Consider the following 72,089-nt stretch of genomic DNA (forward strand, 5'->3'; position numbering starts at 1 on the left):
AGAGAGGGTGTGTACAGTATATGTGTGCAAAGAGTGTTTGTGTGTGTGTATGCAAAGAGAGAGAGAGAGACTGTGTATTGCACTACTTACTTCAGCTGCCAGCTTCTGTTCTGTCCCCTGGAAGTCCCTCTCCAAACACAACAAGATGGGCAGCACAGGGGGGACGGTGGTCTGAGCGCATGGGAAGCACTCTCTTACTTCCTGCTGCTGTAATCTACATACAGCACACAGACATTGCGGGGGTCAGAAGAAGTTTAGTGGGCGGGGCTTTGGGCGGCCGGAGGAGCTGCAGCCTGGTATGGGAAGCAGGCAGCTACAGCGCTGGTGGTAGAGTAGCGCTGATCAGGAACAAGATACACACAACGATCGCGGTAATTGCGGGAGAAGGGGCCAGGCATACCTCACCAGTCACTGCTGACAGCACTGCAGCTAGCGGTGGTAGTCGCGGCCCCACAGTTTCTGGCGACGGTCTTGCGCCCACAGTGCTTTTGCGCTGTGTGCCAGGCACCGCTTGCCCATAGGTAGTTCCAGCTCTGCTGGGAGAAGGCGTGGCCATGCTGCACCTGTTGGGACATTCCAGGGCCTCCTCCAAGTAAGGCATCAGTGAAGAGATAGCCGGCTAGTATACAAGAAGGGACATTGCACCGTATGACATCCGATTACTTTTAATGTTGAAGCTGCCCATGGGTATGCGGACATAAGCGTTCCCTTGCACCCACGCATCCATCATGTTTGGGGGTTCAAGCTGCCCCCTCCTCATTCCGATGCATCGGGGTGCTATGAAAAAAGACACAATGGGTGAGATTCAAATGATATATCATGCCCAATTTCCTTTCTAAAATGATCTACGTTATCGTGCATAGTGCATATTGCGCCCAGAGTAATCAGGTTTAGCTGTGTAAAGGTTTAGGTGCCTCGCTACTCCGGGTGTAGCAAGCTGAAATAATGATACAACGTCCCTGAGGGCAGAAACAGAATGAGTGTGGAAAGGGGTGAAAAGAATTGAATCCCGCCCAATGACTTCTGTAGAAATCACTGCACCTCATTTTCAGTCCTCCAATTGAATACCATAACCCTGCAGCTGCGGGAAAAACCACGCACCGCTGGGTTTTTAAAATTTCCCACCAGCACTTGAATCTGCCCCTATGTGTGTGACACTTTAATACAAGCTTTTTTCAGTGTTTGAGTGCCACTGCCTGTTTGTTCATGGTTACGTTCTCCAAAAGACAAAGGAACAACTATTTAACTATTTAACTTTCTGGAAGAGTGCCAGGCTATTTTACAATATCTATCTATCTATCTATCTATCTATCTATCTATCTATCTATCTATCTATCTATCTATCTATCTATCTGTCTATCTAGATCTATCTGTCTGTCTGTCTATCTATCTTATATACATACTGTTTATATATATATATATATGTATGTACACACACACATATATGAATTATATATACACATGTGGGTAGGGATTGGGATCTCGGTGGTTGGGATGCTGGCTGTTAAAATACTGACAGCGGCATCCCGTGTTTAAAATACCAGCATAGACTAAATAAGAAAGCTAGCCGTGATTCCTATCCCGCTAACCCTGACCCACCATTCTGCAACCTAAACCCTAACTGTCCCCGGTTATGCCTAACCTAACCATCCCTCCATGCAGCCTAAACCTAGCCCTCTGTCCCCTGCAGCCTAAACCTAACCCTCTCTGTGGGTGCCTAACCCTAACACTCCCTACCTACAGCCTAACCCCAACCTTACCCCTACAGACTAAACCTAACCTCCCCCCACGAAGCTTACCTCTCCGGTGGTCTGTGAAATCATCGTTCAGGATCTGCCACTATATTGATAAATGTTGGCATACCAGCACCAGCATTCAAGTAGTGTCGGGATTCCGGTATCAGTATTTTGACTGTCAGGATCCCAACTGTGCTGTATATGGTATATATGTGGTGTATATCATTCTCATTAGATAGTTCCCATTACTGTATATGTGTTCTGGTGGAAGGTTACAATGGATCTTATTTTGCGTTTGTGTTAGTTGGTGTATGACTCTCTTTCTGTGTTCTTTGATTTACTGTAGTTCTCCAGTAAAGAAGCATGCAACACTCACTGTGTCCTGGTTACACAAAAAACTCTTATTGAAATATAAGTCACAGATTTAACACTGGCGACAAGGATTAAACTCTTCTTCTGCATTGCTCCAGGGATCAGTGGAGCACCAGTGGGCTGACAAAGCACAATTGTGGGGTGCAAAAAGGAGCAACTCATTCAAACTGCCAGCACCACCTAACTTGATTAAAAGTAGCACGTGAGTTATATCTTTCATTTTCTAAGGAAGGGAGGACAAAGTATAATGGAAAAATGTCAGGATATATTGGCACAATAGCTGCTTTGATGGTACTATAGAGGACTGGGCTACATATATTGAGAGAGTGAAATTGTATTGTGCTGCCAATTCAGTGCAAGGAGACAAGAAGGTACCAGTCTAAGTGTAATGGGTGCCCAAACATACAGTTTGCTAAGGAGTTTAATAGCACCTGAGAAGCCAGCCAACAAGTCCTTTACTGACATTGTGGACATTTACAATGGCACTTAAACCATTAGTGATTGCTGAAAGATTCAGGTTTCACAGAAGGAATCAATCTGAAAGTGAAAACATTTCTAAATACAAGGCAGAGCTGAGGAAGTTATCTGAACACTGCATTTGGAGCAGGGTTATCAGATGCTCTAAGAGGCCGTTTAGTATGTGGGTTGAAAGTGCAAGTATACAATAAGAAATTGCTGGTTGAGCCTGACCTGACCTTAGAGCGAGCACTGTCCATAGCTATTTCAATGGAGACTGCAACCAGGGATGCATCAGAATTGCAACAAAAGGGACCAGAATGTACTCCCAATACAGTTCATTGGTATCAGAGACAGTCCTGTGTTTGCTGTGGGAAGTCCTCACATGATGCCAGTTAGTGCTAGTTTAAAAACAAAGTGTGTAGAAAATGTAAGAAAAGAGGCCATATTGAAAGGTTGTGCCAGTCAGGGAAAACACCAAACCCTCTCGCAAGTATCCAAAGTTCCCAGAAAAAAAATATACAACATCTCAGGTACATAAGGTAGCCGCCAATGAGTCAGACTCTACTGACATTACTGGTACAGAAAAAGGGTTATGCAGCCTAAAGATGCACTCTATGATGGCAAAAGAGCGTCAAGTGATTTGGGTCGCTTTGGAAGTAGCAGGTATTGACTTAAAAATGGAATTAGACACAGACTCTGCTCTGTCAGTGCTAAATGCAAGTGATTAGAAATGCCTGTTTGCTGCCATTCCTTTAAAGAAAACATCTGTAACACTCCGCACATATACGGGTGAACTGGTGTCCCCATTGTGAAAAATAAAAGTTTACATGAAATACAAAGGCCATACCCATAAGCTGTATTTGTACATACTTATACAGGGTAGACCGGCATTATTGGGCCGTGAATGGTTAAGGAAAATCCAACTTGATTGGCATTCCATTCACAGGCTACAACCTACTGCATCTGAAGTATCCAACAATGATGCAGCTACTAAGGAACTTTCTAAAAAGTTAACTGCCACACAACCCATTTTCCAACAAGGGATAGGCACGTTAAAGGACATTTAGGCCAGTATAGAGTTGGATCCACATGTCGTTCCAAAGTTTTGTAAAGCTCGCACAGTACCTTATGCTATCCGACCAGCGGTTGAGGAGGAACTACGGAAACTGGTAGACTATCCCCAGTGGAATGGAGTGAATGGGCTACACCCATAGTTCCCATAGTAAAAAAAAGACAAAATGAGAAGTATCCGCATTTGCGGATATTTCAAAATGACAATAAATCCAGTACTACGGCCTAAAATAGAGGACATCTTTGCAGCTCTCTCAGGGGGCGACCGCTTCTCCAAAATTGACCTAGCATAGCTATTTAACTATCAATACTCACAAAGGTTTATTACAACATAACCATTTTGTGTTTGGACGATCTTCTGCCCCAGCATTATGGCAGAGAGCAATGGATCAAGTCCTACAAGGAATACCAGGTACGCAATGTTACCTGGATGACATAATTGTAACAGGCAAAGATGATGTGGGCCATTTAAATAACTTGGAAAGAGTATTAACCTGACTACAGTAAATAAAGATAAATGTGCATTTTTCCAAGAAAGCCTTTAATATTGTGGACATGTGATTGATATAGAAGGCCTGCACAAATCAAATGATAAAACTGAGGCAGTACTACAAGCACCCCAGACCCAGTCTGTGTCACAACTGAGATCTTACCTGGGCCTAGTTAATTATTATCACAAGTTCTTACCAGACCACTCCACAGTAATACACCCGCTAAATGCCCTGCTACAGAAAAATGCAAGTTGGAAGTGGACAAAAGACTGTGACAAAGCATTCTCAGAAACAAAAAGATTGATTACATCTGATAAAGTCCTTACTCATTTTGATCCGAAACTACCCATCAGGCTGGCATGTGGTGCTTCACCGTATGGCATTGGAGCAGTGTTATCACATCAACTGAGAGATGGTAGCAAGGAACCCATAGCATTTGCTTCATGGTCTTTGACAGAGGAAGAGAAGAATTATGCTCAAATTGACCGAGAGGCCTTAAGTTAAGTATGGGGAGTAAAGAAATATCATAAATTTTTGTATGGGCAAAGGTTTACATTAATTATGGATCATAAACCATTGGTATCAATTTTTAACCACCACAAGGGAGTCCCAGCCATGACTGTTGCTCAGCTTCAATGTTGGTCATTATTCCTGGATGCTCATACATACGACATTGAATTTAAAGGAACAAAACTTCATGGCAACGGGGGCGTGGCCTAACCGGCAATAGGGAAGGTAGTAATCCTTTGGAGCTCCGAACTAAATCTATAAAAAACGTGCCCAAGCCTACCTTAAATACACCCTGCCGGCCTTCTCTCTCACACCCAGACCCGCTGACCCGTCCGGCACCGAGAGCCGAGTGCTGCGGAGTCGGGGGGGCCCTGCTTCGCCCCTTGCAGACTGCGGCCTACCTCTGGTGTTGGAGCCGGGGCCTCGATTTTTGTGGCGGGCCGCCGACGCGAACCGCTTGCTGGACCCGGGCCGCACCACCATCCACCGCGGATCGCCTGCTAATCTGACACCCACCGCTGCAGAGGTCACCGTCGCGCTGCCAGTGGACACAGCCGGGAGCCGAGGAAAGCCGGGACCAGCTGAGGTGAGGGCTGCTACGAGCGGCGGCGGCCATCTTGCGGTTGGCGCTGCCGTATATACTATTACTGCTACAACCGCTGGGACGTTTTTCTAGGGTCCCCGGACTTGACACCTCACCCCCAGCGCGCTCCCTGTGCTGACCCCGTGCTCTAGTGGCCGCTGAAACAGAGTGGACCAGCGGTCCTAGACATCTCCGGCGGCCATCTTGGGATTGGCGTCACCTCAGGACCTACTCCACAGCTTATACCTCCTGCACCATAGAGACAGCAGAGCCGGAAGATCTGCTAGGCCTCCCCTCACTACCCCAAAGGCTAGATCTCTGGTCGGGGCCCGCTGATCCACCCTGACCCGCCCGCGACCTGGTGACCCCCCAACTGTTTCTCCCTCGCACTCACCACCAGAGGCGCTAAACATCACCCGCAACTGCCACAAATCCTCATCAACTCCGAGGCTTTTAGTGGAGATTAACGGGGACACGCCGGCCACTGCCCATAACACCGGGCAACTGTTGCTACCCTTACAATCCTACGCCCGGTCCCCCCCTCCTAGGTGGCCTCCGGACACTAAACGTACCACCCCTCCGGTCCGGGTCTCCCCACAGGAGCGAGGCTGCCGCACCCTTCAGCTCCGCATCTATTTTTCTCAGTGTCGCACTCACTTATCTACAATACGCGACCGCACAACGCGGCAACGGAGCGCTACCTCTGATCTACCAACGGTCACCCACGGCCACGACTGTGACGCCCGACCGTGGCCCACGGACCTCCTATGCCGCGGTGACTAATATACTCACAAGCGGCACCGATTGGGTATACCTCAACTCTCTAAAACGCCCACCAATTCTCATGTTCCACTGATCACATCATAACTCAGCCCTCCAGTGGTTCCCTCTCTGGCAAGTAAATAATCCCACTTTACAGTCCTACCCTAACGCTTTGAGTGGTCCCCTTTCCCTCCATACCCACCCACCAAGGTGCAAACATGTCCAAACCCAACCCGAACACAAGAAGACGTGCGGGTACAGACATATCCCATCATTTCACCAAAACCGACAAAGGCGACAAACCCTCCCTACCCTCTGGCCCTCCCTCTCCCAGCCTATCTTTTCCAGGTGGAGACGACCCGCTACCCTCGCCCGCCCCATCGACCAAAGAGGATATCATGGCTCTAAAGTCGCTCATAATGGACTTTAAAGAATCACTAGAAACCAAGCTCGACAGAGCAGTTACCTCTATTAGGTCGGATATCTCATCCTTATCCTCCAGAACCTCCAAACTGGAAGCCAGACAAGACGTCCTCCAAAAAGACCACATAGAAACGGTCAGAGATATAGACCATCTAATCCAAGACATAACAGAGCTCCGATCCAAGAACGAGGACTTGGAAAATCGCGAAAGGAGAAACAACCTCAGAATTCGCAACATTCCTGAGTCCATACTCCCGGCAACCCTCGAAACATACCTCCAAAGGCTGTTCTCCACTCTTCTGCCAAGTGCAGCTTCTCGGGAGTTGCCCCTAGAGAGAGCTCACAGAGCCCTCCGCCCTAGACCCCGAGATGGCGAGCCCCCGAGAGACGTTATCATGCGCTTCCTCAACTTCAAGGATAAAGAGATGGTCCTTCTCCCGACCCGGGGCAAGCCACATATAATGTTCGAGGATGTCAAACTACAATTTTTTCAAGACTTAGCCCCCTCCACTATACTTAAAAGGAGGGAACTCAGAGATCTAACGTCAGCTCTACGCACACGTGGTATACGCTACCGCTGGGGTTTCCCCTTCAAACTCCTGGTCGAATATAACGGGAAAACAGTCATCATTAAAGACCCGAGAGACGGAAACGACTTCCTATCACACCTGGAGGACTCTGACCCACTTGCTGACCACAGCTCTGGGCATCACCCACCCTGATTATCTCAACACCTGTAACCACATTGACGTCTCGTTCATTGTATTGTTATAATATTCCTGTTGACCACTTTACCTGTTTTAGTTTTACATATTGACCGTTCCATCTATATACTGTATATTGTCTACCCTCACCTTTCTACAGTCCACCTCGCTAGCCCCGCCACTTGAAGCCCCATGGTTTAAGCTACCCCCCTGGGCCCGCCCTCATACATGCCTCATGCAACATACTGACAACCAACACACACTCGCTATCCCTTTATGGGAACTAAGATGTCCAATTCGAAAACCTAATTACATTTTAGTTCTGTTGATATTGATGTAGTATTGCTATTACTATACTTGTTGTTTGACCTTGCATGTTTCCTTTTAACCACACACCACCTACAAAAAGACTCACCCGCCTCTTAGCTACTAGTGCCTCTACCACACAGACCACCACTGGAGGGACGTGTTCCCTCAACCCCTGTACTTACCACATAACCCCACGCAGGCCCACACTGTTGTTTTCAAGCATCTAAGCCCACCCCCACCCCCCCACCTCCTCCCCTCCGTGGAGGGAGAACAATCGCTACCCGACGCTCCTCCACTTTGGATCCTTTGATCCCACTCCCTGTGCCCGTTCCTTTTCGCTGGTCGTTAGGAACTCCTGCACAGGCTCACCCTACCTCCCCCCCCCCCCTTTTTTTTTTTTTTTCTCTCTTCTTCTCTTATCTTTTCCCTGTCCCTTTTCTTTATCTCATTTACACTCTATTTTCTCATCCTTCTCTCCTCCTACGCCCCCCTCTCTCTCCTCCATTTCTCCTCTGTGCACCCTCCTAACGCCACAAAAGATGCCCCTGCTCCTGGCGTCCTTGAACACCAAGGGTCTCAATACCCCCCAGAAACGCGCATCCCTGTTCCGCTCGCTTCAAACCCTAAAAGCGGGAATCGTGCTCATTCAAGAAACTCACTTCAAATCCCGATCGCACCCTTCCCTAACCACTAAACGCTATCCAACGGCCTTTTACTCTTCAAGTCAATCGAAACACAATGGGGTGGCCGTCCTGATCCACTCCAAAATCCCATTCACACTCCATTCGGCCCACACAGACTCGGATGGCCGATATATCATTCTAACGGGGACGCTCGGACACCTAGAATGCACGATCGCCACTGTCTACGCTCCCAACTCTGGGCAATCCTCTTTTTTTAACACCTTTTTCTCAGATCTAAACAAAATCAGAAAAGGTTACTTAATATTAGGAGGAGATTTCAACACTGTCCCAGACACCGACCTAGATAAATCTCCTGGCCAGTCCCGCCCCCACCGAGATTCTCCCTCACGCTCTTTAAATAAACACATCCTCGAATCTGGTCTCTTCGACGTTTGGCGTGCTCTCAACCCAACAGCCAGAGACTATACATTCTTCTCGACCCCACACCAATCATACTCCCGAATCGATCTATTTTACTGCGGCACATTGCTCTCCCAACACGTACTAGACTCATCTATCCTCACTAATCCTTGGTCCGATCACTCCATTATCACCGCCTCCTTCGACTTTCTTGACACCCCGACTACTCGCCCCAACTGGAGACTAAATGAAACGCTCTTAAAAATCCCTCAATTCCAGGAAAAGATCAAGCTAGCTTTAGCCGACTATTTTTCCCTAAACATGACTGACTCAATGTGCACCCCACTTATCTGGGAAGCCCATAAAGCCGTAATCAGGGGACACATCATTAACTACGCGTCACATAGGAACAAAGATCGCAAACAAAAAATATCGTCCCTCACAGTTGAGGTTCACAACCTGGAAACACAACATAAGCAACGACCCTCACAACCTCTCTACTCAAAACTCACATCCACCAGGGCCACTTTGAACGCGCTGCTAGCCGAAAAAACCGAGCACTCACTCCGCTGGCTGAAACAAAAATTCTACGAAAAAAGTAATAAAGCCGATTCACTATTGGCCGGCAGACTGAGGGCTCGGAAAGCGCACACTGCTATTCCGGCTATCAAAGACGAACATAACACCCTCCAATACAACCCAAAGACTATCAATTCTCTCTTTCGAACCTATTACGAGCAGCTCTACAACTTTCCAGACACCTCCTCCACAATAGACCCGACCCACCCCACGATTACAGACTACCTAGCCTCCGCAGACTTGCCTCGTATCGACACCATCACCTCCACGGCCTTGAACAAACCCATCACCCCCGAGGAATTATCCCTTGCCATTGGTAGTCAGAAACCATCTAAGGCCCCGGGCCCGGATGGCTACCCAATGTCATACTATAAAACTTTTCAACCCGCACTACTCCCCTACCTCACGTCATTATTCAATCTTATCTTGGATGGATCTTCCTTTCACCCCCACACCACCAAGGCCGTCATTACCGTGATCCCAAAACCCAATAAAGATCCCCAATTCATTTCTAACTATAGACCCATATCACTTTTAAACTCAGATTTGAAAATCTTCGCCAAAGTACTAGCTAATAGACTTAACCCTATTCTCCCCTCGCTCATACATCCCGACCAAGTGGGCTTTGTTCAATCCAGACAGGCACTCGACAACACTAGACGTGTCGTGGATATCATCGACCACATTAATCTCCACAAGATCCCATCCCTGACCCTGGCCCTAGACGCAGAGAAGGCCTTTGACAGAGTTTCTTGGCCCTTCATGCAACAGACCTTACAACGTTTTGGCCTTCAAGGTAAATTTCTCCAAGCCATACAAGCCCTATACCAGAACCCCTCGGCCTCGGTTCTCTCTAATGGCCCACTTTCGGACCCCCTCAAAATTTCAAATGGCACACGACAGGGATGCCCACTATCTCCCCTTATATTCGCACTCATCATCGAACCCCTTGCAAGCCACATCCGGACTAACCCTGACATCACGGGAGTTCAAGTCAACCATACTCAATACACCATCTCCCTCTTTGCCGATGACATCCTCCTGACCCTGACAAACCCAACTATTTCTCTCCCAAACCTTTTCCAAGAACTAGCCACATATGGCAATCTCTCGGGTTATAAAGTTAATCAGACTAAATCCGAAGCCCTCTCTATGCACATCCCCAAACTCACTAAGCTACAAATACAACAGAATTTTAACTTTTCCTGGCGTAGACGCTCCCTCAAATACCTCGGAATCTCCATCACCAAATCTTACAACTCTCCCTACAAGGCTAACTACCCCCCCCTCATCACGTCAATCATCAATGATATCCAACAATGGGAATCTTACTTTCTCTCCTGGGTGGGACGAATTAACGCTACAAAAATGAATGTCCTTCCCAAACTTCTCTACCTATTTCAGACACTCCCAATCTCCGTGCCCTCCCAGACTCTTAACAAACTCCAGTCCTCCCTCTGTAAATTTATCTGGAACCACAAAAAGCCTAGAATCCGGAGAGATATCTTAGCCAAACACTCTAAAAACGGGGGTCTAGGCCTCCCTATCCTTCAACGCTATTATGACTCGGCCAGACTAAGCCAATTTGTTGCCTGGCACGCCCCAGAACACACTAAAAGATGGGTCGATCTAGAGAGCGATTTGTCGGGACTCCCTTCTGTCTCTTACTTGCCCTGGCTCTCTAGCAAAATACGCACCCCATCCCATCGCACCTCCCCTGCAATAGAATTGACACTTACACATTGGCGACACCTGAACAAAAAAATAAAATTATCAAGCCACCCTTCCCCCCTGACTTCCATCTGGAGCAACCCAGCATTTACCCCGGGACTTTCTCGGGAAATGGCCCGCCCCTGGATCTTGGCAGGAGCTACCAGAATACACCACTTCACAGGGACGCACTCTATTAAATCATTTTCTGACCTACAAACCGCGCACAACCTACCTAACTCACTGTTCTATCAGTACCTACAAATCCGCCACTTCCTTTCCTCTCTACAATGAAAGTTCCCTCTATCGACCCCCACACCTCTGGAGAGACTCTGCATTTACAACCCCACCAGTAGAGGCACCATCTCCCTCCTCTACAAAACTATCCTCAGCCCCACACCCCCACCTCTAGAACCACATGAGATAGCATGGGAGGCTGACTTGGGATGCCACCTAGAGGACGAGGGTTGGGATACAATCCGCACCGCAATTTCACAATGCTCCATCAGCGTGGCCATACGGGAAAACTCATACAAAATATATACTAGATGGTACCTGGTACCGGACCGACTACATAGGATCTACCCCGACACCTCCAACCTTTGCTGGAGAGGCTGCGGCCAAGTAGGCACATTCTATCATATCTGGTGGACCTGCCCAGTGATTGTTCAATACTGGGCAAAGGTCCGTAAGCTTATTTCACGGCTAATCGACTTACCAAAGCCCTTATCGCCCTTGAACCTCCTCCTCTGCTCTCCGCCCGATCACATCTCCAAGGAATCTAAAAACCTAGTCCTCTTCATATCTTGCGCAGCAAAATACCAAATAGCAAGTAATTGGAAGAAACCCGAATCCCCCAACACCCAGGCTCTCATAAATAGAATCTGGTTTGTGGCAAACATGGAATACATTACTAGCCTTCGTCATAACACAGTTAAAAAGTTCCATTCCACCTGGCTCCCATGGTACAGGCTCCACGACCGCCCCCTCCCAGAACTTAACTAATTAAAGACCCCACCGTGCAACCACAACTCCTCCTTCAATATCCCCTCCCCCTATCTATATTTTATTAATATATATATTTTTTTTTTCTTTTCTCTTCTCTCTCTCTCCACTTCTTCTTTTCCTCTTTCTCTACCCTATCCTCTCTCTTCTATTTTTTCCTCCCATCCTCTAGACTCACGTCCCATTATAGACGCTGTTCAATTCCTTTGCTCTCTCCCCCCCTACATAGCTCTGGATTCTTCGGCTTCCAGTTCTTCTCCCTATCAATCATACCACACTTTTCCATTGTTCTCTCAAAGAAGTTTACTTACATGTTTTGTTTCTGTAACGACCTTTCTGTTTTTACAATCTCTTGTTTACTGCTTGTATATCGACAATTGACTCATCTGTTTCTAACATAAAATAAAAATCATATGATGAAAAAAAAACTTCATGGCAACACTGATGGTCTATCACGTTCTCCCTTGCCCCAAAGTGAGGAGGACAGTGGTGGAGACCCACTTGAAGTGTTTCACAATATGTTGATGGAACAGCTACCTCTTACCAATGACATGATTAATCAGGAAACAAGGAAAGACCCGGTACTATCAAAAGTAATGGACTTAACTCTCAAAGGTTGGCCTAAACATGGCAATGCTCAATAATATGGGTTTTTGGGCAGCAGAGATCAGCATTCTGTCTGTCAAGGAACTCTATTGTGTGGGTCCCGAGTGGTAATACCACCTAAACTGCGAAAAAGAGTTTGGAAAATTTGCATGAGGGTCACCTAGGCACAGTAAAAATTAAGAATCTCGCTCGAAGCTATGTGTGGTGGCCAGGAATCGATGGTCAAATCGAAACTTTGACAAAAGAGTGTAAAGGATGTCAAAGAGTTCAAAATTCACCAACTTTAGTACCATTACACCCCTGGGAATGGCCATCATCTCCATGACAGCAGGTACATATTGACTTTGCTGGTCCATGCATGGATTGTATGTTTCTTATTGCAGTGGATTCTCATTCAAAATGGCCAGAGGTAATAAAGATGAAATCCACAACTTCTGAGAAAACAATTGCTGTGCTGCGAACCATCTTTGCCAGAAATGGTCTACTGGAGCAAGTGTGAAGTGACAAAGGGCCACAGTTTGTGTCCATGAATTTCAAAAAGTTCATGCAAGAGAATGGAATTAAACATTTTACATCAGCTCCACACCATCCAGCCACTAACGGTTTGGCTGAGAGATTTGTCCAAACATTCAAAAAAGCTATCAAGTCCATGCACCATGAACATCTACCTTTGCAACACAAGATTGACAACTTCCTGTTTATATATCGTAGGACGGAGCACTCCACTACTGGTCAGCTTCCTGCGGCGCTCTTTATGCAATGGAGCTTGCAGTCTCAGTGGGACTTGATAAAACTGGATGTGAGGCAGAAGGTACATAACAAACAGTTTAAATCTGTTTATGAGAAACCTACTCGGTCCTTCCACATTGGCCAAGAGGTGCTTGTCCATGATTACAGAGCAGACAAATGGCAACCGGGAATAGTTTCGTCCAAATCCAGCCCTCTAATGTACGTGATTGAAGTTGGAGGAGAATTGTGGAATCGCCACATTGATCAAATAATTGAGGCTGAGAGGCAAACTGACTGTACGTCGACAGCTGGACATAGCCAAGCCAGTGATATGGGGGTTTATGTATACCCCTCTGGAACTGCTACAGAAACTGTTCCTGACACTGTGGAGGAAGTGTACCCCTCTGGGTCAGATACAGAGACTGTTCCCAAACCTGCTATGGAGTCACCTGAGCATGAGGTTCCCTTAGTAACAACTGATCCTGAACCTTCTAGTGTGATTTCGGTGAAGCAGCCAGTCACTCGTTATCCAGACAGAGTTCGTAAGGCACCTCAAAGGCTTGATTTGTAGCCTCCTGGGGTAACGTATACATTGCATAGTGCTAACATTTTTCATGTCTGCATTTATCTAAGTTGGGAGGAGTGTGGTGTATATAGTTCCCATTGCTGTATATGTGTTCTGGTGGAAGGTTACAATGGATCTTACTTTGTGTTTGTGTTAGTTGGTGTACAAATCTCTTTCTGTGTTCTTTGGTTTCCTGTAGTTCTCCAGTAAAGAAGCATGCAACACTCACTGTGTCCTGGTTACACAAAAAAACTCTTATTGAAATATAAGTCACAGATTTAACATCAACCACCAGGATCCTAACTGTATCTCACACACACACACACACACACACACACACACACACACACACACACACACACACACACACACGCACTTTTATATATGCTAAATATATTCATACTATACAGGTTGAGTATCCCTTATCCAAAATGCTTGGGACCAGAGGTATTTTGGATATCGGAGTTTTCCGTATTGTGGAATAATTGCATACCATAATGAGATATTATGGTGATGGGACCTAAATCTAAGCACAGAATGCATTTATGTTACATATACACCTTATACACACAGCCTGAAGGTAATTTTAGCCAATATTTTTTATAACTTTGTGCATTAAGCAAAGTGTGTGTACATTCACACAATTCATTTATGTTTCATATACACCTTATACACACAGCCTGAAGGTCATTTAATACAATATTTTTAATAACTTTGTGTATTAAACAAAGTTTGTGTACATTAAGACATCAAAAAACAAAGGTTTCACTATCTCACTCTCACTCAAAAAAGTCCGTATTTCGGAATATTCCGTATTTCGGAATATATGGATATGGGATACTCAACCTGTATATGCATATATTTATATATCATAAATATTATATTTATACTCTGCTCATATAGAACATTTAAAAGTATATACTGTATCTTTATTACACAGTGCCTCAGATTGTACTGCATACCATATTATTGCCTATCAATCGGAAGCAGCCAAGCAACCAGCAGGTCTGTCACCTCACCTCAGTCAGGAGGATCAAACAACCTGCCACTGTCGGTCAGCCATCATGGAGCTGCTGCCTTTCAGTTTTGCAACTGGTTGCTCAGGGCTTTGCTGCGGAGTCCACTGTATGCCATAGCCAGCTACAGGATGCTGTCCTTCTTGGCGTGGGAGTGTTGGGGCTGCACCTTTCTTAAGATCACATGCAGTGACCTCATGCGGGCACAGAAGAGGCGCCGAGTCACTGAGTGTATGCGGTGCTGGGAGGGCTAGAAAAGCCTTCCACAGTCTGCTGCCATAATAGTTGATATATCTATACCGGCGGTCGTGCTTGATCCATCGACTGGGTTGGAGGGTGTTGCGACCGGGAGTGGACAGGGCCTCAGATGGCCACTGGCAGACTGCAGTAGAATGAAAATATTTTTTACATCCTAGTGGATACTGAGGGAACTGTCCTTTAGTACCATGGGATATAGATTGGGACCACTGGAGCCTGGCACTTTAAAACCTTTAGTGTGTGTATGTGTGTGCTGGCTCCTCCCCTCTATGCCCCTCCTACCAGACTCAGTTTAGAAAAATGTGCCCAAAGAGCGGGGTGCATTTCTCTGGAGCTCCAGAGAGTTTCCTTTATTTTTTATTTTAGTTCTTTATTTTCAGGTAGTACTGGTTGGCAACCAGTCTACCTGCTTCTTGGGACTTAGAAGGGGCGAACCAACCTCCTGAGGGTTAATGGTTTGTAATCCCAGCTGACAGGACACTGAGCTCCTGAAGTGCTGTTTCACACACCATACAGTGTGCCCATGCCATCAGCTAGCCACCACGCTCTAACAGATGCCGAAGATCACAGGTGCGGTGAGTGTTAACACCAGGGTCCCGGTTAGCAGGTCCCCGGTGCGGTTTGGCAGCATGTCACGCAGCGGTCACGGGCCACGAGCTGCGGTTTCCGCCGCAGACTACACGGGATTTATGATTTGTGTGTATTGTATATCTTACTTCAGCCAGTATAAACAATTTAGTGGGACCACGTGCCATTTCAGGGGCTGTCCGGAGAGCAGGACCAGAGATGGGAAGGCGCCATTTCCTGCTGCTGGGGATCATCAAGGCTGCATGCACGCTGCTCCTCCATGGACCCACGCTATTACTGACTCTGTACTGTGATAATGTTGATTTAGATTACCTTATAACCTTCACTATATGGGTAAGAGACTAAATACGCAATTGGCGTATGGGGTACCGTAAGGGTACGCACTTAGCGTAGCATACGCTCGGCCGTGATCGAGACGCACATGCGGCACGCTCGCTCACAGCTTACGCTTGGTGTCGAGCACGCTATAGGCGAGCGACTACCGTAATGCTACGCTACCAGCGTAGCGGACGCTCGAGACCACGAGGAGATCACGAGCGGCGCAGACGCTCACAAGATGACAATCAGTAAACCTTGAATGTAACACACAGAAAGGATACTCTTATACTGTAAACCTTGTACTGAAACACTGTAGCGATATAACGCTGCTTAACCTGATTAACACTAAAGCTGTTTGAGCGATCGAGACGCTCCTATTACCCACTGCAATGTAATGAACACACAATACCGTGCTAAGGATCCAACACCTTTACTAACAAGCTTTTAGTTATATTGAAAAGGGGAAACAGTTACAAGTCATACAATACAAACTAACATATAATTCTAACAGATTATCTAGACAGAAATATACAATAACGTTACAATCTTATATTAAACAGAGAGAGAGAGAGAATGTGGCCAATACAAACAAAGAGCGAGATGATCACAGAGAATTACTTACACACACTGGGAATGATCGCAGCGCAGCCTGGTACCAGCTCCGAGTTAGTCAATATGAAAACCGTTTGTGGAGAGTGAGGGAGCTGCCCAGGCTGGCTGATCTTATATACACTGAGTACAGTATACTACAAAGGGACCTATAATCTCATTGTTCATTGGACACAGGAAGGTCTCCTCGCATCATAACAAAATGTCATAGGTTAGTTTGAACAGGTGGGCTGTGACTATTTCAAACAGCTCAGGTGGGAGGGAATCTGAAGATTCCCGCCGCATGTGTAATGAATCGCAAATATATGAAATGTCCAGAATCTACTAATGGCCATAACTATACGCAGGAGCGATTAATCTTTACCTAACCAGCACCGGATTGTAGCTATTAAAATGTTCTTTAGTTAGGTACCAGACACAGCTGTTCAAACCCTGTCTGACCCTTCGTACCATACAAAGAGGAATTCCTCTGTCCAGCGACCATTTACATTAAACAATCTTACAGTCATTATTAAGGGGAACATTATCTATAAAACATACTATTTAGTGTTATTATTTAACGATTGAGTCGCCCGCTAGACGCACACAAACTCTACCGTAAATGCACATACCACGCGCTCGAGCGCATGGCCGAGGCGCCATCACGCGGCTGCGAGTATCCGCACGCACGGGAGAGAATGTGCACGTGCAGCAGGCACGCGCATGAGGTGAATATATGGCAACGTGCAGCGTGATATTTTTCTGACTTTGACAGTCCACCCTTTTGCAGTCACCAATAACTGCCACTTCCTAGAACAGTTCAAAAAGAGAAAAATATATGTCATGTATAAATACATTTCTATGATTGGGTAAGGGAGAAGAGAAGAAGGTGGGAAAAAGGTATGACCTAGTGAGATAGTAGAAGCATGTGTGTATGAGTCCATGTTTGAGGGGTCATGTATCATCGTGCCGTACGTGTTTTAAATCAAGCTTCGAGGTATTGCGAAGTATACATTTGAATTCCTTCTTATCCCGTAGTACGGGCCTGTGGATGGGCTGTCAAACTTTACCGAGCTCTTTTCGGCTTTTGGTTGCAACAAAATGGGGGAGCACATTTTAGTTGATGATACATGAATGGGGGGGATATGTGAGTGCTGATATCTGTGCCTATATTCCCTATCGACTATGTGTGTCATTACCTGAAGGTTGTAGAGATGAAGATAAGAAGCAATTATGGTAAATGCAGTCATAAACTATGTGAGTTTAATGTACATTTGCCGATTGAGGTCTTGTCTGATGTCTTGTCTCGATGTACATGTTGACTGTAGTCTCCCGATGCTTTTGCTATAATTGCTTGAGCAAAAAGCTTTCTCAATGTCCATAGACTTACAATCTTTGAAGTGTTGGGCTATCGTAACATTTTTAAAGTCACTAGGGAAAATGGGGGTCTATGGAATTGTCCATCAATGGTCTGTGTAAAAGGTTGTCAAATTCTTCTTCCAAGCGGATGTCTTTGTACCTTGGAGGAATACAAAGGAGAAACGGGTGAAAGAAACGGACCGTGGAATCACATTTTCATCACAACATTGTCTCTATCGTTGGGTCATACATCAAATTTGTTGTTGTTAGTACAATGTCCTCGTTCCTTAGACTCATCACCCTGGTATTACTTTTACGCTTCGCTAAAACCCGAACGCATCTAAATATCAGACCGACCAATATGATGACACCCAGAATACACAAAAGAAATTTCCCTACATCCATGATAATACCTTGGGCCCATTCTCCTAAACCAGAGAACCAATTTCGTGGGTTCAACCATGACACCCAACTGGTCAGCTCATTACCCACAGCAGCGAGTGTGAGATTGTGTTTCCTTCGAAACTCCCACTTTAATTGTAAGATGTCATCCATCTTTTGGTCTATGACCTCGGCTGGGTCCTCCGTGCTGTTTGTAATGTACGTGCAGCACTTTATTCCATATTGAGTTGCCAGGGTTACACAATACCCGCCTGTCACAGCTGTGAGGTAATTGAGAATCATCCTATGCTGAACCAGTTCTGTTTTGTAGGCTTGTAACTCTTTCCCAGTGTACCTGAATGTGTCGTCATACATTTCGGTGATATTGTCTAATAAATTTGCAAGCGCAGATATATATTTGTAATTTATCACTCCTCTGGCGGTACGTGTGATATCTAACGCGAGTAGGAATTGAATCCCGGTGGATTCATGGATCAGGTCAGAGGCCGAATGCTCTGTTCTTTCTATCAGGTGCCGTTTAACGATGTGCTCGTAATGAGTGTGAGTATAAGGAGCTTGGGCACTGCGGTGAATATCTTTCATTTTAGTGTGGGATACAGTCATTACCTCAGGCAGTACTTTTCCAATATAACATAACCCTTCTGAGTTTGGGGCAAGCCACTTATACGCCTTCCTCCCGCGTATGAAATATGCATTATCGGGGAGAACATATGGGACGGAGTGTGACATAACCATATTACAAATTTTCCATGTGAACTCTCCTAACCCTAATTCTTCCATCTGTTTAGTACACGTATCAGTTTGTACGATCTGTGCACAGTATCCTGGTGATACTTCTCCAACTCGCATGATCCTACTTCCTAAAGTGTACCTATACCGAAAGAATTTTCTATGGTCGGCTATCTGGCGTATAAGTTCTGTGTCTATGGGCAATCTGTCGGCTCTATGTGAGAATGTCATGGTTTGATTACTCCATGACACTTCCCAATTTCCCGGCTTTCGGGGATTGGAAATGTTAAAGCACACTAAGGACCTATCCACATGATATTGGTGGAGCTTCAAACTAGGAGGACTAGAGATATTAAACCTCTTGTCCACCGGCCTCCCACCACTTAGCTCAAGCACCTCTCCTACCGTTAAAGGGAATGGTACTAGTCCTGATTTGCTATGGCCTTGAGGTACTTGAGAGCATACCCAACAGTCTGTCTGATTTAACACTTTACCCACTAAGGAGTGATAGTCACTCAATGGATGCCGGTCCATGTGGACATTAAAACTGGACTGACATTTCTTTATGCACCCATCCTCAACTATATTGTCACAATGCCTACAGATGCAGTTCTCTTCAGCTAACAATCCTTCACAATTCCTTCTATTGTCAATGCTACCAGATCGTTTTCTGATACTCGCCTTTACTCGGAGATTATGTTGTTCTTGGAAATCTACGCCTGCATCCTGGTCATCAGAACCCATTCCCGATCCTTTCTCGACCTCCATGGTACTCTCACCGAAACAGACTGCTCTGGTCAACATCATGGTCAACAGGAAAATCTGGATCACAGTCTCTTGGGGCAAGTCCATCTTTGAGGAGTAAAAGGAGAAAAATAAGAAGGGGGAAAGGAAATAGAAGGGAGGTGGGAACTGGAGAAAATAACAAATGAGAAAAAGAAATCTGGCTCGACAAGCTTACGGTCTTGTTATTCTCAGCGCTCAGGTGTCGTCTCAATCCTCCCTGAACAGACACTCTAGTGATACAACCTCTACCGTCTGTTCTTTATCACGGGACCTCTCTGGGTCAGTGACCTTTTTACAATGAGACGAATGGACCCAAGTCTCTCTCTCGGCAACCTTCAAAGCAGTTGTGCTGGTCAATAAGACTTGATATGGTCCTTCCCATCTGTCAATAAGGCAACCTGAGCGTAGAAAATTCTGTATCATTACATAATCCCCAGGTTCAATGTCATGACAATCACTGTCTGGCAAATCAGGAATCACCAACTTTAGATTATCATTCTGATTCCTCAATTGCTTACTCATCTTAACCAAGTACTTTACGGTCACTTCATTGTTACATTTCAAATCATCCTGGGGGTTAATCATAACATGGGGTTGTCGACCAAACAGAATTTTAAAAGGAGACAGATTAAGAGGGGACCTGGGAGTGGTTCTGATGCTGTATAATACGATTGGCAAAGCTTCAGGCCATAACAGTCCTGTTTCAGTCATTACCTTGCTCAATTTATTTTTAATAGTGCTGTTTACTCTTTCCACCTTCGCGCTCGCCTGGGGGCGGTACGGAGTATGCAGCTTACTATTAATTCCCATCAACTTACACATTGTTTGAAAGACTTCACCTGTGAAATGGGTACCCCTATCACTTTCAATTATTCTAGGGATACCGTACCTACACACAAATTCCTGCACAATTTTCTTTGCCGTAAATACAGCGGTATTTGTGGCCGCGGGAAATGCTTCGACCCAATTTGAGAATACATCAATACAGACCAAAACATACTTTAAATTTCTACAAGGTGGTAATTGTATGAAATCAATCTGTATTACCTGGAAAGGACCATCTGTCGGAGGGATATAGGATGGCTCTGTCGGTATTGCCTTTCCGATATTCTTCCTCAAGCAGGTGAGACATGTCATCGCTCTTTTACCCGCGTGGGAAGAAAATCCTGGGGCGCACCAATAAGCTCTTACTAGCTTACACATCCCTTCTTTGCCTAGATGAGTCAGCCCATGGGCTGCTTCCGCTAGACTTGGAAAGTATGCTCTGGGTGCCACTGGTTTACCCTGTCCATCTGTCCAGAGTCCTGTGGACTCCTGGCCATATCCTTTTGACTTCCAGACTGCCTTTTCCTGTGGGGAACACAAATTGTGCATTTCACACAATTTCTGTGTGTTTACAGTATTAAATACCATTAGTCGTGTACTATCTGTTTGTATGGGGTTACTAGCTGCTGATTTAGCAGCTTCGTCTGCTCGGCTGTTACCAAGTGATACCAGGTCTTGGCTATACGTGTGAGCTTTACACTTGATAACAGCCACTCTGTCGGGTTCCTGTATCGCTGTTAGAAGTCTTTTGATGTGGGCTGCATGCGCTACGGGTGTGCCAGCTGCCGTCATGAAATTTCTGAGGCGCCATAGGGCTCCGAAATCATGGACTACTCTGAATGCGTACCTAGAATCTGTGTAGATATTGGCTGACTTGCCCTTAGCCAATTCACATGCTCTGGTTAGGGCAACCAGTTCAGCAACTTGTGCTGAGTGAGGTGGGCCTAGCGGTTCTGCTTTTATGGTACCTTGGTCATCTACGACTGCGTATCCAGTACACAAGTCTCCCGAGTCCGTCTGTATGTGACAACTACCGTCAGTGTAGAAAGTAAAATCTACATCTTCCAGTGGGTTGTCACTGATGTCAGGCCTTGCCGTGAAATTTTGGGTCAAATATTCCATACAATCATGCGTGTCATCCCCTGTATTAAATCCTCCTTCACCATCACTCTCATCCTCCACCCTTTGTGCCTGTCCAGGCACACCTGGGAGATACGTTGCAGGATTTAATGCGCTGCATCTCCTTATGGTAATGTTTACGGGGGCCATCAATGCCAATTCCCATCTTGTAAACCGCGCTGATGAGACGTGTCTGGTTTGGGCAGAATTCAGTAAGGCTGACACTGCATGTGGTGTATGAATTGTGAGGTTGTGTCCTAGCACTACATCTTCGCTTTTCGTGACTAGCAATGCTATTGCTGCAACGCTTCGCAAGCATGTGGGGAGAAATCGCGCTACCGTATCTAGCTGAGCGCTGTAGTAGGCTACCGGCCTGCTGGCATCACCATGCTTCTGGGTTAAGACACCTGCTGCGCACCCAGCACTCTCTGTTCCGTACAGCTCAAAGGGTTTCCCATAGTCTGGCATACCTAATGCTGGTGCCTGCGTTAGGCACTGTTTAAGTCTCTCAAATGCCATCTCAGATTCGTCTGTGTGCGAAATCCGATCAGGTTTGCTTGATGAGACCATCTCCTGCAAAGGTAGGGCTAGTATGGAAAAACCTGGGATCCAGTTACGGCAATACCCACACATTCCTAAAAACATTCTAATCTGTTGCTGGGTTTGTGGCAGGGTCATGTCACGAATTGCTTGAATTCTATCAGCGGTGAGGTGTCTCAGTCCTTGTGTTAGACAGTGTCCCAAATACTTCACACGGGTCTGGCATAACTGTAACTTGTCTTTGGAAACCTTGTGTCCTGTGTCTGAAAGATGAAACAGGAGCTGTTTCGTATCTCTCAGGGACGCTTCCAGTGAATTTGAACACAGTAGTAAATCATCCACGTACTGGATCAATACTGATCCACTCACTGGTTGGAAAGACTGTAAACAATCATGCAGGGCCTGTGAGAAAATACTTGGACTGTCTATGAACCCTTGTGGTAAGCGAGTCCAGGTATACTGAACTCCCCTGTATGTGAATGCAAATAAGTATTGACTGTCAGGGTGCAGAGGTACCGAGAAGAAAGCGGAGCAGAGGTCAATCACAGTGAAAAATTTGGCAATGGGAGGGATTTGCATTAGGATGACAGCTGGATTTGGCACTACGGGGAATTGACTCTCAACTATTTTGTTGACCCCCTCTTAGATCCTGCACTAATCTGTAACCCCTCCCCCCACTCTTTTTAACAGGGAAGATGGGACTATTTGCAGTGCTGGACGTCCTTACCAGAATGCCCTGTTGTAGCAAGCGCTCTATTACAGGGAAAACTCTGGCTTCAGAGGATATTGTGGGATTTTTGGAGCTATCCTACCATCTTTTACTTGCACAACTACTGGGGCTACATTTGCCATCAATCCAGTGTCTTGTCCATCTTTGGTCCAAAGTGACTCCGGTATCTGGGAAATCATTTCCTCTACCTTGGACGGACACCTATTTACAACAACAGTGTGTGACATTAATCTTGTTGGGGAGTCTAGCATATCCTGCGCTTCCTGAGCGTGGTTTTCGGGTATATCCAAAAACACACCTTCAGGAGTACAGTATATGACGCATCCCATTTTGCACAGTAAATCTCTCCCTAAGAGATTAGTCGGAGCCGATGCAGCCAGCAGGAAAGAATGCTTGGTATGCAAAGGCCCTATCGTAATCTCTGCGGGTTTGCTTAAAGGGTAGTGCTGTACTACTCCTGTTACTCTCATGGCTGGAATTGTTTTACCAGTGGTTCTCATGCCCACGGTCGAATTTATCACTGACTTGGCCGCCCCCGTATCTACAAGGAAATTTAGAGATTTACCAGCTACATCAATTGTGACCTCGGGTTCACTTCCAAGGTTCGCAATTAATTTCACTGGCTGCAGATTACAGGTGTGGCCTCGCCCCTATGGTGCGTGGTGGCCTCCCTGTATTGCGCTGGCAGCTATTACCTGTGAAGGGGGTAAATGGGATCTATCAGTGACTTGCCAGTCTCTTTTTGGGGGATACCTTTTTGTTTCCCCTGCGTGTGGCTCATAACTCCGTCTCTGCGGTCCTTGATCCCAATTTTGTGTGTCATGTCGTTGTCTAGGGGGTTGATATGATTTTTGTGCATTCTTTGATCTACAGTCTCGTGCAAAATGTCCCTCTTTATGACAGTAATAACAAGTTACCACATTTGACTTACCCACAGGGGTCGGAGATTTATACAGAGGTGGCCTTGTGGTCAGGGCCTGTATACTTACGGCCATTAACTTATCACTTTGTGACTCCCTGTGTCTGGTGATATTCCGATCATGATCAACAGTGGCCTCTCTCAAAGTAGCCACCGACAGACCTCGCCAACATGGTTGGGTGGTCTGTACCCTTTTCCTTAATACTTCCTTTAAACCTTCCATTAACACAGATACTGCTACTGCTCTATGATTTACATTTGTCGTAATGTCTTCTATGCCTGTATACTTAGCCATTTCCTGTAGTGCCCGATGAAAATAATCAGCAGCTGTTTCTCCCTCTTTTTGTTTGATGGAAAAAATTTTGTTCCATTTGGCAACAGCTGGAAAATACTCTTTTAACTGTAAATTTATTCTCTTTACATTATCTTGGTTGTACACATCCGTAAGGGGTACATCTTCATCTAATTTACAGTCAGCTAAAAATCTTGCTGAGTCGACATTGGAGGGTAAACATGCCCTCAGCAATATCTGCCAGTCTTTGTTATTGGGCTCCACAGTATTTCCTAGATCTCTAATGTATTTCTGGCTAGCAGTTAGATCTTTCCTAGGATCAGGGAATTCAGACACCATTGTTCTTAATTCCATTCGGGAAAAGGGGCAGTGCATGGCGATGTTTCTGACAGGAGTGACTCCTGAAGTGTCAGTTTTCCCATTTGGCACTGCTATTACCCTAACGGGATTAAGTCCAATAACATCATTCTGAGTAGATTCTACAATATGTGGTGAAATGGTTTCAGCATAGTGTATGGTGCCGTACTTACCAGTTGATACGACCTCACCTGTCCCTCCGCTAGGGGGCTTTGACGCTAATCTTACGGGTTGGGCCGTGCCCACTGTTGTTTCTGCTATGGTGGCTGCTAGAGAGAGTGCCGATATTGTTGTTGGCTCATCCTCTTGATCACACTCCTGGGGAAAGTTTAAAACAGGGTACAGCTTGCACGGATTAGTATTTGCATCAGTAATCTTAGTCACATTATTCTTAACATTTATACAGTTACTAAGTGCATGTTTATCATTCACCAGTGTGCCATTCTCTGTAACCACCTGCTCTCCCGTTATGTATGGTGGCGGTGGCGCCGTGGCTATCAGTTTCTTGATAGGGTTAGATCCAGCCGCCTGAGCCAATCCTCTCTGTATTTCACCCTCCTGCTGCCATAACTGTAAATAGTCATAATGTTTGATCCGTCTCTTTGCAGATTTAATGAGACATGTCCTTCTCCTTAGATTTTGTAACACATCTGGGCTAAAACTGCCTACCCGTGGGAACTTTTCCCCATCATGCACAGTCATTCTTTCCCATTCATCGCACAAAACCTCTGTGTGTGATCCGTATTTCTCACACATTACATACCTTGCCGACCCGATTGGTCGGTTTACTAAGTCAACCCGAACCGAGGTTGATCGCCCCCTACCTGAACAACTGGCCCCCATCTTTGCAGGTGCTGCTTTCACTACCTCTGACCTTCAAATCAGGGTCTTCAGCGAACCCTTACAAAAACCAAGATGTCCTGGGTAGGCCGGCGGCGGAGTTTACCGAGTACTCCACTCACTCGCCCACGTCGACCAATATGCCCACACACTGCCTTAGCGCTGGCGTACTCAACCTAGGGCCCTGCGACCTGAACCTCTATTTACTGGAACATGTGGGTGTGATCCGAAGAGCACTTAACCCTTTCCAGTAACTATTGGTTGTTGGATAGTTCCCAAGTGACTAGCGAACTTCCCTTAAAATAAAAAAAATTACACAAATCACGTTAGAATGTACAAATAGCGTTTATGACCCCTCTAGCGTACGCAAATGGTACTGGGTCAAGTTACTAACTAATGCACACAATTACGTGCGGTACAATCGTTCTGCACATAAGCAACTAATCTTATGTGCGGAGCTACCAGTGGAATCGAAAATTGTGGCTGCGAATTCCTTCAGCCTGAGCTTAATGGCCTATATGGGTACCGCACCAACCCTTCCTGGTGTTGTGCTCCTTTACTCTTTATCTATAGCGGACTTCTTAGTCTGCTGTACCTGTCTCGACCTCCTTGTCTGTGTTACAGTAGACCTCCTGGTCTTCTATACTCTAATGCTCTTTTTTTTTAAATGTTTAACAAGGGATGCCTCCCAAGCCACCATGCAGTCACTTACACGTATGTACCTTCACGAGAACTCGATGATTTCCTTGGTTCAAACCCCAAAAATTAGAAACTTATATATATGTATACACACTCTTTCACCTCATATACACTTTAGTTTCGTTTCTGCGCAGAAATCCCTTTCATTCAGTAACACAGTCTAGTCCAGATGAGTTGCAAATTAGAGAAGGATCTATTAGCTTAAAATTTTGGACACTGAAATTGACTTGCGCTATTATCGCGTTGCCTCCTTTTCGCCTATTTAAAATAATACTATCGTGTGATTTGTATTATGTGGGCGTACCCAGACGCTCCGTTGCGTAATATACGCTCCGTGCGTCGACCCTTGCGTCGCGTACACTCGTTCTGCCCCTTGTTAGAGACACGTGTACGTAAGCCAGGTATGTCCACAGTAACACAACTAACACGTTTATCAATGTAAATGACCTTTAACTGTAATCATCTACTGAACACCATACAGAACTTCCTTGTATTTTAGGCAAGCCGTGTGCGTGTTTTACAAATTACTTCCTTACGTATTAATATTACTTTTAACTACCAATAGCAACAAATCTTTCTCAGCACGTTATCAATTGTGAAATGGCAAACAGGAAGGTGATATGTGAAAATACACAAATGAAAAGAGATACCGTTGTGTGCGTGCGTGCGTGCGTGCGTGTGTACGCAAAACAGAAATAAACAGTTTTAAAAAGACAATAGCGTATTGTTCTTACCTCCGGTTCCGGATTCCACCAGCACTCCTTCAACCTAGCGAAGCAGACGCTTATCTAGCCAGCACTACTGTATCCCGATACGAAGGGATACTGCCTTCCCGCCCTTGCTGACAGATAACGTTTGTTTTCGCTAGTGCGGATATGTGGAGGACGGACGAGCCGCCAATTGATAATGTTGATTTAGATTACCTTATAACCTTCACTATATGGGTAAGAGACTAAATACGCAATTGGCGTATGGGGTACCGTAAGGGTACGCACTTAGCGTAGCATACGCTCGGCCGTGATCGAGACGCACATGCGGCACGCTCGCTCACAGCTTACGCTTGGTGTCGAGCACGCTATAGGCGAGCGACTACCGTAATGCTACGCTACCAGCGTAGCGGACGCTCGAGACCACGAGGAGATCACGAGCGGCGCAGACGCTCACAAGATGACAATCAGTAAACCTTGAATGTAACACACAGAAAGGATACTCTTATACTGTAAACCTTGTACTGAAACACTGTAGCGATATAACGCTGCTTAACCTGATTAACACTAAAGCTGTTTGAGCGATCGAGACGCTCCTATTACCCACTGCAATGTAATGAACACACAATACCGTGCTAAGGATCCAACACCTTTACTAACAAGCTTTTAGTTATATTGAAAAGGGGAAACAGTTACAAGTCATACACTACAAACTAACATATAATTCTAACAGATTATCTAGACAGAAATATACAATAACGTTACAATCTTATATTAAACAGAGAGAGAGAGAATGTGGCCAATACAAACAAAGAGCGAGATGATCACAGAGAATTACTTACACACACTGGGAATGATCGCAGCGCAGCCTGGTACCAGCTCCGAGTTAGTCAATATGAAAACCGTTTGTGGAGAGTGAGGGAGCTGCCCAGGCTGGCTGATCTTATATACACTGAGTACAGTATACTACAAAGGGACCTATAATCTCATTGTTCATTGGACACAGGAAGGTCTCCTCGCATCATAACAAAAGGTCATAGGTTAGTTTGAACAGGTGGGCTGTGACTATTTCAAACAGCTCAGGTGGGAGGGAATCTGAAGATTCCCGCCGCATGTGTAATGAATCGCAAATATATGAAATGTCCAGAATCTACTAATGGCCATAACTATACGCAGGAGCGATTAATCTTTACCTAACCAGCACCGGATTGTAGCTATTAAAATGTTCTTTAGTTAGGTACCAGACACAGCTGTTCAAACCCTGTCTGACCCTTCGTACCATACAAAGAGGAATTCCTCTGTCCAGCGACCATTTACATTAAACAATCTTACAGTCATTATTAAGGGGAACATTATCTATAAAACATACTATTTGGTGTTATTATTTAACGATTGAGTCGCCCGCTAGACGCACACAAACTCTACCGTAAATGCACATACCACACGCTCGAGCGCATGGCCGAGGCGCCATCACGCGGCTGCGAGTATCCGCACGCACGGGAGAGAATGTGCACGTGCAGCAGGCACGCGCATGAGGTGAATATATGGCAACGTGCAGCGTGATATTTTTCTGACTTTGACAACTGGTACCAGGGGGTCATAGCAGGGGGAGCACATCAGCGGTAGAGCCGTTGCACATATATAAGGTGATACAGTACACATATTTTCACACACTGCATTACTGTGTTTTGTGTGCTGGTCTCCGTTTCTCTGTGTCACTCAAGGGGCTCTCTAGGGTCTATGTGCAGGTGTTTTTCAGTGGGTTTGTGCTGCATTACAGTTATGTACAATATGTCTGTTGATATGGTTATGTGTACTGCTTGAAACTCATACCCTTCTTCTGCGGGGTCCCTCATGTGTGAACAGTGCTCCTTATCTCCACAGGGACACAGTTCACAGGCACCTGACTGGCTATATACTTTTAAGAGCATGATTAACAATGTGAATTCAGAATTATAGTAGCTGCAGCTAAGAAGGAGAGACAGGTGTTAAAACAGTCTATTGACTGTATGGCTAAAGCAGCAGATACCAGAAAGGCTTCTCAGCCCCCTATGTTGGTTTTACATAAACGCTCTCTGCCACAGGTGCTCCAGTCTGATTCTGATTCTGACCAGCCTGATGTGGATGATGATATGGAGGAGGACAGCTCTCTGTCCCCCGGGGTGCAGGCCCTCATTTATGCTGTAAGAGAGGTTCTTCACATATCCAATCAGGAAGCAGAACCATATGAGGAGTTGTACTTTAATGTTAGACCGAAGACCTCAGCCACGTTTCCTGTGTCTAAGGAATTAAACTCCCTGGCCAGGGAGGCATGGGTGAACCCTGACAAGAAATTCAAAACTCCTCAGAGGATTTTATCTACTTTTCCCCTCCCAGCTGAGGACCAGAAGGTATGGGGAAAAAAACCCCATCAGTTGATTCGTCTGTGTCCAGACTGTCTAAGAAAGTGGTACTGCCATTGCCAGGGGCTATATCCCTAAAAGACCCTGCTGATCATAAAATTGAGACCACTCTCAAGGCAATATATACGGCAGCAGGCGTAGCACAGCGCCCCACAATAGTTTGTGGTTGGATTTCTGGGGCAGTAGTCAAGTGGTCAGATAATATTATTAATGGATTAGACACTCTGACCCAGGATGAGGTCATTACTCTGCTGCAACTCATACAGGATGCTGCAAATTTTATGAGCAAAGCTATAAAGGAATTGTGTAAGATAAATGGCCGCACTACTGCTATGACAGTTTCAGCATGCAGAGCTCTTTGGTTATGTCAATGGTCAACAGACGAGGTTCCAATAAAGGTATAGAAAATCTTCCCTTTACAGGTGATGCCTTGTCTGGGGACGAGTTAAATAACTGGATCTCCCAGGCAATGGCGGGTAAGTTTACCTATTTGCCGTCGGCTGTATCACCTGCTCGACGTTCTTCCACAGGACCCTTCTTGCAGTCCTTTTGTGTGGCAAGGTTCAGAGGCAGGGGCCGAGGGGTCTCCACCACTCCCAGAGGATCTCATGGTGAGTCCCGTAAACCTGCAACTGCTGCATCCATGGACCAGACCACCGAATCCCCTGCCACTAAGCCTTCCGCGTGATGGTTGGCCCCCACAGCAAGGGGACTTTCGGGTAGGTGCTCGCCTTCAACACTAAAACCACGTGAGGGAGAAGTCCTGCCGGGATCCTTGGGTGAGGGACCTAATTTCCCAGGGATACTGGATGGATTTTCAGGCACTTCCTCCTCACAGATTTTTCAAATCAGGCTTATCAGTTTTGCCCGCAGCAAAAGTTACCTTGCAAGATGCTATTCAAAAACTTTTGCAGACAGGGGTGTTGGTTCCAGTACCTCCTCTGTAACGCAACAGGGGTTTTTACTCCAGTCTTTTTGTCTTTCCAAAGCCAGACGGTTTGGTGCGACCCATCTTGAACCTGAAGTCTCTAAACCCGTATCTGCGGGTGTTCAACTTCAAGAAGGAATTCCTGTGGGCAGTGGTGTCCGGTCTGGAGGAGGGGGAATACCTGGTATTTCTAGATGCCAAGGATGCTTACCTACACATTCCCATGTGGCCCCCTCATCAGGCTTACCTCAGGTTCGCCATGTTGGATGACCATTTCCAGTTTCAGGCCTTACCCATTGGCCTATCCACAGCTCTGAGGGTCTTCACCAAAGTCATGGCGGAGATGATGCTGCAACTGCACATGATGGGAGTCAACATAGTCCTCTACTTGGATGATCTCCTGATAAAGGCTATGACCAGGGAGCGTCTACTGCATAGCATCGATCAACGACTCACCTACTTACGGATCATGGATGGATCGTAAATTTTCAGAAATCTCACCTGGATCCGACCCAAGGTCTTCAGTTCCTGGGAATGATACTGGATACAGTGTCTCAAAAGGTGTTTCTTCTGATGGACAAGGACTTGGCTATCCAGGCTATGGTCTGCTCAGTGCTCCATCCTCGCAAGGTATCCATACATCTTTGCATCTGCTTGCTGGGCAGGATGGTAGCTACTTACAAGGCAATCCAATATGGCAGATTTCATGCCCGGCCATTTCAGCTGGATCTGCTGGACAAATGGTTGGGGTCTCACCTGCACATTCATCAGGAAGTGACCTTATCTTCGAAAGCCTGGATTTCTCTATTATGGTGGCTACAAGTACCTCACTTGGGAGAAGGCAGGAATTTCAATATCCACTTGTGGATTCTACTGACAACGGATGCCAGCCTCTGGGGTTGAGGGGCTGTGACCTAAGAGGCAGAGTTCCAGGGGATATGGTCAATTCAGGAATCTGCTCTGCCGATAAACATCCTGGAACTCAGGGCAATTTACAATGCTCTTCTGCAAGCTACCCATCTCCTGAAAGATCAGGCGATCCAAGTTCAATCGGACAACGCCACAGTACATAAACCGACAAGGGGGAACAAGAAGCAGTGCGGCGATGCGAGAAGTGTCAAAAATACTCTCCTGGGCAGAGGCCAACACAAAGGCCATCTCAGCCATATTCATTCCAGGAGTGGACAACTGGGAAGCAGACTTCCTCAGCAAACACGACCTCCATCCGGGGAATGGAGCCTACATCCCCAGGTATTTCAACAGTTAATTCACCGGTGGGGCTGTTATGAAGCTATGCCATTGCTGTTCCAGAATGAGGGATCCGCAGGCTGTAGCAATGGACGCACTGATGACACCATGGATGTACCAGTTTGTGTACCTGCTCCCTCCTCTACCGGTAATCCCAAGGGTCTATTTTCTAATTGCCCCAGATTGGCCTCGACAGGTGTGGTACTTGGACCTCCTAACCATGGCTCTGGAGGATCCCTGGCCTTTGCCGCTTTAAAGGGATCTTCTTCAGCAAGGTCCGTTCGTCTATCCAGACTTACCGCCGCTACGTTTGACGGTTTGGAAGTTTAGAGGGAGATTCTAGCAAGAAAAGGTCTTCCCTCCTGGGTTATTTCCAATAGGGTTCAGGCCAGGAAGATGGTTATGTTTAAACATTATCATCATATCTGGGAAAGCATGTTTCCTGGTGTGAAAGTAGAAAGGTTTCTCCCATGAAATTTAGAATTCGTCGTTTTTCTACTTTTCCTGCAAGCAGGAGTGGATATGGGCCTACATTTAGGCTCCATCAAAGTGCAGATTTTGGAGCTCTCTATTTTCTTCCAGAAACAACTTACCACGTTGCCGGAAATGGGATCTCAATGTGGTTCTGTCCTTTCTTCAATTGGACTGGTTATTAGCAATGACATCTGCCAGACATGTCTCTGAATTGGGAGCCTTATCCTGTAAGAGCCCTTATTATTTTTCATGAAGGCAGGGTAGAACTCAGGACCCGACCACAGTTTTTGCCAAAAGTGATATTAGCTTTTCATGTGAATCAACCCATTGTGATTCTGGTGTTGTCTGATGCTTCCGTTGGTCCAGAGTCCTTGGATGTGGTGAGGGCTCTGAAGATTTGTATCATACGGACTGCTCGTCATTGGAAATCTGACTTGCTGTTTGTCCTTTATGATGCCACCAAGATTGGTCGTCCGGCTTCTAAGCAATCAATTGCTCGTTGGCTCAGGTTGACCATTCAACAGGCCTATACTTTGGCGGCTCTGCATTTGCTGGCGTCTATTCAGACCCTCTCGTCGAGGTCTGCGGGCTCTTCCTGGATGGCTGCCTAGGAGGGTCTCTGCCTTGCAGTTGTGCCAAGATGCTACTTGGTCTGGTTCGAACTCTTTTGTTAAGTTCTATCGATACAACACCTTGGCCAAGATTGACCTTCAGTTTGGTCATGCGGTTTTACAGGGTCTCAGCACTCTCCCACCCGTTTGGGAGCTTTGGGACTTTCCCATGGAACTAAAGTACAGTTCCCCAGTTTCCACTAGGACGTAAGAGAAAATATGAATTTGATGCCTACCGGTAATTCCTTTTCTCGTAGTCCGTAGTGGATACTGGGCACTCACCTCAGTGCTTCAATTCCTGCTAACCACTGTGGTCCCATTTTGTTGTTCGGATAGCTTTGCTATCCTGGTTCGGTTGGTGTTGCTATCCTCCGTTCTGGTTAGCGCCCATTTCGGTTCTAGTTGTTTGTTGGCTTAGTGCCTTACCACTATTGTACCTGTTTTCTTCTCTTGTGGTATGTCCATCTCCTCGTGCACAGTTTCCTAGACTGAATCTGATAGGAGGAGCTTAGAGGGTAGGAGCCAGCACACATATACACACACTAAAGGTTTTAAAGTGCCAGGCTTCAGTGGACCCGATCTATACCCCATGGTACTAAAGTACAGTTCCCCAGTATCCAATACGAACTACGAGAAAAGGAATTACCGGTAAGTATCAAATTACTATTTTTCCCTGTCCAATGGAGCACAATAATCTCCAGGTGCTGTGGGCCTATTTGGACAGTGGGCCTGGAGCTACAGCTCCATCAGCCCCATTGTTAATCCGGCCCTGGGTACAACAATGGTGATGATAATAAACCTCTCCTTTTCTTTAATATTACCACCAATATATCCATATCATTGGCCCCATTTTCCCAATAAAAGCAGTTCCTTTTTAAGAGCCAATTCTGTTTGAGTTCTTATTTTGGTTAGTGTCTCACCACTGTTTAAGGATCACTGGCATGCTATCTGCAGATAAGGTCATAGTGGACTTGTACACCAATATCTGACTAGGTGAATAAGAGTTTACTTATCCATGGACACAAAACAATACTCATCAGTATGTGTCTTGGGGAAAACAATAAAATATATTTAAAAAACATTAAAATAGTATAAATTCATCTGCTGGCCCAATGGTTGCCGTGTTGTCCACTTTGTATTAAATCTTTGTTTCATAGTAATATTTTATTATTGAAATAAGGTAACATTTGTGCTAATTGTAGTAGTTGTGTTTATTTCTATGAAAATAATTTTCTGGCTGACTGTGCAGATATATATATATCTCTGACAACATACTTTACAGGGCTATTACATTATTTATAACTATTATCATCACTTCGGTGCACTAAGTACAGTATGTGTTATTGTCAAGCTTGACCATATGTGATAAACTTTTTTAGTCACACTGTATGTTAAAATGATAAGCCAATGTTGTGCTATTGTAAACAAGGAAAAATATTCCTACTTCACATATACTTTCCATACATAAATTAATGAAGACTTATGATAAATTGCAAAATAATAGAGATGTGCACCGGACACTTTGAGTTTTGTGTTTTGGTTTTGGATCTGGATCTCCGTTCGTGTTTTAGATCTGAATTGGTTTTGCCAAAACCACCGTTTTGGGTTTTGGTTTTGGTTTTGGATCTGTATTTTTGTGAAATGAGTGGAAATATTCTTTTCCACTCATTTCCAGTCTATTCTAAACACCTCACACCTCACAATATTGTTTTTAGGCCAAAAGGTTGCACCAAAGTACTTGGATGACTAAACTAAGCGACACAAGTGGGAGGCACAAACACCTGGCCCATCTAGGAGTGGCACTGCAGTGTCAGACAGGATGGCAGTTTTAAAAACTAGGCCCGAAAGAGCACATAATGCAAAGAAAAAAAAAGATGCATGTTGGAATTGTCCTTGTGCTCTCCCACCTTCCCTTATGTTGTTTAAACAGGACATGCACAGTTTAATAAACCCATCATTTCAGCGACAGGTGATCCCCCTGGAAAAAGCTTGCCAAGTTCTCCGAATCAGAGCTACCTACAAACATACCACCTCCATATTTGATGACTTTTCACATTATGAGAAGAAGCAAGAAGAGGACAGTGTCAAGAAGGTGATTAAATATGAGAGAGGCACATGCAATCAGGAATAACTCACAGGCTTTCACCTCCACTCCTATCTTGGGCCCTTATTCCGAGTTGATCGCTCGCTAGCTACTTTTTGCAGCCATGCAAATGTATAGTCGATGCCCACGGGGAAGTGTATTTTCACTTTGCAAGTGTGCGATTTCATGTGCAGCGGAGCGGTACAAAAACATTTTGTGCAAAACAAGACCAGCCCTGTAATTACTTATCCTGTGCGATGATCCTAGCGACGGAGGTCCCGGAATTGATGTCAGACACCCGCCCTGCATACGCCTGGACACACCTGCGTTTTCCCTACCACTCCCAGAAAACAGTCAGTTGATACCCATAAACTCCTACTTCCTGTAAATCTCTTTGCGATCGGCTGTACGAATGGACTCATCGCTAGAAGCATTGCATAGCACCAATGCTCTTTGTACCCGTACGATGCGCGTGCGCATTGCGGTGCATACGCATGCGCAGTTTTGCCATTCTTTTACCTGATCACTGCGCTGCAAAAATCGTCAGCGAGCGATCAACTCGGAATGACCCCCTTGGTGTGGAAGAGAAAGGACTTTAACCTAGCAAATATATAATTACTAGAGATGTGCGGTGGGCACTTTTCGTGTTTTGGTTTTGATTCTGGTTCCATGATTATGTTTTGGATCTGGATTGGTTTTGTCAACCACCCTTTCGTGTTTTGGTTTTGGTTTTTGGATCTGGGTGATTTTAAAAAAAACAAAAACATAAAAAATGCTAAAATCACAGGATTTGGGGGTAATTTTGATCCTACAGTATTATTAACATCAATAACATCCATTTCCACTCATTTCCAGTCTATTCTGAACACCTCACACCTCACAATATGGTTTTTAGGCCAAAAGGTTGCACCAAGGTGGCTGTATGACTAGGCCCAAAACAGCATATCATGCAAAGACGTAAAAGAGGTGCAATGAGGTAGCTGTATGACTAAGCTAAGCGACACAAGTGTGCGGCACAAACACCATGTCCATCTAGGAGTGGCACTGCAGTGGCAGACAGGATGACACTTAAAAAAAATAGTCCCCAAACAGCACATAATGCAAAGAAGTAAAAGAGGTGCAATGAGGTAGCTGTATGACTAAGCTAAGCGACACAAGTGTGCGGCACAAACACCTTGCCCATCTAGGAGTGGCACTACAGTGTCAGACAAGATGGCACTTAAAAAAATAGCCCCCAAACAGCACATCATGCAAAGAAGTAAAAGAGGTTCAATGAGATAGCTATATGACTAAGCTAAGTGACACAAGTGTGTGGCACAAACACCTGGACCATCTAGGAGTGGCACTGTAGTGGCAAACAGGATGGCACTTACAAAAAATAGTCCCCAAACAGCACATCATGCAAAGAAGCAAAAGAGGTGCAATGAGGTAGATGTATAGCTCAGTTAAGTGACACAAGTGTGCAGCACAAACACCTGGCCCATCTAGGGTTGGCACTGAAGTCCTACTGCACTAATGGCAGATACCAGATGCATGTCTAACACCCATAGGCGTGCGCACGGGGGGTGCCTGGTGCGCACAGGCACCCCCTAATGTCCGGCAACCCTGACATTTGACAGGTGGCAGCGGAGAATGTAGCGGGCAGTCAGAGCCGGCTCTATCTATAGGCAAACGCCCAGGGGCATGCCAGAGCTGGCTCACCTAAACGTTGGGCAATGGAAGGACCTGACAGTTCCCCCCACCGTGGACCAAATTTATTTATTTATTTTTTCTAGTGGGTCCCGGTGATAGAAGCCCCACCCCCTCACGGCTATATGCCATGATTTGTTTGTCGGTGGTGATGGGCGGAGTCATTATGACATGTTTCTCTTTGAATGGTGTTATGTTGGCTCCGCCCCCACCGACCCGCGAATCGCAGCATAAGCCACTAGGGAGCGGAGCTTAATGATGAAAAGTGCCCTGCACGACCCCCAGCACTGCTAGCACTGATCTGTTCCTGTTTCCGCAGCTACCGCCAGGCTCCATCCTCCAGGGTTTGTAGTGTCTATATATGTGCATATGTATGTGTTCTGTATGTGTTTGTTTATATGTACTGCATGTGTATGTGTTCTATATATGTGTATATGTATGTTTTGTATTTGTGTGTATATGTACAGTGTGTGCACTATGTATGTGTTAGGATCCCGGCCATTGTAAGTATAGCCACAGAGCTTTGACTACTGCCGGAGAAGGGGGGAGGGGGAGGGGGAGGGGGGGGTAGATTTAGCCAACCCTGTAGGGGATAGGGTTAGGCTGCGGACAGGGGGGGGTTAGGGTAAGGCACCACCGGGTGGAGGTTAGGGTTAGGCATTGAGAGGGGAGGTTAGGGTTAGGTTGCGAGAAGGGAGGGTTAGGCTTAGGGGGTAGGGGACAGGGGTTAGATTAGTTAAATCACCCCTGTCAGGATTTTATTCCTCTGGATGCTGGTGTCTGTATTTTGACTGCCGGCATCCCATCCGGCTGGCATGCATACCAAACCCATATGTGTGTTTATATGTATATGTTCTATGTGTATGTATATGTATGTGTTCTATGCATAGGCGTGCGCATGGGGGGTATTGCACAGGCATACCCTAATGTCAGGTACCCCTCAGTGTTAGCCTATTACATATACCAGCTCCACAGTCACGGTGAAGCAGGTCCACTAAGGATCGTGGAGAACCGGGCAAGTTTCTACTCCGCAGGTGCCGTTTGTGCTTGTGTGACGTGACTTGTTTGACAGATTCTGTTCACAGGATGCCGTGGCTGCGGGACCCGCGGAGGTGATGGACGGAGCAGAGTACACACTGAAAGAGCTGCTGAGGGGCCAGGACTCAGAGTGTCTGCAGGGCAAGGTGTCGGCGGAGATGAGCCAGCTGGTGGTACTTGAGAGAGTAGCCGCCCGCAGCCAAGGTTTGTCCCACTCTCTGCTTCATGCTGGTTCTTCCCTGTGTCTGTCAGTGCTCCACATTAATGGATGTGGTGTGGCCAGGGTACCTGGTCTTCTCTCAGCTTTTTCATTAGGAGCGTTCTCAATACAGTCCCACCTGCTGCCCACACATGCTCCACTCTCCCCTCACAGCTCCAAATGCCCATTTGCTGCACCCCCAACCTTCCTCCATGTCACCCAGTACGTATCACTAGTGTCTCCCTATGCATGTCACCCACTACTTGTCCATAGTATGCCCCTCTGTCTTTCTCCCATTGTCTCACCCCAGTATCACCCTCTCTGCCTGTCCCCACTACATGTCCCCAGTGTCACCATCTGCCTGTCATCTACTAAGTATACTCAGTGTAACCCTCTTTATTATTATTATTATTATCCTTTATTTATATGGCGCCAAAAGGGTTCTGCAGCGCCCAATTACAGAGTACATAAACAAATAATCAAACAGGAAAACAGCAACTTACAGTTGATGACAGTATAGGACAAGTACAGGGTAAATGAACATAGTTACATCAGCAGATGACACTGGAATAAGTATCAGGTGGCAGAAGACTGCTGGATTTGGTGCAGTTGAAGATTATTAAAGTAAGAAAGGATAAGCACATGAGGGAAGAGGGCCCTGCTCGTGAGAGCTTACATTCTAAAGCGGAGGGGTAGACAGACAGGGGTAACACATATGGAGTACATAGAGAGCGTAGAACAGAGGGTTAGGATGAGATTTGGCTGGGTTTGGTGAAGAAGTGGGTCTTGAGAGCCCGTTTGAAGTTTTGTAGAGAGGTGGAGAGTCTGAGGGGGAGAGGTAGGGAATTCCAGAGAAGTGGTGCAGCACGTGAAAAATCTTGGAGGTAGGAGTGGGAGGAAGTAATCCGTAGGCAGGAGAGTCGGCGTGCATTAGCAGAGCGAAGAGGATGGGTGGGAGTATAAAGGGAGATAAGGTCAGAGATGTAGATGGGAGAGGAGTGGGTAAGGGCTTTGTAAGTGAGTGTGAGAAGCTTGAAATGGATTCTGAAAGGGAAGGGGAGCCAGTGAAGGTCTAGTAAGAGAAGAGGTGTACGTAGTGCATTTGGTGAGGAAGATGAGCCGGGCAGAAGCATTGAGGATAGATTGGAGTGGAGAGAGGTATTTGTCAGGAATGCCAGTCAGGAGGAGATTACAGTAGTCCAGTCTGGTGATGACCAGTGAGTGAATAAGAGTCTTAGTAGCATCCTGGGTCAGAAAGGGTCTGATCCTGGAAATATTTTTTAGATGAAAACGGCAAGTTTGTGAGAGGTGCTGAATGTGTGGTTTGAAGGAGAGGGAGGAGTCAAGGATTACTCCAAGACAGCGCACTTGGGGGCTAGAGGAGATAGTAGTGCTATCAATAGATAATGAGATTGTAGGAGGTGAGGGTATGCGGGAGGGAGGGAAGATGATAACCTCGGTCTTAGACATGTTAAGTTTAAGAAAGCGCTAGGACATCCAGGAAGAGGTAGCAGAGAGACAGTTGGAGATACGAGTGAGGAGAGCAGGGGAGAGGTCTGGAGAGGAAAGATAGATTTGGGTGTCATCAGCATAGAGATGATATTGGAAACCAAAAGAACTAATGAGCTTACCTAGTGAGGACATATAGAGAGAGAAGAGGACCAAGGACAGAACCTTGGGGTACCCCTACAGTTAGTGGAAGTGAGGGAGAGGTGGAGTCATGAGAGGAGACAGAGAATGAATGGTCAGAAAGGTAGGAGGACAGCCAAGAGAGGGCAGTGTCACGCAGACCAATGGAGTGAAGGATTTGCAGTAGGAGAGGATGGTTCACAGTGTCAAAAGCAGCAGAGAGATCAAGTAGAATAAGTAGAGAGTAGTGTCCCTTAGATTTAGCAGCATGGAGGTCATTGGATACTTTTGTAAGGGCAGTTTCAGTGGAGTGGAGAGGACGGAAGCCAGACTGGAATGGGTCAAGCAGTGAGTGTGAGGAAAGAAAGGAAGTAAGGCGGTTGTAGACAATACGCTCAAGGAGTTTGGAGGCAAAAGGGAGGAGAGAGATGGGTCGGTAGTTGGAGAGAGTGTTTGGATCAAGGGTAGGTTTTTTAAGAATAGGAGAGATGAGTGCATGCTTGAAGGCAGAGGGGACAGTCCCTGATGAGAGGGAGAGATTGAGAAGGTGGGAAAGATGGGAACAACCCCAGTGCTACCCTCATGGCTGTCACTCTCTCTGCCTGTCACCCACTACATGTCCCCAGTGTTACCATTTGCCTGTCACCCACTGGGTAACCCCAGTATCACTCTCTGTATCCCACTACATGTCACTCTTTGCTTTGCTCCGACTGCATCACCCCAGTGTCACCCTCATGGCTGTCACCCTCTGCCTCACCCCAGTGTCATCCTCTGAATATGAAAACCAGAATATGAATTTCTGCTCATACCGTGTGACAGAATATGAATTTCGGCCCATACCTTGTGGCATATTCTGAACATTCGGCTCATGCCTTGTGGCGTAATGTGAATTTCGGCTCATACCGTGTGGCATAATGTGAATTTCGGCTCATGCCTTGTGGCAAAATGTGAATTTCGGCTCATACCGTGTGGCATATTGTGAATTTCGGCTCATACTGTGTGGCATATTCTGAATTTCGGCTCATGCCTTGTGGTATAATGTTAATTTCATCTCATACTGTGCGGCATAATGTGAATTTTGGCTCATACTGTGTGGCATAATGTGAATTTTGGCTCATACTGTGTGGCATAATGTGAATTTAGGCTCATACTGTGTGACATAATGTGAATAACACAAATGTTCGCCCCCCCCTAAATCTCACATACTTTTCAGAGTGTCCCACTCAAAATCAAGGTATAAGTGCTGGGGGTGCAAGAGAATGCATATGCACCTCGGCCCACCACTCTCTAGTTCTGCCACTGGGTCAGGGATAGGTTAGGGAAGTGTAAGCAGCGACAGGGCGCAGTGGCAGCTAGGACTCAGGGATATGCCATAGTGGAGTACTGGCCAGTGGTCTCGCCATTATGCTTCATTTTATAAATTTTATTTCTCTGAGGTGTATTATATCTACATGTACTATTAGGAACTAGGGATAAATTAGATTAAGCCATGTGATTTTACTGAGAGAATGTAAAATAGTGCTAGACAAGCCCCTCTGGCGGTGCACACCCTAATAAAATAAGCTGCGCATGCCTATACTAACACCAACATAGCTGTCAAGGCCTCAGTTATCCGCTTTGCAACAGGATGACTGCTGTCATGTTTCATATTTGTCGCAAAGGATTGTTGGACAGTCATTTGCGTAGCTGAAGTAGTACAAGTGGTCTTCCGACTTCCCCTCTGGGGTGGCAATCGATTCCCAGCAGCAACAACAACAGCAGCAGCAGCAGCAGTAGGAGGAAGTGATTCTTGATCTTTCCCTATTTTATCCTCCAAATTTTTGTTCTCCATTATTTTTCTGGAGTTATATAACAAAATGCAGCAAAGGAGAGTGTACCTCCACACCACACAGGGCAAACCCTGTAAAAATTATTAGGATTAAATATTCATAACCCCTTTATTTGGAGTAAATAATATATAGCACAGGACAGCACCACTGAATTTATATGGCAGCACCACTGGACTGGACTTATACGGCAGTAACACTGGACTGGATTTATATGCCAGTACCACTGGATTTATATGGCAGTACCACTGGATTTATGTGGGAGTACCACTGGACATATGCAGCAGTATCACTGGACTTTTATGACAGTATCACTGGACTTATACGTCAGTATCACTTGACTGGATTTATATGGCAGTACCACTGGATATATACGGCAGTATCACTGGACTAATATGGCAGCATCACTGGACTGGATATATACGCCAGTACCACTGGATTTATACGGCAGTACCACTGAACTCAGACGGCAGTACCACTGGAATTATATGGCAGTACCACTGGAATTATACGGCAGTATCACTGGAATTATACAGCAGTACCACTGAACTTATATGGCAGTACCACTGGACTGAATTTATATGGCAGTATCACTGGACGTATACGCCAGTACCACTGGAATTATACAACAATATCACTGGAATTATATGGCAGTACCACTGGACTGGATTTATATGAAAGTATCACTGGAATTATACGGCAGTATCACTGGAATTATACGGCAAAACCACTGGATTTATACGGGAGTATCACTGGAATTATATAGCAGTACCACTGGACATATACGGCAGTATCACTATATTTATACGGCAGTACCACTGGACATATATGGCAGTATCACTGGACATATGCGGCAGTTAGGCAGTATCACTGGACTTATACGGCAGTTTCACTGGACATCATTACAGGGACACCACCACTGGACTGATACAGCACAACACAGCTGGACTGGATTTATACAGCAGCACTGGACAGCAGAGGACACCACCACTGTGACTGGACTGATGCAGCACATAACACCACCACTGGATAGATGCAGCACAACACAGCACACTTCACTGGACTTATACAGCTACACTGAACATATGAAAGCAGAGGACATCACTACTGTGACTGGACTGATGCAGCATAAGACACTACACTGGACTGAGCAGCACAAGACAGCACTGGATTCATCACCTCACTTTCCCTCCCGCACAGACACTGAGGTGGTAATTCCAAGTTGATCGCAGCAGGAATATAGTTAGCAACTGGGCAAAACCATGTGCACTGCAGGGAAGGCAGATTTAACATGTGCAGAGAGAGTTAGATTTGGGTGGGGTGTGTTCAATCTGCAATCTAATTTGCAGTGTAAAAATAAAGCAACCAGGATTTACCCTGCACAGAAATAAAATAACCCACCCAAATCTAACTCTCTCTGCAAATGTTAAATCTGCCTCCCCTGCAGTGCACATGGTTTTGCCCAATTGCTAACTAAATTCCTGCTGCGATCAACTTGGAATTACCCCCCTGAGGATGGAGACACGTCTTCTCGTTACACTCTCCGGGACTGGATTGAAAATGGCGGCGACGCATGGCTCCTTATATGGAATCCAAAACCCGTGAGAATCTGACAGCGGGATGATGACGTTTTGCCTCGTTCTGGTTTCCAAGTCAGGTGGGAAAATCCGAGCCGGGCTGGATCCGGGCCCGGGAAGTGAAGTTCGGGGAAACCAAACCCGCTCATCTCTAATAATTACCACATTACTGGACAAACTGAAAAACTAGAGGCCAAAGTCTCTGAATTTGTACCCCCTTCTCCATTTTCAGGGATTACGATAATCTTGAATTTAATGCTGAGATGCAAAAAAACTGATGTATACCACAGGATCAAGATTGGATATTTCCCCCTCCACGGAGTCTGGAAACTTATTTTGTGAAAATCTTGTGGGTTTCTTTTTTTCCATTTTTTAATTGCATTTTTATGTACATATTTTGTTGCAGATGCCTTATTTTAATTTTTCACAGCTCCCAGTTACACGCATGTGTGCATACCTGTGTGTCCCAGTTACACGCATGTGAGCATACCTGTGTGTCATGTTTATTTTATTCATATTTCATTTTTAAATAAAGCAGCACCTTAGATGTTTAAGCAGCTCCTCGTGAACACCCACAGTAGCCCCGGATCGGGCAAGTTGAGTTTGGGTGGGTTTGGTACAGTACTAAGCAGGTCTTTGCAGTGAATTTTTTGTTATTGAGCCCCTGCCTCTAGTTCAAACTCATTTCATATTACAAGTAGGACTGTGGAAGGAAGCAATGCTAACCTCTGTGCCACCAGCATGCCTCAGCCTGGCAAGCCAGACATTTTCCTGGCTGTAAACCACCATGAGACTCCATACTGGGCTTTTATTCAGTAACTTTGTGCCTCACAGGAGCTCCTTGCCCATCTAGTGCTGCAGTGCAATGGAAAGCTGATGCAATGCATGATCACTGAAACTCTGTTCTTCTAATGATAATACTATGTAGCCCTTATATTGTACAATTATTAAGGAGAAAACATTTACAAAATAAAGGAAAAGAACCCTATACAACAAATGTGCATCTTGTAAATAATCCCAAAATGTGGAACATTAATAAATCAAAATTACGGTTGACTAATTGGAGCCATTCATTTGAGTCCCTAACATGAAATAATTGAGAAGAACCTCTCTCTAATGCTGGGTACACAGTTCACACTAAAAGATATATCTACTAAAGATTAGCGGGTTTAGACAGGGCACCGCTGGAATTATATGGCAGCGTCTCTGAACTTAAACAGCAGATAGGCAGCACCCCTGGACTTATACAGAAGATAGGCAACACCTATGGACTTATACAGCATATTCAGTACCCCTGGAGAATTACAAAGCATAGCAGACAGGCAGCAGCACCCCTGGACTTAAACGGCAGTGGGGCAGCACCCCTGGACCGAAAGGGCAAAGGGGCAGCACCCCATATAGGTCAGCACCCCTGGAATAATGTGGCAGACAAAGAAAAGATGTGCAAGATGGAATTGTCCTTGGGCCCTCCCATTTACCCCCTATATTGTATAAACAGGACATGCACACTTTAAACAAACCAATCATTTCAGTGACAGGGTCTGTTACACGACTGTGGCTGAAATGGTTTGTTTGTTTGTTTGTTTGTTTGTTTGGGCCCCCACAAAAAAAGAAGCAATTAATCTCTCCTTGCACAAACTGGCTCTACAGAGGCAAGATGTCATCCTCATCCTCATCCTTCATTTCCCCACCCCCTTCAGTGTTTCCATCCTCATCCTCACAGAGAAATAATTCCACACCGAAGAGGTGTATTTTTTGTATTTTGCCCAGGCATGACAATGGGCTTTTTCATCCCATGGACATCAACTGCTCCACTGGTGCCTTATTCAAAGAAGCCACATCACCATCAGAATCCTCATCGGCAACTTACTCCTCAGCGCCAGCTACACCAATATCCTCCTCATCCTGGTGTACTTTTACAGTAACATCTTCAATCTCAATATCAGCAACTGGACTGGCGGTACTCTTCCCATACAGTCTTGGGAAGGTCAGGCCTAGACATCGCAACAGCGGACACACTTGGATTCTCCTTGGGGATTTGTGATATCTCTGAGTCTGAACGCACAGTTGTTCTTTCCTGTGCTTTAACAAGCTTTATTTTTTTTACTTTTTTGAGTGGGAGGAGGGCTTCCATCTTCATAAGGAGGAAAGGGACACAGCACCCCTGTATTTTCGCAGCACCCCTGTATTTTTACAGCATACAGGACAGGGCCAGAGTTCCTTTATTTTTAACCCCCCCATATATTTTTATAGCATTCAGAATGGGTACACAGCACCCCTGTATTTTCACAGCACCCCTGTATTTTAACAACACCCCTGAATTTTTACAGCATACAGGACAGGTCCAGTGTTCCTTTGTTTTTACAACATCCCTGTATTTTTACAGCATACAGTACAGGGACACAGCACCACTGTATTTTCAAAGCACCCTTGTATTTTAACAACACCCCCTTATTTTTACAGCATATAGGACAGGGCCAGTGTTCCTTTATTTTAACAACACCCCTGTATTTTTACAGCATACAGGACAGGGCCAGTTTTCCTTTATTTTTCCAACACCCCTGTATTTTTACAGCATACAGGACAGGAACACAGCAGCCCTGTATTTTCACAGCACCCCTGTATTTTTACAGCTCACAAAACAGTGCCCCTGTACAGCACAGGACAGCAACACCCTTGTACAGCATCCCTAACAGCACAGGATACCCCTGTACAGCAACCCTAACAGCACACAGGACAGCACCCCTAAAGAGCACGCACTGACCCCACCCGATGCCACCACTCACAGAGAGAGAGGTCTGTCTCCCTCACTCTCCAAGTCCAGAGTGAAAATGGCGGCTAAACGCAGCACCTTATATGGAATCCAAAACCTGTGAGAAACCGACAGCAGAATGATGATGTTTTACCTCATTCTGGGATCTGAGTCTGGCAGGAAGTCCTGAGCCGGGCTCAGTTCCCGGCTCGGATCGTGAAATTCGGGGGGAAGGGGCTTCGATCTCTGTGATAAGAACCCACTCAACTCTACAAAATAATAATAATAATTAAAAAAAAGGTACACCTGCTTTTTATGTAACTCATTCAGTAGCAAGTAATGTATTATATTTAATTATTCTTTAACAGTTAAATGCATAGGTGTAATGGAAGTGGTAAGTGGGAAAGGACTACAAGCCATTTTGTGGTGTGGGTCAGAGAAGGGGGTCCCAAAGTATATTTTTGCACTTGGGCCCACCACATGCATTCTGCCACTGGATATGCCTCAGCTTACTCTGTATTAAAGCTATTTTCCATCTTACTAGGTATTAGTGCTAATAACAGTTATTTTATTGGATTTTACTTTTACTAATGGCCAATTTCCATTAACGTAGTCAAAGATTTGATTATCAGCTAGCAGCTGTGATATAAATGTATGTTATGGCACAGAAGACTTAAATGAACATAACTGATGAGGAAATCCCTGGTGAGAAGTAGAAGCCAGAGTTAGAGAGAATTGGCACATTTTTTAACTACATTCTACAAACACAAAAAGCATATCCTTTACTAAATTGTATGCAAATGACCTCAGCAAACATGTATTGCATAAACCACAGGTTCTCAAACTCGGTCCTCAGGACCCCACACAGTGCATGTTTTGCAGGTCTCCTCACAGAATCGCAAGTGAAATAATTAGCTCCACCTGTGGACCTTTTATAATGTGTCAGTGAGTAATTAATACACCTGTGCACTTGCTCGGTTACCTGCAAAACATGCACTGTGTGGGGTCCTGAGGACCGAGTTTCAGAACCACTGGCATAAACTGAAACATACCTGATGACTGCTTTAGAGTATGTCATGGAAAAGATTAATATGTTTAAATGTGCTTAGTATGAAGGTCCGGCTCCACCATTAGGCAGCTTTAGACAGGTGCCTGAATTGAATTCACCACTGAATTCATCTAACAAAAAATTGAAAGATGTCACTGTATGCGGCCTTCTTTTATACTGCGCTGGCAGCCACTGTGGGTCTAATCTGGTGCAGCAGCAGCTTTCTGGCTTTAACACATAGTATCTCAGCACTTCCTTTAAGCTGACAGCTGTAACATCAGGTAATGTTAAAGCACATAGGAGGCGGATGTAACTTTGGCTCCCCGAGGGTCACCCCCAAGGCCGTTCCTCAAAACCCTGATGCACCTCCTCCAGACCCCTGAATCTCGGCTCTCCAGCAGTAAGCAGCACCTGACTACATGTCTGCACCCAGCAGCATCACTGTAATGCTGCTGCCGCCTATAAGGGGAACCATGCCAATAAGAGGGAAAACAAGGAAACAACTTTTAGATAAGTAACCAATTGGTGGTAACTGCAGGACCACTGACAGTACAGATCTCACAGCCTAATGGGTGGTTTGCACTTGTAAACAGCATAATAGGGAAAACACAGGCACTGGGGAACAATAAAGTACATATGGAGGGGTGGTCAGTAATGAACTTCGGGATCGGGGAATGGAACACAATAAGAAGCACACAAGTATATTTATGTGTGTATTTATGTGTGTATACACATATAATTAAATATCCCCATCAGACCCCATATGCAGATGAAGTATACTGTATATGGGTTTGGAGACTGACGGTTACCATACCGATGCCAGGATCCTGGTTGTTAGGTGGTCGGCGGAGGGGGTGAGCACAACAAAGCCCCTTGTGGGCTCGCTGTGCTCGCCACAGGTTCTATTCCCACTCTATGGGTGTCGTGGACATACCGTCAGTCAGCAAAAATGTGAAATTGGCCTCAGTGTGTTATACAATTCCTAACATGCCAGCTAGCGTGTATACTAGGGATGTGCACTTGAAATTTTTCGGGTTTTGTGTTTTGGTTTTGGGTTTGGTTCCGTGGCCGTGTTTTGGGTTCGACCGCGTTTTGGCAAAACCTCACCGAATTTTTTTTGTCGGATTCGGGTGTGTTTTGGATTCGGGTGTTTTTTTCAAAAAACCCTAAAAAACAGCTTAAATCATAGAATGTGGGGGTCATTTTGATCCCAAAGTATTATTGACCTCAAAAACCATAATTTCCACTCATTTTCAGTCTATTCTGAATACCTCACACCTCACAATATTATTTTTAGTCCTAAAATTTGCACCGAGGTCGCTGAATGACTAAGCTAAGCGACCCTAGTGGCCGACACAAACACCTGGCCCATCTAGGAGTGGCACTGCAGTGTCACGCAGGATGGCCCTTCCAAAAAACACTCCCCAAACAGCACATGACGCAAAGAAAAAAAGAGGCGCAATGAGGTAGCTGTGTGAGTAAGCTAAGCGACCCTAGTGGCCGACACAAACACCTGGCCCATCTAGGAGTGGCACTGCAGTGTCACGCAGGATGGCCCTTCCAAAAAACACTCCCCAAACAGCACATGACGCAAAGAAGAAAAAAAGAGGCGCAATGAGGTAGCTGTGTGAGTAAGATAAGCGACCCTAGTGGCCGACACAAACACCTGGCCCATCTACGAGTGGCACTGCAGTGTCACGCAGGATGGCCCTTCCAAAAAACACTCCCCAAACAGCACATGACGCAAAGAAGAAAAAAAGAGGCGCAATGAGGTAGCTGTGTGAGTAAGCTAAGCGACCCTAGTGGCCGACACAAACACCTGGCCCATCTAGGAGTGGCACTGCAGTGTCACGCAGGATGGCCCTTCCAAAAAACACTCCCCAAACAGCACATGACGCAAATAAAAATGAAAGAAAAAAGAGGTGCAAGATGGAATTGTCCTTGGGCCCTCCCACCCACCCTTATGTTGTATAAACAGGACATGCACACTTTAACCAACCCATCATTTCAGTGACAGGGTCTGCCACACGACTGTGACTGAAATGACGGGTTGGTTTGGACCCCCACCAAAAAAGAAGCAATTAATCTCTCCTTGCACAAACTGGCTCTACAGAGGCAAGATGTCCACCTCATCATCATCCTCCGATATATCACCGTGTACATCCCGCTCCTCACAGATTATCAATTCGTCCCCACTGGAATCCACCATCTCAGCTCCCTGTGTACTTTGTGGAGGCAATTGCTGCTGGTCAATGTCTCCACGGAGGAATTGATTATAATTCATTTTAATGAACATCATCTTCTCCACATTTTCTGGAAGTAACCTCGTACGCAGATTGCTGACAAGGTGAGCGGCGGCACTAAACACTCTTTCGGAGTACACACTTGTGGGAGGGCAACTTAGGTAGAATAAAGCCAGTTTGTGCAAGGGCCTCCAAATTGCCTCTTTTTCCTGCCAGTATAAGTACGGACTGTCTGACGTGCCTACTTGGATGCGGTCACTCATATAATCCTCCACCATTCTTTCAATGGTGAGAGAATCATATGCAGTGACAGTAGACGACATGTCCGTAATCGTTGTCAGGTCCTTCAGTCCGGACCAGATGTCAGCATCAGCAGTCGCTCCAGACTGCCCTGCATCACCGCCAGCGGGTGGGCTCGGAATTCTGAGCCTTTTCCTCGCACCCCCAGTTGCGGGAGAATGTGAAGGAGGAGATGTTGACAGGTCGCGTTCCGCTTGACTTGACAATTTTGTCACCAGCAGGTCTTTGAACCCCAGCAGACTTGTGTCTGCCGGAAAGAGAGATCCAAGGTAGGTTTTAAATCTAGGATCGAGCACGGTGGCCAAAATGTAGTGCTCTGATTTCAACAGATTGACCACCCGTGAATCCTTGTTAAGCGAATTAAGGGCTCCATCCACAAGTCCCACATGCCTAGCGGAATCGCTCCCTTTTAGCTCCTCCTTCAATGCCTCCAGCTTCTTCTGCAAAAGCCTGATGAGGGGAATGACCTGACTCAGGCTGGCAGTGTCTGAACTGACTTCACGTGTGGCAAGTTCAAAAGGTTGCAGAACCTTGCACAACGTTGAAATCATTCTCCACTGCGCTTGAGACAGGTACATTCCACCTCCTATATCGTGCTCAATTGTATAGGCTTGAATGGCCTTTTGCTGCTCCTCCAACCTCTGAAGCATATAGAGGGTTGAATTCCACCTCGTTACCACTTCTTGCTTCAGATGATGGCAGGGCAGGTTCAGGCGTTTTTGGTGGTGCTCCAGTCTTCTGTACGTGGTGCCTGTACGCCGAAAGTGTCCCGCAATTCTTCTGGCCACCGACAGCATCTCTTGCACGCCCCTGTCGTTTTTTAAAAAATTCTGCACCACCAAATTCAAGTTATGTGCAAAACATGGGACGTGCTGGAATTTGCCCATATTTAATGCACACACAATATTGCTGGCGTTGTCCGATGCCACAAATCCACAGGAGAGTCCAATTGGGGTAAGCCATTCCGCGATGATCTTCCTCAGTTGCCGTAAGAGGTTTTCAGCTGTGTGCGTATTCTGGAAACCGGTGATACAAAGCGTAGCCTGCCTAGGAAAGAGTTGGCGTTTGCGAGATGCTGCTACTGGTGCCGCCGCTGCTGTTCTTGCGGCGGGAGTCCATACATCTACCCAGTGGGCTGTCACAGTCATATAGTCCTGACCCTGCCCTGCTCCACTTGTCCACATGTCCGTGGTTAAGTGGACATTGGGTACAACTGCATTTTTTAGGACACTGGTGAATCTTTTTCTGACGTCCGTGTACATTCTCGGTATTGCCTGCCTAGAGAAGTGGAACCTAGATGGTATTTGGTAACGGGGGCACACTACCTCAAGAAATTGTCTAGTTCCCTGTGAACTAACGGCGGATACCGGACGCACGTCTAACACCAACATAGTTGTCAAGGCCTCAGTTATCCGCTTTGCAACAGGATGACTGCTGTGATATTTCATCTTCCTCGCAAAGGACTGTTGGACAGTCAATTGCTTGGTGGAAGTAGTAAAAGTGGGCTTACGAATTCCCCTCTGGGATGACCATCGACTCCCAGCAGCAACAACAGCAGCGCCAGCAGCAGTAGGCGTTACACGCAAGGATGCATCGGAGGAATCCCAGGCAGGAGAGGACTCGTCAGAATTGCCAGTGACATGGCCTGCAGGACTATTGGCATTCCTGGGGAAGGAGGACATTGACACTGAGGGAGTTGGTGGGGTGGTTTGCGTGAGCTTGGTTACAAGAGGAAGGGATTTACTGGTCAGTGGACTGCTTCCGCTGTCGCCCAAAGTTTTTGAACTTGTCACTGACTTATTATGAATGCGCTGCAGGTGACGTATAAGGGAGGATGTTCCGAGGTGGTTAACGTCCTTACCCCTACTTATTACAGCTTGACAAAGGCAACACACGGCTTGACAAATGTTGTCCGCATTTCTGGTGAAATACTTCCACACCGAAGAGCTGATTTTTTTGGTATTTTCACCAGGCATGTCAACGGCCCTATTCCTCCCACAGACAACAGGTGTCTCCCCGGGTGCCTGACTTAAACAAACCACCTCACCATCAGAATCCTCCTTGTCAATTTCCTCCCCAGCGCCAGCAACACCCATATCCTCCTCATCCTGGTGTACTTCAACACTGACATCTTCAATCTGACTATCAGGAACTGGACTGCGGGTGTTCCTTCCAGCACTTGCAGGGGGCGTGCAAATGGTGGAAGGCGCATGCTCTTCACGTCCAGTGTTGGGAAGGTCAGGCATCGCAACCGACACAATTGGACTCTCCTTGTGGATTTGGGATTTCGAAGAACGCACAGTTCTTTGCGGTGCTTTTGCCAGCTTGAGTCTTTTCAGTTTTCTAGCGAGAGGCTGAGTGCTTCCATCCTCATGTGAAGCTGAACCACTAGCCATGAACATAGGCCAGGGCCTCAGCCATTCCTTGCCACTCCGTGTGGTAAATGGCATATTGGCAAGTTTACGCTTCTCCTCCGACAATTTTATTTTAGATTTTGGAGTCCTTTTTTTACTGATATTTTGTGTTTTGGATTTTACATGCTCTGTACTATGACATTGGGCATCGGCCTTGGCAGATGACGTTGCTGGCATTTCATCGTCTCGGCCATGACTAGTGGCAGCAGCTTCAGCACGAGGTGGAAGTGGATCTTGATCTTTCCCTAATTTTGGAACCTCAACATTTTTGTTCTCCATATTTTAATAGGCACAACTAAAAGACACAGAGGTAGCTACAGACGTGGACTACCGTACTGTGTCTGCTGCTAATATAGACTGGATGATAATGAGATGAAATCAATATATATATATATATAATATCACTAGTACTGCAGCCGGACAGGTATATATATTTATTATGTAATGACTGATGACGGACCTGCTGGACACTGTCAGCTCAGCAGCACCGCAGACTGCTACAGTAAGCTACTATAGTAGTATGTATAAAGAAGAAAGAAAAAAAAAAAACCACGGTTAGGTGGTATACAATTATGGATGGACGAGCGACTGCCGACACAGAGGTAGCTACAGCCGTGGACTACCGTACTGTGTCTGCTGCTAATATAGACTGGATGATAATGAGATGAAATCAATATATATATATATAATATCACACAAGTACTGCAGCCGGACAGGTAGATATATTTATTATGTAATGACTGATGACGGACCTGCTGGACACTGTCAGCTCAGCAGCACCGCAGACTGCTACAGTAAGCTACTATAGTAGTATGTATAAAGAAGAAAGAAAAAAAAAAAAACCACGGGTAGATGGTATACAATTATGGATGGACGAGCGACTGCCGACACAGAGGTAGCTACAGCCGTGGACTACCGTACTGTGTCTGCTGCTAATATAGACTGGATGATAATGAGATGAAATCAATATATATATATATATAATATCACTAGTACTGCAGCTGGACAGGTATATATATTTATTATGTAATGACTGATGACGGACCTGCTGGACACTGTCAGCTCAGCAGCACCGCAGACTGCTACAGTAAGCTACTATAGTAGTATGTATAAAGAAGAAAGAAAAAAAAAACCACGGGTAGGTGGTATACAATTATGGATGGACGAGCGACTGCCGACACAGAGGTAGCTACAGCCGTGGACTACCGTACTGTGTCTGCTGCTAATATAGACTGGATGATAATAAGATGAAATCAATATATATATATATAATATCACTAGTACTGCAGCCGGACAGGTATATATATTTATTATGTAATGACTGATGACGGACCTGCTGGACACTGTCAGCTCAGCAGCACCGCAGACTGCTACAGTAAGCTACTATAGTAGTATGTATAAAGAAGAAAAAAAAAAAAACCACGGTTAGGTGGTATACAATTATGGATGGACGAGCGACTGCCGACACAGAGGTAGCTACAGCCGTGGACTACCGTACTGTGTCTGCTGCTAATATAGACTGGATGATAATGAGATGAAATCAATATATATATATATAATATCACTAGTACTGCAGCCGGACAGGTATATATATTTATTATGTAATGACTGATGACGGACCTGCTGGACACTGTCAGCTCAGCAGCACCGCAGACTGCTACAGTAAGCTACTATAGTAGTATGTATAAAGAAGAAAGAAAAAAAAAACCACGGGTAGGTGGTATACAATATTATATATATATATTATATACAATTATATATATATATATATATATATATTAAACTCACTGGTGGTGATTATTAAACTGGTGGTCAGGTCACTGGTCAGTGGTCACACTATCAGCAACTTGCAAGTAGTACTCCTAAGCAGACAATCACAATATATATTATACTGGTGGTCAGTGTGGTCACAATGGCAGTGTGGCACTCTGGCAGCAAAAGTGTGCACTGTACGTTATATGTACTCCTGAGTCCTGCTCTCAGACTCTAACTGCTCCCCACTGTCAGTGTCTCCCCCACAAGTCAGATAATACAGTCACACTATCTATCACTTCAGCAAGTAACTACTAGTACTCCTCCTAATGCTCCCCAAAATTACTACTGTGTCTCTCTCTACTGTCTCACTCTCTTCTCTATAAACGGAGAGGACGCCAGCCACGTCCTCTCCCTATGAATCTCAATGCACGTGTGAAAATGGCGGCGACGCGCGGCTCCTTATATAGAATCCGAGTCTCGCGATAGAATCCGAGCCTCGCGAGAATCCGACAGCGGGATGATGACGTTCGGGCGCGCTCGGGTTAACCGAGCAAGGCGGGAAGATCCGAGTCGCTCGGCCCCGTGTGAAAAAAACTGAAGTTCGGGCGGGTTCGGATTCCGAGGAACCGAACCCGCTCATCCCTAGTGTATACCAAGGGTCGTTTTAACAGAGGAGGAGGCCTGTGTGCTGCCTCCTCCATTCAGGCCCCCACCTCTCAGCTGGCAGTGCTGTAGAGTCTGAGCACTAGAGGGCGTAGTGGCCATTTTCCCAGTGATTTCACTGCTGTGCATGAGCAGAACATCATGAAAATGGCAGCTGCACCACACCATTTTCAGGAATCATTGGCAGCTAGACTGGACTTGGACTTTTTGCACTAATAAAGTTGATGGACCCCTGCTGCCCTGCTGCTGAATATGTGATTAACTATTCCCTGGGCCTTACTTTGTGACTTTTCTTTTGATTTGCCTATCTGATGGTGCGGCGGTTGCACGCTTTGGCTCCTGCACATTGGTAAAGTTTGATCGTTTGACTCCTGCCTCTGAGATGGCTAAATTGCTATCCCTCCCTTTCTTGGGCTCACCTCCCATGTCTCCTGATATTGCTAACTTCTCTGATGTCACTATGGCTCAATTGTTACAAACTATTACAGATTCTGAGAAAATGCTGGCGGACAAAGTGGTAAAGGTCAATATTAATATTTAAAAAAATGAAGGCAGCATTGGGGAAGCGGAGAATCGTATATATGCTTTGAAGGACTCCAGTGCCCCTGTACTGGGGACACTGTCTGCACTTGAATCTCAGATGTCTGCATGTGTTACAAAATACAAGACCCTTGGACTTGCAAGATGCCATAGAGAGCTCTGATGAAAGATCTTTGGAAAGATTGACATGGAGTACCTCGGAGCTAGTTAGGAACATAGTTTCCTTAGACCTGCTTGAAGTCAAGGGAAGCTCCAGGTCTATTAGGATGAGACTCCTAGAGCCCTCAAGAGGTATTTCACCATTAGCAACCCCCACTGTGCTTGTTGCACACACCGGTATTTAGGGAGCTCATCCTATAGACCGTAGATCCCCGATTACACAGAACAAAGACCGAAGAGAGAAGATACGGCAGGGTCTTGGTAACTTGATGAGACTCTGGTACCACTGGGTGCATTGTGATCCTCTCGTAACAGAGGTTTCTGTGGGGTGGAGTAGGACGTTGGTAGATGCAGACTGACAGTATGTCAGAAATGGCTGTAGCTCAGCTGTACATGGTAACAGCAGTCTGGCCAGATATATTAGAGCAGCAGTTGCTTGACCTTGCAGGAGATAAGCATACAGGTCAGGTATGCAGGATATGCTGAAGTTTGGCAAAGCAGGGTGTCAGCACACAGGCCTGGAATGACGGATTGGTTGAAGCTTGGCTTTGTAGAATGTCAGCAACCAGACCAGATGTACTGGATGAACAATAGGCTAGCTTTGCAGAATATTAAGTGACAGAGCAGGTATGTAGAATTGACCTGAGCTTGGCCTTGCTGGATGTTAACAGAAAGACCAAGTGTGCATGGTTAGCTGAAGCCTTGCCCTGCAGGGTGTTAGCAGACAGACCTGAATGAAGAATTGTCTGAAGCTTAACCTTGAAAGATGTTAGTAGACTGAGCAGGTGTGCAGGATCGACTGAAGCTAAACCTTGCAGGATGTTAGCTAACAAGCCAGATTTGCAGGATTTGCTGAATCATAGACTTGAAAGATGTTAACTGATAGATCAGGTTTGCAGGATTGAATGAAGCAGACAAAGGGCCAGGAAGATTTGGATTGTAACACAGAACGACAAGGGCTCCCGCATTAACTGAGGACTATAACCGGCAAAGACAGGCAGGCGTGTCCAGAAGATAAAGAAGTGAAGAGCCAATCCAGAGGACAGCTGATACAAGCACCCTCTCAATGAAAGTTCTGTGAGACTGCACATCTCTGAGGGAGTCCCACAATCACCCACAGCTGCCTGTGCCTCCTTTGCCTGGGCGACCATTGGGGGAAGCTGCTGGGCAGAAGCACTATGATGTCCTGGTCACCTAGCAATGATTAGGACTAGCACTGAGCCACGGCGGCTCATGACAGTATGTCAGCAAAAGCTGATTGATATTGAAGGCTGCCTACAGAGGAACAATGCTAAATTTGTGGGTTTGCCAAAGAAGGCAGAAGGAACTAGCTCTGAGCAATTTCTAAAATCCTGGATGATTTAATGAATTTGGCAAGGATGCTTTTCTCCTACAATTTGTGATTGAGTGAGATGATCACATCCCGACACACCCCCTGCCACCAGGCACAAAACCAAGAACTTTTCCATTACAAAGATCGGGAACCATCCTTTGTTTGGCCTGGACCAAGCGTCCACTGGAGTACAATGAACAGAGAGTGGCAGTATTTCAGGACTTTTATGCAGATTTCCAAAAATTCTGCTCTTAGTTCTTGCAAGTAAAACATTACCTATGTACTGTATACTGCAGCTTCCTTATGCCATGATATTTCCTGCTCAGCTATAGGTAGCAGCTGAAGGCCATACACATTTCTTTGACTGCCCCCGCAAGGCCTCAAATTGGATTGACCTGCAGCACCGACTCGTGCTGCTCTGTACTAAGTAACTTTCTTATAGAGTATTAAGCATTTTTCTTTTAATGTCCCTGTTACTGCATCCCTGTTTTACATAATTGATAGTCCAGTTATTTGAATGTTTCTGATGTTTCTAAAAACAATGTTTGACTTGTGAATGGTTATAATATTGCTTACTTTATGCAGTTGGGACTTTTATATAAGGGTCCAATAGGGAATTGTAATATGGGTTTAATGGCTTGCCCTGGCCAGCTGTGGTAATATTCATAATGTGGCAATATTTATGTATAATGTGGTAATATTCAAGTATAATGTTTAATTTGGAAACAAATCTCAAAGGTTTGTTTACTGCTTATGACTATTATTTCCAGGGTGATTGTACTGGTAAATTCCTGACGTATTTGGCCAGGGCAGAGAACTCTCCTACCACTGTGCACAGACTGCAGGATGCTGCTGGCATAATCCATGTAGATACCTGCTCCATTGCTGAAGTGTTTCATATCCAATATATGGATGTTTATCGATTTAGGGCTCATTGCAATTCTGCAGAATTGTCTTCCTATTTGGACTTGATTATATTGCCAACCCTCTCCTCCACTTATCAACAATATTTAGATTCCTCTGTTATATCAGATCAGGTTAAAGATGTTATTAAATCTTTCCTTAATACTAAAGCTCCTGGTATAGATTGTCTTACAATTGAATTATATAAAACACAACTGGATTACTCTCTACTTAAACTCCTGGAAATTTTTAAGGCTTTGCTGGAGATTGGATCTTTATCACCCTCCATGGCTGGGGCCATTATTGTGTTGATTCCAAATCCGGGCAAAGATCTGCTCTATCACGATTCATACCATCCCATCTCGTTGCTATCCACAGATATCAAAGTTCCGGCAAAAATTCTGGCTTTTCGGATAAATAAAGTTATACTCAAAATTATTCATCCCATTCAAATGGCTTTTATTCCGGTGAGATCCACTGATATTAACCTTAGAAGACTATGGGGGTCATTCCGAGTTGTTCGCTCGTTGCCGATTTTCGCTAGGCACGCAGGGCGCATGCGCTTAGTTATTTAACTAAAAACTTAGCAGTTTTGCTGTGGATCCTGCGGCACTTTTCAGTCGCACTGCTGATCGGTGAATGATTGACAGGAAAGGGGCGTTTCTGGGTGGTAACTGAGAGTTTTCCGGGAGTGTGCTAAAAAATGCAGGCGTGTCAGGGAAAAACGCGGGAGTGTCTGGAGAAATGGGGGAGTGGCTGGCCAAACGCAGGGCGTGTTTGTGATGTCAATCCAGGAACTAAGCGGACTGAGCTGATCGCAATCTGTGAGTAGGTCTGGAGCTACTCAGAAACTGCAAAGAATTATTTAGTAGCAGTTCTGCTAATCTTTCGTTTGCTATTCTACTAAGCTAAGATACACTCCCAGAGGGCGGCGGCCTAGCGTGTGCAATGCTGCTAAAAGCAGCTAGCAAGCGAACAACTCGGAATGAGGGCCTATATACATACTTACACGTGGCTGGTGATAAGATGGGTAAAGACATAGTGGTTGTGTCCCTGGATGCAGCCCACGCATTTGATTAAGTAGCATGGGCTTTTCAATTGGAGGTACTTGCTGGATTTGGTGTGGGGCCTAATTTCATAGCATTGGTTAGACTTTTATAATCTTGTCCAACTGCCAGAGTTAGGTTAAATGGCTTTATTACTGAAACAATTTTATAAGAGAGAGGGACAAGGCATAGGGGATCGCAGCAGGAAATTTTTTAGCAGTTGGGCAAAACCATGTGCACTGCAGGGGAGGCAGATGTAACATGTGCAGAGAGAGTTAGATTTGGGTGGGTTATTTTGTTTCTGTGCAGGGTAAATACTGGCTGCTTTATTTTTACACTGCAATTTAGATTGCAGATTGAACTCACCACACCCAAATCTATCTCTCTCTGCACATGTTATATCTGCCCCCCCCCCCCTGCAGTGCACATGGTTTTGCCCAACTGCTAAAAAATTTCCTGCTGCGATCAACTTGGAATTACCCCCATAGTTGCCCTCTGTCCCCCTTGTTTTTTGCCCTTTCTATCAAGTCTTTTCATGTGCAATCAGAGCATCCCTGGTGATCTCTGGCCTGACCATTCTGAGTAAAGAGGAAAAATTCAGTCTATGTGCTGATGACATGATCTTTTCATGACACGCATGAGTACCTCTTTGCCTGCCCTGCTTAATTTGGTAGAGGATTATGGGACATATCCTAGGATTCATATTAATTTGGACTGGTCTGTAGTTTTCCCTCTTTTGTCCATCATCCCTTAACCTCCTGCCTTTTATTTCCTTCTCAAATTGTGTACACAATTTAAATATTTAGGTGTCTACATCTCCCATTCCACAGCTAACTAAGGGGAGGGGGATTTAGCTGTGCCTGATTTGCAACTTTTTTTATCTTGCTGCTCAACTGGCCCAGCTGTGAGAATGCGTTAACCCTCCAATTCGCCTTAGTGTATACATTGCCTGAGCGCCGCTCTGTTTTGTTGGCTTACTCCTTTCTTTTCTCCTCTTCTGGTAAGGGGGAAGCTGTATTGCTCAAGGCTGGATTGCATCATATCCCCCTTTTCTCCCCTCCTGGATAGCGTTAATTAATGTTACTGACTCTCATGAGATATTTATGTATCGTAAGAAAAAATGTTCCTCAAAGTTTTATAAGGTCTGATGATTGTGGCAGATCTCTCAATATGCCCTTGCTGACCCATCTAATGACTATCCACTCGGGCCCCAGATTTCTGTTTCATCTGTGTCCCTCTGACCGCTCATGACTTTTTATACTCATGTTTATGCTGCCTCATGCTGTGACATTTTTTCTTATTCGATTTTACTATATATTTTGTACATGTACTGTTTATATATGTTCAATAGCATTCTACTTGCTATTTCATTCTTATTTTCTGTTAATGTGGTGCCCCACTGTCGTAAATATAATAATTGTGCACCACTGTTGTAAATATAGTGGGTATTGTTGTTGTCACCCACTGGGTAGTGAATTTATTTTATTTAAACCGGAGACCTCTGTGTGGATGCCGGCATGTAGATTACACCTATGAGGCTGCCGGACCCTGTACTGCATTAACAATAGCCTAGGGGTACCCGCACGTGGGGGATATGGAGATAGACTGGCCCTGCACGAGAAATAAAACTGTTGGGTCCCGGCGGGAAGGATACGGGGACTCGAGGAAAAAAGGATAAATTGAGCGAGGGCTGGACGGTTGGGAGTCCAGTAACGGGAGAGAGACTGCGCTAATGAAGGGTGTGAAGCGCTGTAAGGCTCCGGAGCTGAAGGACAGTGATTCGTCTCCCTTCGCGATCATCGACTCTCACCTGGCTTTTGGCACCCAGCAGCAGTGGCAGTGTGATCTCTCCCTCGGCAGCAGTGAGCGGCTAATCCACGCTGGCGGGACCGGGACGTACACCTCCAGCGGCGATGGCGAGTGGCTGAGGCGGATGGCAGTGACGCAGAGATCCGGAGGAAGAGGAGAGGAGCAGCCTGTTGGTGAGTGACGGCCAGGGAGGCGGAGCCATCTACAATAAAAAGATACAAAGAGTCAGCCACAGCTGAGAGTATTAGAAAGGTACCTTAACATTATTAACCCTACAACTCCACGCAGGCACATCACACAGAGAGTCAAGTTGCCTGCAAACAGTAATAAGTTCACTTATTAAACAGACTGAAAAATAGTAAAAGACACACTGCAGTGTAATTCAGCATTAATTCAACACGCTCATATAGTAGTCCGGAGGCAGTAATCGACACAACTAGTAGCGTCGATAAGAGAGAAGATTGTATCTCAGTTAAGAGCCGTCACATTTCCGTCAGGAAACAAGTCTCTGCTACCCTACTATGCTAACAACAAAGAGAGAGAGACAGTGTAATGCGTCCTAAGGTCAGGAGGAGGAACTGAACTCGTTAAGCTAAAAAAGATGTACATGTCCACCCAGTGAGAGAGGAATACCAATGACCTGGTAGTGGAGTGACTAATAAATATCTTCATTTAATGCACTCATAGTCATTTAGAGTAACAGGGCGTTTTACATATCTCAACAGTAAATTCTGAACGAGAGACTATAGCATGGACAGGAATTAATTGTGATAGATCCACTGAGGGAATCTACCCATATTAAAGTAGTAACTGTATTTGTTCATCGTTAGGGACAAGTTCAATCGTAACGATAAAAATAGTACCCAATTGAACTGCATTGTGAAGTCAGACTTGGGGAACACCGGGGACGTGGTTCATGTGCTAACCTTACTAAGTTGTAGTACATACTTTAAACCAGCAATACTGGTCTGTTAGATATTCACCAAATGTTTTATGCTTGTATTCACCGATAAACGCTTGTATTCACTGATAACTGGTATGTTAACCAGAGACAGTTAGGTATCCATTTGTTTACAGGCGGCATCGACAGCAAGGAGTAGTTTAATAAATACGGTTATCAATTGTATGGTTAATTATTTTGTTGACAATGAAACCGCATTGTAATGGTTTATTGAACTAATGCTTAACTAACTTACAAGGAATTTCTTATCACTATTGCTATATCAATAAATTGAAAGTAATTCTAAGCAACTAAAGGCGACGGTTATTTCTTAGGAGTTGTCCGTCACACCTCTCAGCAAAGATCTATACTACGAAAGGTCCAGACGGAAGGAATCAAAAGGTAACTCTACCAAAAATTATATCCGTCCAAACCCGATACTTACCTGGTTCTCTACATCGTGGCGTCACAAACAAGATACGTACAAGAGTCAGGTTTAGTCCCCGTGGAATCAAACGAAATGTCTCAAGGAGATGACCAGGCCCAATCAGGCGTGGGAGAAACATCTGACCGTGGAGGGCCCGCTATGCCCGCATCCGCCTCTATTACCATGCCATACTATTTTGGTGCACCATGGCTCCTCACGTTTTCGGGAGATGATCCCTCCGCAAGAGCAAAGGAATTTAGGGACTTCAAGGATCAAATCGAGGCCATGTTCCGGTTGTACCCGTTAAATGAATCTCAAAAGATTGAGATAGTCATAGGGCAATTGAAAGGCCTGGTGCGACGGGAAGTGAAGTCGTGGCCTGCTAGACAAAGGAAAACTGCCAAAGAAATATTAGAGAAAATGGCTAACATGTATGATGCCAAGACACTGTCAGAACTAAAGACGCGTCTCTACGCCAGGAAGCAACAGCCCCGAGAGGGTTTATGTGAATTCGCTGTTGAATTACAAGAAGCGCTACAAGCCATTAAACTGTGCGAACCCACTGAAATTATACCGGAAGACGACACTTTAATAAATCAATTCATAGACGGAATTTATAGCGACTATACGAAGGGCCAACTTAAGATGTTGCGACGACAAGAACCGACGTGCAGCTTCCAGGAGTTCAAGGAGCTGGCAATAAAGATTTTTGGGGATACTCCCTCGCAGAGACCATCTACTGTAACCTTTGGGGCAGTAGCACAAGGGAACCAGTCAACAGTTTCAACTGATACTCAAGACGTAATGAGAAGGCAGATAGCTGAACTAACCCAGGGAATGACTGAACTGTGTTGGGAACTTAAAGTTTTGAAAGAAATGCCTAAGTCGCAAGGACAAGATTGGCAAGGAGAAAGGAGAACACGTTATGTCAATAGAAGAGACGCAGCCTGGACTTTTCGCCGACTATCAACAGATCAATTCGACGACCAAGGCAGGCCGATATGCCGACGCTGTCAGGAGAGTGGGCATGTAGAACGCAATTGTCAGCAACGGGAGCCTTTAAACCCTGATATCCCGAGGCCAGGGACCACCCCTCGGGAGAACCCTCCACAGTAGGTCCCGCACCTTGAGAGTGGTGGCCACAGTATGTGGGTCCATGCCCATCGATAGAAATTAAGATCAATGGGGTCGCCATGACAGCGCTTTTGGACACAGGGTCTCAAGTTACCACTATCCAATGGACTGAGTTTGCTCGACACTGGGGAGAAGAGGACATGACCACACCACCGCTGACCTGATTGAACTTGCTAGCCAGCAATGGCCAAGGGATCGAGTGCTGTGGATATTGGGAAGTGGAAGTGGAAATCGGTCAAGCTCAACTACCAAGACAGGGCTGTCTCGTTACTACAGTGGATGATAGAAACTTCCCACCTGTCATCATTGGAATGAATATTCTTAGGAGTTGCCCTGAAGAATTAGTTACGATATTAAAAAGAGAATCATTCAATCGTACCTGCTCAGCAAAGCGAACGTTACAACACGCCATTCGATTCCTCCAGTGCCAGCAACGGTTCGCACATTCGAATGGGGAAATCGGCACTGTCAGAGTAGCTGAAAAGCGAACTATATAGTTACCGCCAAACTCAGAAAACATTGTGTGGTGTAAGACCAGAATAGGACCCAGAGGAAGAAACTACGAAGCCATAATCGAAAGGAGTCAGGGAGGCTGGACTGATTACTTCACGGTGGCCAGAAGTATAGTAACTGTAAACCAAGGCCGAGTGCCTATACGAGTATTAAACCCTCATAATCACCCAATTAGATTATATAGGTATCAACCTATTGCACAGATCTTTGAAGTTACGTTCCAAGATATAGTTGGCGTGGACGGCTTGGGGCCCATTGTAGCTCAACAGAGCCTGGCAACCAGCAGCCCTACTAGAAAAGAGGAAGACGGCTCCTGGTGGAAAGGAATAACTATTGGTGATCAAAATACCCCGGAAGAGGAAAGGGTGAGAGCCCTACATCTAGTAAGGAAGAATGAGAAAACCTTCAGTAAAAACCCATCAGATTTCGGGTACGTGGAGGGCATTCAACATCATATTCCGACAGGGAAGGCTGCTCCCATCCGGGAACGCCATCGCCCTATCCCACCTGCGCTATATCAACCAGTGTAGAGGATGATAGAGGAAATGAAGGCGACTGGAGTGATTAGAGAAAGTCACAGTCCTTGGGCCGCACCCCTTGTACTGGTCAAGAAAAAGGACGAAAGTTTGCGTTTTTGCGTAGACTACAGGAAGTTGAATTCAGTCACACACAGAGATGCCTGTCCCCTACCACAAATAGAGGAATCTTTAGCAGCCTTGCAGTCTGCTGCTTATTTTTCCACCCTGGATTTAACTAGTGGGTATTGGCAAGTATCGGTGGCCCTGGAGGACAGAGAAAAAACGGCCTTTACTACCCCAATGGGACTATTTGAATTCGACAGAATGCCCTTTGGACTATGTAACGCTCCCGCCACCTTCCAGCGAGTAATGGAACACTGTTTGGGGTATCGAAATTTCGACATGCTCCTCCTTTACCTAGACGATATCATAGTCTTCTCCAAAAATTATCAAGAGCATTTACGGCATCTGGATGAAGTGTTTGGTCGATTAGCCAATTATGAGTTTAAACTGAAGCCATCTAAGTGCTATTTACTCAAGTCCAAGGTACAATACTTAGGCCATATTGTCAGCGCCAAGGGGGTGGAGCCTGACCCTGAAAAAGTAAGAGCGGTAAGAGACTGGCCTATCCCTACAACGATCCGAGATGTCAGACGCTTCTTGGGATTCGTTGGCTATTATAGAAGGTTTATAGCCAATTTAGCGAAAATTGCCGCTCCACTACATGAACTGTTGAGAAACGGTTCAGGAAATGAAATAAGGAGGAATACCATCATCAAGTGGATGAATCGCCAGGATGAAGCATTTGAGAGATTGAAGACATTACTTACAGAAGCCCCACTCTTAGCTTATCCCAACTATGAGCTTCCATTTAAAGTGTATACCGATGCAAGCACTCAAGGATTGGGCGCGGTCTTGGCGCAAGATCAGGAAGGAAAAGAAAGAGTAATTGCTTACGCAAGTAGGGGGCTATGGAAAACCGAAAGGAATGCCGAAAATTACAGTGCCTTCAAACTAGAACTTTTAGCACTGATTTGGGCCGTAACAGAAAAATTTAAAGACTACCTGGCTGCAACTCTGTGTGTTATCTATATGGATAATTTCACCCTAGCACACCTCCAGACGGCGCGGTTAGGGGCGTTAGAACAGAGATGGATGGCCCAGCTGGAAAATTTCCAATATCGAATTAAATTTAGGAGTGGACGGTCTAATGTTAATGCCGATGCTCTATCTCGACTGCCCGAAAGTCCGGAAGAAGAAGTAGAGGATCAATGGGAAGAAGTAGAAATCCCTATGTTCGGACCAGGACCAAGTAAACAACGGGTTGCTGTTATTAATCATACAGAAATCCTCATCTCTGCAGTAACTGATGATATTCTAAGTCAGCATGATATAGATTGGAGAAAGATTCAAGATGGAAGTCCAGTACTGCGACAACTCAAACAAATAATTTCTACAGCAGAAATTCAAAACAGGACTGAACGACAAGGATTAGATCCCGAGCTCCTCCAGTTATTAAGACAAAGGAATCGCGTTAGTTATGCCAAGGGGATTATGGTCCACAGCACTATAGACCCAAGAACCAACCATGCTGTGAATCAGATTATAGTGCCACAACAACAAAAAGATCTGATATTACAAGCCTAGCACGACCGTTCCGGGCATTTTGGAGTCAAGAAGACCTAGACAGCCATAAGAAAAAAATTATTTTGGGTCGGCTTACGGTTGGACATAGAGAAATGGACAGAAAGATGTTCTGCCTGTGTTGTGAGAAGAGACGTTCAGCCGGGACAGAAAGCACCATTGCATCCCATTTCTAGTCAACGCCCCTTGGACCTCGTAGCCTTGGATCATGTAAAGTTGGGGCCTAGTAATGCCGGATATCAATATGCCCTCATGATCATCAATCATTACTCCAAATTTATTGTAACAGTTCCAGGTCCGGGATATCAACGCCAAAACCATTGCAGAAATCTTCTTGAAGAGTTTTGTCCGACCATATGGGTATCCGGAACGCGTTTTAACGGATCAAGGCCCTGCGTTCGAATCGTTGCTGTTTACAGAATTGTGCAAAATCTACGGGTGTAGGAAACTTCGGACCACCCCATATCACCCACAAGGTAATGGGTTATTCGAGCAAGCAAACCAGACCCTATTGGAAATGTCCGGTCGATTCCGTTGCCCCAAAGACTAAACTGGCCTGCGTTGTTGCCAGAGTTGACCTATCTTTATAATAATATGGAACATGCATCTACTGGGTATACACCATACTATCTTTTGTTCGGAAGGCTGGGAAAACTACCCGCAGATCTTGAGTTAAATACGATCCTGGAAGATGCCCTCGTCCCACAAACCGAATGGGTGACGGAGCATATACGTCGCATTGAGGAAGCTAAGGAAGCGGTAGAAAGGAAGATGGAAGAAGTACATCAAAGACAGGAGGACTATTACAACAGAGATGCGCTGGCTGAACCATTACAAGTCGGAGATAGGGTCTGGAAAAAGAACACTCAGCGTAAGAACAAATTGGATAATAAATGGGAACTCATACCATATATAGTAATCAACCTTCCCATTCCGGACACCGTTGTCTATGAGATAAAGAAGGAAGAAGAAATTGAAGGTAGAACGATAATGGTGCATCGAAATCAGCTCAAGCTATGCGTATCCAAATCAATGTCAGAGGGTGTACAAAGGGAAACCATTCCCGCAATAAAAAGTTGGGAAGATGCAAACCGTCATCCTTTACGGGATCCAGTTGAATTATTACTATTTATGGGTGGTCCCTTTCCATCCAGTATAAGAGCTGTAGATTTCCTACCGCCTGCAAGCACCCCAGTGACTGAGAACATCATAGAACCCAATCCGGTTCAAGAATATGAGGGTGAGATCAATATGGAAATAAGCTCGAAAAGGCCGGTTAGAAGCACTAGGGGAGTCAAACCACTCCGGTTTAGACAATTGTAAGCCCACTCTAAGTACGCGTGAGATATTGTATCACACTGATTTATGTCATTAGTGTATGCAGTAATTTAGGAAAATTGTAAGACATTTTGTAACTGTTCGGTGGAAAAGTAAGATGCATGAGGACATTCATCATTTAAGTGGGGATGAATGTGGTGCCCCACTGTGGTAAATATAATAATTGTGCACCACTGTTGTAAATATAGTGGGTATTATTGTCACCCACTGGGTAGTGAATTTATTTTATTTAAACCGGAGACCTCTGTGTGGATGCCGGCATGTAGATTGCACCTATGAGGCTGCCGGACCCTGTACTGCATTAACAATAGCCTAGGGGGACCCGCACATGGGGGATATGGAGATAGACTGGCCCTGCACGAGAAATAAAACTGTTGGGTCCCAGCGGGAAGGATACGGGGACTCGAGGAAAAAAGGATAAATTGAGCGAGGGCTGGACGGTTGGGAGTCCAGTAACGGGAGAGAGACTGCGCTAACGAAGGGTGTGAAGTGCTGTAAGGCTCCGGAGCTGAAGGACAGTGATTCGTCTCCCTTCGCGATCATCGACTCTCACCTGGCTTTTGGCACCCAGCAGCAGTGGCAGTGTGATCTCTCCCTCGGCAGCAGTGAGCGGCTAATCCACGCCGGTGGGACCGGGACGTAAGCCTCCAGCGGCGATGGCGAGCGGCTGAGCTGAGGCGGCTGGCAGTGACGCAGAGATCCGGAGGAAGAGGAGAGGAGCGGCCTGTTGGTGAGTGACGGCCAGGGAGGCGGAGCCATCTACAATAAAAAGATACAAAGAGTCAGCCACAGCTGAGAGTATTAGAAAGGTACCTTAACATTATTAACCCTACAACTCCACGCAGGCACATCACACAGAGAGTCAAGTTGCCTGCAAACAGTAATAAGTTCACTTATTAAACAGACTGAAAAATAGTAAAAGACACACTGCAGTGTAATTCAGCATTAATTCAACACGCTCATATAGTAGTCCGGAGGCAGTAATCGACACAACTAGTAGCGTCGATAAGAGAGAAGATTGTATCTCAGTTAAGAGCCGTCACATTTCCGTCAGGAAACAAGTCTCTGCTACCCTACTATGCTAACAACAAAGAGAGAGAGACAGTGTAATGCGTCCTAAGGTCAGGAGGAGGAACTGAACTCGTTAAGCTAAAAAAGATGTACATGTCCACCCAGTGAGAGAGGAATACCAATGACCTGGTAGTGGAGTGACTAATAAATATCTTCATTAATGCACTCATAGTCATTTAGAGTAACAGGGCGTTTTACATATCTCAACAGTAAATTCTGAACGAGAGACTATAGCACGGGCAGGAATTAATTGTGATAGATCCACTGAGGGAATCTACCCATATTAAAGTAGTAACTGTATTTGTTCATCGTTAGGGACAAGTTCAATCGTAACGATAAAAATAGTACCCAATTGAACTGCATTGTGAAGTCAGACTTGGGGAACACCGGGGACGTGGTTCATGTGCTAACCTTACTAAGTTGTAGTACGTATTTTAAACCAGCAATACTGGTCTGTTAGATATTCACCAAATGTTTTATGCTTGTATTCACCGATAAACGCTTGTATTCACTGATAACTGGTATGTTAACCAGAGAAAGTTAGGTATCCATTTGTTTACAGGCGGCATCGACAGCAAGGAGTAGTTTAATAAATACGGTTATCAATTGTATGGTTAATTATTTTGTTGACAATGAAACCGTATTGTAATGGTTTATTGAACTAATGCTTAACTAACTTACAAGGAATTTCTTATCACTATTGCTATATCAATAAATTGAAAGTAATTCTAAGCAGCTAAAGGCGACGGTCATTTCTTAGGAGTTGTCCGTCACACCTCTCAGCAAAGATCTATACTACGAAAGGTCCAGACGGCAGGAATCAAAAGGTAACTCTACCAACAATTATATCCGTCCAAACCCGATACTTACCTGGTTCTCTACATTAATTTCATTTTATTTTATTTTTGTCTTTCTCTGTTTTTAATGTGATTGAAACTTGAAAAATAATAAATATGCTTGATTTAAAAAAAAATTATTTTGTATAAATTCTTCAATCTTAATCTCTTAATTTAATGGAAATATAATATATGCTATGTGCAGTATATAGAGAGCAAACATTGACATGCCATCTGCAGACATAACAAAGCCCTTTTTATATAATGTTAAAAGTGTTTTTTACATAAATAAATAATGACTACATTTGACTAAAGTTTCTGGTACCATAATTTAAGTTTAATGTTTCATAAATAATTTATATAAATCTAAAAAATTTAGGATCAGCTAAATTATCCATTATTTGCAATATGATTGAAAAACACTTAATCAGTTATTTTACAAAGTAGGCCAATATGTTCATAGCACCGTATAAAATGAAATTACTAATATTAAGTTCCCAAAATTGTTACTAACATTTTTACTAAATTGACTGCTTGTTCTTTTGTAAAAAGAATTTATGACTATGAAAAAATGCACATGGAAAAAATAAGTACATAACATTTCTTATGCTATACTCACAGTAAATTAGTTTACTTATGTTTATAAATTTATGAAATGCAAAATATGTGGGCACACTAGATATTTCTGTTTGTGCACATGTAACTGATTACTGATCTCATACATAACAGAGTATGCCCATCACGCACCATTATGGATTTTGGAACAGACTTATAAAAGTATTTTATGGGCTTGCAGCCTGGAAATAGATGAAAATATGCAAAATTGAAAGAGGAAGAACATAATTTCTGCACTACTATCACATTTGCACCTACCATATTACTTTATTTGAAGGTTCAACTTTTTTTCCCTCCTAACAGGCTCTTTAGAGTACAGTATGCTCATTTATGTCTTAGATTAAACAGATAGGGCCTGATTCAAAGTTGTACACAAATCTGCCAAATCTGTATCCATATTAAGTGCTTTGAAATTCATGCACAGCCTAAAGTGTATTCAGAGTTGGATATGTGGTACCCCCATAAAGTTTGTTTAGCCACCCCTGTTCCCCTCACTGTTGATATAAGTTGGGAGGGTGTATTACATATGTGCCTGCAGCCTCTGTAGATTTTTTTTCAGTGAAGTGCTGTCCCACTCAGCCATAACAGATAAGCCAGGTGTCCGTTAAGTGACGGGCGGTCACTGAGCATGTGCAGGAGAGCCTGCAAGGTCCCTGAGCTGCCACCAACACAAATCACCAGGAAAATCCCCCTCAGCTAATTGGGGTCTCTGTGTCACGATTGTGACTGTATTTCTCATGTTCTGTGACTTAACTCAGCTTATTCTGCAAACAGGCATCTGCTTCACATACTAACTGAAGTCTTGATTACTTGCTGATTAGCACATGAGTAGGAATTCCTCTGTGTGAGTAATTGCCAAGATTCAGTGTTCAGCAACCAGGGCCTCTGTTCATCACTCCCAGCTGGCAATAAAGTCTTTATCTGCTGTTCCTGCATAGCTCTCTCAGCATAATGTCTACTCCCTAGTGTTTGGGCCTACTAGGCCTCAATCCACATCTGAGCCTAAGCCTGGAGTACTGCTGTGACAAGTCCTGATCACCTGACTGCAGCACAGCCAATCATGTGACTGTCTGAGCCTCCTTGCATCACCTGATCATCCCAGCTAATCCCTGCACACTGGCTCCTATGAGAATGCTGGGTAAGGACTGTCTAATCACTAGTGCTAGGATTGTCATACCCGGTATGGTTGTTTGCTCTCAGCTGCTTCCTGGTTACCTTGCTACAGGAGATTCCACTCTGTCCTGAGACCTGAGTTTATCCAGCTTGCAGCTCTGCCTGGCTCATCTGTGTTTTGCCATCGATACTCAGCTCCATCGGTGTTACGCCATCGATACTCAGCGCCATCGGTGTGCCGCCATCAATCTCCTGCTACATCGGTACTCCGCCACCGATATCCGGTATCATCGGTATCCCACCTATCTCCAGTGGTCAGTAACCTTGTGCTTATTTATATTGGGACTTCATCAGTGGTTCTGAGTTTGCTGTTGTGTGCTTACCTATATTGGGAGTTCATCAGTGGTTCACACTGCACCTGAATCTGTTGTTTTGTGCTCACAAATATTGGGATTTCATCAGTGGTTCTCACTGCATCTGATATTACATTATGCCATCGATGTTACATCTGCTACAGCATTGCCTTTGTTCCTATGCCTATGTTACTGCATTATCTGTGATACTGATTATTAAGTCTTCTACCTTCTGACGCTACCTGTACCATATTGCGTGCTGAAAAAAAGACTTCTTTTATTTCTCATTCTCCTCCATTCTGGTCATGCCTTCCGGCCTACGCTCAAGTAATACCATATCCTGGTTTATGTACATGAACTTTTTCAAGCTCCCAGGTTCACATTCCAGTCAGCCCTTCGCCTGAGTTCTCCACTGGTCAGAGTCAAACATCAGGTGTGACACTTGGGTTGCAGGGTAAAGGAGCCTGGGGGAAGACTGTCTCCAGGGGATGGACATCAGAAGCCCACCATTAAATGATGACTGGGCTTCCATCATTGAAACTTTCAATGCAATGGTAACTAACCATCACATCAAAAGAATTTGATGGTAAAAACTATTTATATGTTTTGCACATGCGCAAAACCCCCTGCAGAGTGGTTGGCAGAGGGTGGTATCAGGGGCATGACTAGTGGCGTGATTGGGGCGGGAACTGTAGCAAAATATATAATGTGTCCTCAGTCTCTAGTATAGATAGCAGTGGTGTTGTGCTGTGTGGACTGGAGGGTACACTCTACAGTATATACATGTACAGTCAGGTATCCTACACAGGTGGAGAGGCTCCTGAAGTGAGGAGAGACATTGCCATGGGTGGACTGCTGACAGTGTGAGAGCGTGTGCTGTGTTAGTGACTGCTGCAGTGCAAAGACTGTGGTCCAATTGGCTCACTGAGACAGTGAGAGCCAATCAGAGCTATCAATGTGCCCTGTTGCCAATCAGCAGCCTAGAGAGGGGAGGGAGTGAGGGGACTAAGCAGGGCCTTGTCTGAGGCAGGCAAAGAGTCACATACAGCCTCCAATGAACCCATAGAGTTTCACGGATGCAGACACAGCAGCCAGGAAGGAGCCTGGGGAGGCATAGCTAACAGGAATTAAAAAAACAATCCACCAACAGAACACTATCAAATGATTACCATTTGATGGTGGCAAACATTGGAAGGCCACAATCGAATGGAAAAACCACTACCATCGGAACAAAAACATTGATGGTTGGTAAACATTGGTTTCCGATGCCCATCCCTACAGCAGCCTCCATGTTGAGCACCAAAGAAGAGGAACTTAGGGCCTAATTCAGACCCGATCGCTGCTGTGAATTTTTGCACAGCGGGCGATAGGGTCTAAACTGCGCAAGCATATGCACCGCAATGTGCAGGCGCGTCGGTCCGCAGCGATGGGGTGCTCCGGGCAGTTACGGGATGGTGTGAACAAAGCGATCGCACGGTCAATCGCAAGGTGACTGACAGGAAGAGGTAATTTGTGGGTGGCAACTGATTGTTTTAGAGGAGTGTCCGGAAAAACGCAGGAGGATCCAGGCGTTTGGAGGAAGGGTTTCTGACGTCACCTCCAGCCCCGATCATCGCAGCAGCTGAGTACGTCCTGGGCTGTGCACATGCGATCGCACACCTGCACAGCAAATTCCCCCTCCCCCTACCTGATTGCAGGGATGCAAAAAATGCACCCTAGCGATCGTCTGAATTAGGCCCTTAGACAGACCTGTGTTCTTTTCATCACCGAGGACCCTCCCAAGTCTTACCAAATTAAGGATAGGAACTCTTTCTTCAGCAGCCAAGTCAGGCCTATAAAAACTTAGGATACATATATATGTATATATATATATATATATATATATATATATACATACACACATATACAGTATATACACACACACACACACACACACACACACATCTAAATTTTTATTTTATTTTTTATTTTTCTTGAAGCCCGAGGTACGTGGCTTAATCACCCAGTGTCTGTGACCAAACGTGCTGGGGGCGTAGGTTCTTGGACCCTCTCCGAAAGGAGAAGGGCCCCGTTACTCCCCTAACCCTCAGAGCCAAAAGGCCTACTGAGGGAAAAAAGGGACTGTGGGTCCCCCCTTGCCAAAGCGCAGAGGGACCCTCGTATATCCCCAAGGTTGGCTGAAGCTTCCC

This window comes from Pseudophryne corroboree, chromosome 5, assembly GCF_028390025.1.
Source record: "Pseudophryne corroboree isolate aPseCor3 chromosome 5, aPseCor3.hap2, whole genome shotgun sequence".
Classification (NCBI taxonomy): domain Eukaryota; kingdom Metazoa; phylum Chordata; class Amphibia; order Anura; family Myobatrachidae; genus Pseudophryne; species Pseudophryne corroboree.